The following is a 72,089-nucleotide window of genomic DNA, read 5'->3' as shown; positions in this document are numbered from 1 at the left end:
ATAGTTATAGAAATTGAACCAAAGTTTGAATATGATTATTACCTTGTATTAGAATGATAACCTACTGTAAGAAACAAAGATTTCTTGAGGTTGGATGATCACCTTACAAGATTGGAAGTGAGCTAGCAAACTTGAAAGTATTCTTGATTTTATTTAACTAGAACTTGTAGAATATATGAAGAACACTTAGAACTTGAAGATAGAACTTGAGAGAGATCAATTAGATGAAGAAAATTTAGAATGAAAGTGTTTGTAGGTGTTTTTGTTCGTTGGTGTATGGATTAGATATAAAGGATATGTAATTTTGTTTTCATGTAAATAAGTCATGAACGATTACTCATATTTTTGTAATTTTATGAGATATTTAATGCTAGTTGCCAAATGATGGTTCTCACATGTGTTAGGTGACTCACATGGGCTGCTAAGAGCTGATAATTGGAGTGTATATACCAATAGTATATACATCTAAAAGCTGTGTATTGTACGAGTACGAATACGGGTGCATACGAGTAGAATTATTGATGAAACTGAACGAGGATGTAATTGTAAGCATTTTTGTTAAGTAGAAGTATTTTGATAAGTGTATTTAAGTCTTTCAAAAGTGTATAAATACATATTAAAACACTACATGTATATACATTTTAACTGAGTCGTTAAGTCATCGTTAGTCGTTACATGTAAGTGTTGTTTTGAAACCTTTAGGTTAACGATCTTGTTAAATGTTGTTAACCCAATGTTTATAATATCAAATGAGATTTTAAATTATTATATTATCATGATATTATCATGTATGAATATCTCTTAATATGATATATACATACATTAAATGTCTTTACAACGATAATCATTACATATATGTCTCGTTTAAAAATCATTAAGTTAGTAGTCTTGTTTTTACATATGTAGTTCATTGTTAATATACTTAATGATATGTTTACTTATCATAGTATCATGTTAACTATATATATATATATATATATATATATATATATATATATATATATATATATATATATATATATATATATATATATATATATATATATATATATATATATATATCCATATATATGTCATCATATAGTTTTTACAAGTTTTAACGTTCATGAATCACCGGTCAACTTGGGTGGTCAATTGTCTATATGAAACATATTTCAATTAATCAAGTCTTAACAAGTTTGATTGCTTAACATGTTGGAAACATTTAATCATGTAAATATCAATCTCAATTAATATATATAAACATGGAAAAATTCGGGTCACTACAGTACCTACCCGTTAAATAAATTTCGTCCCGAAATTTTAAGCTGTTGAAGGTGTTGACGAATCTTCTGGAAATAGATGCGGGTATTTCTTCTTCATCTGATCTTCATGCTCCCAGGTGAACTCGAGTCCTCTACGAGCATTTCATTGAACCTTAACAATTGGTATCTTGTTTTGCTTAAGTCTTTTAACCTCACGATCCATTATTTCGACGGGTTCTTCGATGAATTGAAGTTTTTCGTTGATTTGGATTTCATCTAACGGAATAGTGAGATCTTCTTTAGCAAAACATTTCTTCAAATTCGAGACGTGGAAAGTGTTATGTACAGTCGCGAGTTGTTGAGGTAACTCAAGTCAGTAAGCTACTGGTCCGACACGATCAATAATCTTGAATGGTCCAATATACCTTGGATTTAATTTCCCTCGTTTACCAAATCGAACAACGCCTTTCCAAGGTGCAACTTTAAGCATGACCATCTCTCCAATTTCAAATTCTATATCTTTTCTTTTAATGTCAGCGTAGCTCTTTTGTCGACTTTGGGCAGTTTTCAACCGTTGTTGAATTTGGATGATCTTCTCGGTAGTTTCTTGTATAATCTCCGGACCCGTAATCTGTCTATCCCCCACTTCACTCCAACAAATCGGAGACCTGCACTTTCTACCATAAAGTGCTTCAAACGGCGCCATCTCAATGCTTGAATGGTAGCTGTTGTTGTAGGAAAATTCTGCTAACGGTAGATGTCGATCCCAACTGTTTTCGAAATCAATAACACATGCTCGTAGCATGTCTTCAAGCGTTTGTATCGTCCTTTCGCTCTGCCCATCAGTTTGTGGATGATAGGCAGTACTCATGTCTAGACGAGTTCCTAATGCTTACTGTAATGTCTGCCAGAATCTTGAAATAAATCTGCCATCCCTATCAGAGATAATAGAGATTGGTATTCCATGTCTGGAGATGACTTCCTTCAAATACAGTCGTGCTAACTTCTCCATCTTGTCATCTTCTCTTATTGGCAGGAAGTGTGCTGATTTGGTGAGACGATCAACTATTACCCAAATAGTATCAAAACCACTTGCAGTCCTTGGCAATTTAGTGATGAAATCCATGGTAATGTTTTCCCATTTCCATTCCGGGATTTCGGGTTGTTGAAGTAGACCTGATGGTTTCTGATGCTCAGCTTTGACCTTAGAACACGTCAAACATTCTCCTACGTATTTAGCAACATCGGCTTTCATACCCGGCCACTAAAAATATTTCTTGAGATCCTTGGACATCTTCCTCGTTCCAGGATGTATTGAGTATCTGGTTTTATGAGCTTCTCTAAGTACCATTTCTCTCATATCTCCAAATTTTGGTACCCAAATCCTTTCAGCCCTATACCGGGTTCCGTCTTCCCGAATATTAAGATGCTTCTCCGATCCTTTGGGTATTTCATCCTTTAAATTTCCCTGTTTTAAAACTCCTTGTTGCGCCTCCTTTATTTGAGTAGTAAGGTTATTATGAATCATTATATTCATAGATTTTACTCGAATGGGTTCTCTGTCCTTCCTGCTCAAGGCATCGGCTACCACATTTGCCTTCCCCGGGTGGTAACGAATCTTAAAGTCGTAATCATTCAATAATTCAATCCACCTACGTTGCCTCATATTCAGTTGTTTCTGATTAAATATGTGTTGAAGACTTTTGTGGTCGGTATATATAATACTTTTGACCCCATATAAGTAGTGCCTCCAAGTCTTTAATGCAAAAACAACCGCGCCTAATTCCAAATCATGCGTCATATAATTTTGTTCGTGAATCTTCAATTGTCTAGACGCATAAGCAATCACCTTCGTTCATTGCATTAATACATAACCGAGACCTTGCTTTGATGCGTCACAATAAATCACAAAATCATCATTCCCTTCAGGCAATGACAATATAGGTGCCGTAGTTAGCTTTTTCTTCAATAACTGAAATGCTTTCTCTTGTTCATCATTCCATTCAAATTTCTTCCCTTTATGCGTTAATGCAGTCAAGGATTTTGCTATTCTGGAAAAGTCTTGGATGAACCTTCTGTAGTAACCAGCTAGTCCTAAAAACTGGCGTATGTGTTTTGGAGTTTTCGGGGTTTCCCACTTTTCAACAGTTTCTATCTTTGCCGGATCTACCTTAATACCTTCTTTGTTCACTATGTGACCGAGGAATTGAACTTCTTCCAACCAAAATGCACACTTTGAAAACTTAGCATACAATTCTTCCTTCCTCAATACTTCTAACACCTTTCTCAAATGTTCACCGTGTTCTTGGTCATTCTTTGAGTAAATAAGTATGTCATCAATGAAAACAATGACAAACTGGTCAAGGTATGGTCCACACACTCGGTTCATAAGGTCCATGAACACAGCTGGTGCATAAGTTAAACCAAACGGCATGACCATAAACTCGTAATGACCGTAACGTGTTCTGAAAGCAGTCTTTGGAATATCATCTTCTTTCACCCGCATTTGATGATACCCGGAACGTAAGTCAATCTTTGAATAAACAGAAGAGCCTTGTAGTTGATCAAATAAGTCGTCGATTCTCGGTAGTGGGTAGTGGTTCTTGATGGTAAGTTTGTTCAACTCTCGGTAGTCGATACACAACCTGAATGTACCATCTTTCTTCTTGACAAACAAAACAGGAGCTCCCCACGGTGATGTGCTTGGTCGAATGAAACCACGCTCTAAAAGTTCTTGTAATTGGCTTTGTAGTTCTTTCATCTCGCTGGGTGCGAGTCTGTAAGGAGCACGAGCTATTGGTGCAGCTCCTGGTACAAGATCTATTTGAAATTCAACGGATCGATGTGGGGGTAATCCCGATAATTCTTTAGGAAATACATCGGGAAATTCTTTTGCAATGGGAACATCATTGATGCTCTTTTCTTCAGTTTGTACTTTCTCGACGTGTGCTAGAACAGCATAGCAACCTTTTCTTATTAGTTTTTGTGCCTTCAAATTACTAATAAGATGTAGCTTCGTGTTGCCCTTTTCTCCGTACACCATTAAGGGTTTTCCTTTTTCTCGTATAATGCGAAATGCATTTTTGTAACAAACGATCTCTGCTTTCACTTCTTTCAACCAGTCCATACCGATTATCACATCAAAACTCCCTAACTCTACTGGTATCAAGTCAATCTTAAATGTTTCGCTAACCAGTTTAATTTCTCGATTCCGACATATATTATCTGATGAAATTAATTTACCATTTGCTAATTTGAGTAAAAATTTACTATCCAAAGGCGTCAATGGACAACTTAATTTAGCACAAAAATCTCTACTCATATAGCTTCTATCCACACCCGAATCAAATAAAACGTAAGCAGATTTATTGTCAATAAGAAACGTACGCGTAACAAGCTCCGGGTCTTCCTGTGCCTCTGCCGCATTAATATTGAAAACTCTTCCGCGGCCTTGTTCATTCGTGTTCTCCTGGTTCGAGCAATTTCTAATAATGTGGCTCGGTTTTCCACATTTATAACAAACTACATTGGCATAACTTGCTCCGACACTACTTGCTCCGCCATTACTCGTTTCGACACCATTTGTTCCTTTCGTTCTGTTAACCCCTGGTCCATAGACCTCACACTTCGCCGCGCTATGACCATTTCTTTTACACTTGTTGCAAAATTTGGTGCAGAACCCCGAGTGATACTTTTCACACCTTTGGCATAGCTGCTTCTGATTGTTGTTGTTGTTGTTGCGGTTATTATTGTTGTTGGGATGATTGTTGTAGTTGCTGTTGTTGTTGTTGTTGTTGTTGTTGTTGTTGTTGTTGTTGTTGTTGGGCCGTTTGTTGTAGTTGCGATTGATGTTGCGATTGTTGGGATAATTTTTGCGATTATTGTTGTAATTGCTGTTGTTGTTGTATTGGTGATTCTTATCACCGTTTTCCTCCCACTTTCTTTTGACTTGCTTCACATTGGCCTCTTCAGCAGTCTGTTGTTTAATTCTTTCTTCAATCTGGTTCACTAGTTTGTGAGCCATTCTACATGCCTGTTGTATGGAGGCGGGCTCGTGTGAACTTATATCTTCTTGGATTCTTTCCGGTAATCCTTTCACAAATGCGTCGATCTTCTCTTCCTCATCTTCGAATGCTCCCGGACACAATAGGCACAATTCTGTGAATCGTCTTTTGTACGTGGTAATATCAAATCCTTGGGTTCGTAACCCTCTAAGTTCTGTCTTGAGCTTATTGACCTCGGTTCTGGGATGGTACTTCTCGTTCATCAAGTGCTTGAATGCTGACCATGGTAGTGCGTATGCATCGTCTTGTCCCACTTGCTCTAGATAGGTATTCCACCATGTTAACGCAGAACCTGTGAAGGTATGCGTAGCGTACTTCACTTTGTCCTCTTCAGTACACTTACTTATGGCAAACACCGATTCGACCTTCTCGGTCCACCGTTTCAATCCGATCGGTCCTTCGGTTCCATCAAATTCCAAAGGTTTGCAGGCAGTGAATTCTTTGTAGGTGCATCCTACACGATTTCCTGTACTGCTAGATCCAAGGTTATTGTTGGTATGTAGCGCAGCCTGTACTGCGGCTATGTTTGAAGCTAGAAAAGTACGGAATTCCTCTTCATTCATATTCACGGTGTGTCGAGTAGTCGGTGCCATTTCCTTCAAAATAGTCAAATGGAACAAGTTAATCATACAGAACATTTAGAGTAGTTAATAGTATTTCGTAGCATAATATGAACTCATTTATAAAAGCTTTTTCTTCATATTAGCGTTTTATAAGTTTAAATTCGGGTAGTACCTACCCGTTAAGTTCATACTTAGTAGCTAATATACAATTCAACTACTACAATTCTATATGAAAAACTGATTATAATAATATTTCGCGTTCAAACTTTTACACAATATTTTACAAACTTACAATACCGCTTATTTTACATATAGCATGAAATATAGCACACAATAAATTTGATACAAGATGGTTGTGAAGATAATTCTAGCTAGTACACAAGTCGTTCAGCAAAGGCAATAAAGACACGTAATTCATACGTCCAGAAACAAGTCATGCATTCTGGTTTTACTAGGATTACTTCCCATCCTTGGTCTTGTGGAACATAACCGTTATGGCCATTGATAAGACAGTGTGTTGTAACATCGTCAAATGGACGAGGGTTACGTAATGTCCAACAGTCCCGTAACAATCTAAAAACCTCATTTCTTACCCCAATTACCGACTCCGTCACTTGTGGGAACGTTTTGTTTAATAGTTGTAGCCCGATGTTCTTGTTCTCACTTTGGTGAGAAGCGAACATTACTAATCCTTAAGCATAACATGCTTCTTTATGTTGCATGTTAGCCGCTTTTTCTAAATCACGAAGTCCAATATTCGGATATATTGAGTCAAAATAATTTCTTAACCCATTGCGTAAAATAGCATTTGGGTTCCCCGCAATATATGCGTCAAAGTAAACACATCGTAACTTATGGATTTCCCAATGTGATATCCCCCATCTTTCGAACGAAAGCCTTTTATAAACCAAGGCATTCTTGGAACGTTCTTCGAATGTCTTACAAACTGATCTCGCCTTAAATAGTTGTGCCGAAGAATTCTGACCGACTCTAGACAAGATTTCATCAATCATGTCTCCGGGTAGGTCTCTTAAAATATTGGTTTGTCTATCCATTTTGTGTTTTTATACTGTAAAATAGACAAGAGTTAGATTCATAAAAAAAATACTTATTAATACAAGCAATTTTTACATATATCATAAAGCATAAGCACACTATATTACACATATTACACCACACGAATACAACTATCTTATTCCGACTCGCTTGTTTCTTCTTCTTCAGTTTTGGTTCGTTTTGCCAAGTTTCTAGGGATATATGATGTTCCCCTAATACGAGCCGTCGTTTTCCACATTGGTTTAGAAAAACCTGGTGGTTTAGAGGTTCCCGAGTCATTGTTACAACTTAAGGACTTCGGGGGTTGACGATACATATAAAGTTCATCGGGGTTGGAATTAGATTTCTCTATTTTTATGCCCTTTCCCTTATTATTTTCTTTTGCCTTTTTAAATTCAGTTGGGGTAATTTCTCTAACATCATCGAAATTCTCGTCGGAATCCGATTCATCGGAGAATTGGTAATCCTCCCAATATTTTGCTTCCTTGGCGGAAACACCATTGACCATAATTAACCTTGGTCGGTTGGTTGAGGATTTTCTTTTACTTAACCGTTTTATTATTTCCCCCACCGGTTCTATTTCTTCATCCGGTTCCGATTCTTCTTCCGGTTCCGACTCTTCTTCCGGTTCCGACTCTTCTTCCGATTCCTCTTCGGGAATTTGTGAATCAGTCCACGAATCATTCCAATTTACATTTGACTCTTCATTATTATTAGGTGAGTCAATAGGACTTGTTCTAGAGGTAGACATCTATCACATAATATCAAACGCGTTAAGAGATTAATATATCACATAATATTCACATGTTAAAAATATATAGTTTCCAACAAAATTTGTTAAGCAATCATTTTTCAAGTAAACACGGTCGAAGTCCAGACTCACTAATGCATCCTAACAAACTCGATAAGACACACTAATGCAAAATTCTGGTTCTCTAAGACCAACGCTCGGATACCAACTGAAATGTCCCGTTCTTATGGATTAAAAATGTTCCATATTAATTGATTTCGTTGCAAGGTTTTGACCTCTATATGAGACGTTTTTCAAAGACTGCATTCATTTTAAAACAAACCATAACCTTTATTTCATCAATAAATGTTTAAAAAGCTTTACGTAGATTATCAAATAATGATAATCTAAAATATCCTGTTTACACACGACCATTACATAATGGTTTACAATACTAATATGTTACAACAAAATAAGTTTTTTGAATGCAGTTTTTACAAAATATCATACAAGCATGGACTCCAAATCTCATCCTAATTTAAGTATGCGACAGCGGAAGCTCTTAATAATCACCTGAGAATAAACATGCTTAAAACGTCAACACAAATGTTGGTGAGTTATAGGTTTAACCTATATATATCAAATCATAATAATAGACCACAAGATTTCATATTTCAATACACATCCCATACATAGAGATAAAAATCATTCATATGGTGAACACCTGGTAACCGACATTAACAAGATGCATATATAAGAATATCCCCATCATTCCGGGACAACCTTCGGATATGATATAAATTTCGAAGTACTAAAGCATCCGGTACTTTGGATGGGGTTTGTTAGGCCCAATAGATCTATCTTTAGGATTCGCGTCAATTAGGGTGTCTGTTCCCTAATTCTTAGATTACCAGACTTAATAAAAAGGGGCATATTCGATTTCGATAATTCAACCATAGAATGTAGTTTCACGTACTTGTGTCAATTTTGTAAATAATTTATAAAACCTGCATGTATTCTCATCCCAAAAATATTAGATTTTAAAAGTTGGACTATAACTCACATTCACAGATTTTTACTTCGTCGGGAAGTAAGACTTGGCCACTGGTTGATTCACGAACCTATAACAATATATACATATATATCAAAGTATGTTCAAAATATATTTACAACACTTTTAATATATTTTGATGTTTTAAGTTTATTAAGTCAGCTGTCCTCGTTAGTAACCTACAACTAGTTGTCCACAGTTAGATGTACAGAAATAAATCGATAAATATTATCTTGAATCAATCCACGACCCAGTGTATACGTATCTCAGTATTTATCACAACTCAAACTATATATATTTTGGAATCAACATCAACCCTGTATAGCTAACTCCAACATTCACATACAGAGTGTCTATGGTTGTTCCGAAATAAATGTAGATGTGTCGACATGATAGGTCGAAATATTGTATACGTGTCTATGGTATCTCAATATTACATAATATACAATACAAGTTGATTAAGTTATGGTTGGAATAGATTTGTTACCAATTTTCACGTAGCTAAAATGAGAAAAAATTATCCAATCTTGTTTTACCCATAACTTCTTCATTTTAAATCCGTTTTGAGTGAATCAAATTGCTATGGTTTCATATTGAACTCTATTTTATGAATCTAAACAGAAAAAGTATAGGTTTATAGTCGGAAAAATAAGTTACAAGTCGTTTTTGTAAAGGTAGTCATTTCAGTCGAAAGAACGACGTCTAGATGACCATTTTAGAAAACATACTTCCACTTTGAGTTTAACCATAATTTTTGGATATAGTTTCATGTTCATAATAAAAATCATTTTCTCAGAATAACAACTTTTAAATCAAAGTTTATCATAGTTTTTAATTAACTAACCCAAAACAGCCCGCGGTGTTACTACGACGGCGTAAATCCGGTTTTACGGTGTTTTTCGTGTTTCCAGGTTTTAAATCATTAATGTAGCATATCATATAGATATATAACATGTGTTTAGTTGATTTTAAAAGTCAAGTTAGAAGAATTAACTTTTGTTTGCAAACAAGTTTAGAATTAACTAAACTATGTTCTAGTGATTACAAGTTTAAAACTTTGAATAAGATAGCTTTATATGTATGAATCGAATGATGTTATGAACATCATTACTACCTTAAGTTCCTTAGATAAACCTACTGGAAAAGCAAAAAATGGATCTAGCTTCAACGGATCCTTGGATGGCTCGAAGTTCTTGAAGCAGAATCATGACACGAAAACAAGTTCAAGTAAGATCATCACTTGAAATAAGATTGTTATAGTTATAGAAATTGAACCAAAGTTTGAATATGATTATTACCTTGTATTAGAATGATAACCTACTGTAAGAAACAAAGATTTCTTGAGGTTGGATGATCACCTTACAAGATTGGAAGTGAGCTAGCAAACTTGAAAGTATTCTTGATTTTATGTAACTAGAACTTGTAGAATATATGAAGAACACTTAGAACTTGAAGATAGAACTTGAGAGAGATCAATTAGATGAAGAAAATTGAAGAATGAAAGTGTTTGTAGGTGTTTTTGGTCGTTGGTGTATGGATTAGATATAAAGGATATGTAATTTTGTTTTCATGTAAATAAGTCATGAATGATTACTCATATTTTTGTAATTTTATGAGATATTTCATGCTAGTTACCAAATGATGGTTCCCACATGTGTTAGGTGACTCACATGGGCTGCTAAGAGCTGATCATTAGAGTGTATATACCAATAGTACATACATCTAAAAGCTGTGTATTGTACGAGTACGAATACGGGTGCATACGAGTAGAATTGTTGATGAAACTGAACGAGGATGTAATTGTAAGCATCTTTGTTAAGTAGAAGTATTTGGATAAGTGTATTGAAGTCTTTCAAAAGTGTATAAATACATATTAAAAAACTACATGTATATACATTTTAACTGAGTCGTTAAGTCATCGTTAGTCGTTACATGTAAGTGTTGTTTTGAAACCTTTAGGTTAACGATCTTGTTAAATGTTGTTAACCCAATGTTTATAATATCAAATGAGATTTTAAATTATTATATTATCATGATATTATCATGTATGAATATCTCTTAATATGATATATATACATTAAATGTCTTTACAACGATAATCGTTACATATATGTCTCGTTTAAAAATCATTAAGTTAGTAGTCTTGTTTTTACATATGTAGTTCATTGTTAATATACTTAATGATATGTTTACTTATCATAGTATCATGTTAACTATATATATATATCCATATATATGTCATCATATAGTTTTTACAAGTTTTAACGTTCGTGAATCACCGGTCAACTTTGATTGCTTAACATGTTGGAAATATTTAATCATGTAAATATCAATCTCAATTAATATATATAAACATGGAAAAATTCGGGTCACTACATTTTAATCTTATAGCTTGTGTGAAAAGGATCCAAGCTCTCTAGCTTAGGGTTCCATTACTTTGTTTGATCAAGTTTATGTTCATACTTGTTTGATTGAATGAAAGTTTGTAGCTTTTGTTGTAGATAGAACTTGTAATTCTGTTAAGACTAAGAACATGATGTAACCTAGGTTCATCATCCTTCTAAAACTCTTAAGTGAGTTGTAATCTTACTTAGTCTTGACATTTTGTGTGTTGATGGTTGAATCTGTGACGACCCGGGAATTTCCGACTAAATTTAAACTTAATCTTTGAATGATTCTGACACGATAAGCAAAGTCTGTAATGTTGAGACTTGAAAACTTTAGAACTATGTTCATATATATTCGAATTACCCTTTGACTAATTTCGACGATTCACGAACCTATAATTGTAAACAGAAATGTAAATAATTATATTAAATATATTAACGAACTATTGTGTATTAAAGTTACTATAAAGGATAACTTTAACTAACTAAAAATTTGTTATACAAAGAGTATATTAAATATAAATGATTTCGAATATAAAGTTGTCAACATTAACAAAATATAAAACGTATAATGTATGCTTTAATTTTATTTGTTTCAATATTTATATATACATTTAATATATTTATCTAAGCAATAAAACTTGTTATTTAAAACATCGTTGTAGATATAGTAGTTTGGATATATATATGAAACTTGATATGAATAAGTTGTTAAATTATTATTATTAATATTATTGTAACTAATATTATTTTTGGATATTATTAATAATATTATTATCATTTTTATTATTATTTTCTTTATATTTAAATCATTATTATTGCTATTATTAATATCATTTTTAGTAGTACTTGATAATCTTAATATTATTATTGTTAATTATATTATTATTATTATTAAAATTATTATTAATATAATTATAATTATCAAATATCATATGAGATCACATGTAAGATTTAGGGAATCCAATTTAGTTTCACATCTCCATCAATACATGTAACAGATTTTGGCAACATCTGTTTTATTCTCTCTTTCTGCTATTCGACTTTTGAAAACTGGCTATCATTTGTCTGTGAATCATTTTCTGTCCATATCAAAGATTAATTACAATCCGATATTACTATTAAATCATGTACTTGGTTACACTATAACAATCACGTATTGCGATTGTCAATACCAACCATCACTAACAAAACCATAACATCCTCACTAGCTCGATCACAATTCATGTTCTATAGTTGAAAACCCACTTCCAATTTATTTCTCATCCGAGAACATATCATCACTCTCTTCAGCTATCTCCATAACCGAGCACTCTATCACAACCCACCAGCCACCACCACCGAAACTAATCACTATCACCATGTTTGTATCCTGTTTTTCTAGTTGAGATCACCATCAATCTTCCACTAAATCACCAAAAATCAATCGCCATCACTTCCATAACCACGGCAACCTTCATCTCTCTATCCCTCCTCTTTCTCTCTCCTCTTAATGATCATAAACCACCACTCTCATCATCATTCTCGCCCACTGCTTTGCACAACCTTAACGCCACCGTCTACTTTCTGTTTTACAACCACCACAAGCCATCTATTAATCACCTGCAACCCTATTATACATCATAACCGCTGCACATAACTTGTTCTCTTCTCCTTTTTGACTTTTAATACTATTACAGTTTACCTGTTTCTTGTTTCTTATCGATGAACAAAAGGAAACAATCAAATTAAGATGATATTGTTATTGTTTTTCTATTACCATCGAATATCCCAAGCTAAATCCACGAACACTTGATAAATTTCAGCGATGAAGATGGGATAATGATGTGCGAAGATAAATGATGATGATATTCCGATATATAGTCATGATATGATGATGATGACGGGTGAAATAGATAATGATGATGTATGATGAAACACAATTACAAATGATCAAAAGTGTCGGTAGGTGGTCCTTTATAATTATGAGTTGATAGTGGAAGTTGAGCTGTAAAGTGGCAACTGCTAATCCTTATTCCTTTGTATCTGTTTCTGTTCGGGAATTAAACTACCCTAAACCATAAATTTATTAGATTATCGGGCCATAACACTTTCTGTTGGGCTTGTGAATTAACTGGACCAACAACCTAAACTCAAAAACCGCCAAACCCATTTAATTGCAAAACCAGGCTACGGTATCTCTTTTTCTTCTTCTTCTTCGTGTTTCTGCTACAGCTATTGCAGCTACCTGCTATCGAAACCTACATGAACCAAACACTCTTCTTAAAGGATGATAGTGGTGAGGAATGTGGTGATATTGATGGCGAGCATAAGGATGGGATGATAAATCACGATTATGATCATGAAAGATGATTATGATCATGTAAATGATGGTAATGATGATGAGATATTCGTGTTAATTAGGTTCTGTTATGATAATAGATAACGATGACTATGATTAATCGATGAGAAAGATGTATGATGATGATGATGGCTACGGTATTAATAAATGAGAACATGATTGTGATAACGATTATGAATGGTGATGATCATAGTAATTACGATAATGATGATCAGAAGAATGATGATGTTGAATATGATTATGAAGAGGATTGGATGAAGATGGTAACCGTAGTTTAAGATGATGATGATTAGGGTTTAAAGTTAAAGAAGACAATAACAGAAAATCGGTTTAAATAGAATTAGTGTAATAATAATATAAGAAAAAATGAATTGGTGGAGTGGTTTGTTGTTATGACGGGTGAGCGAGGGGTCGCGGGTTCGAGCCCGGACCGAGGCGTTTCTGTTTAAAGCTTGTTCCTTTTAAGGTAGTTTTATATTTTTATTAGTATTAAAATTATTAAAATTATTATTGTTATTATTATTGTTAATATTATCATAATTATTATTATTATTATTATTAAAAGAACCTTTATTTTAAAAATTAACATTTTTATTAAAATTTATAGTTTCATTAAAATTATTAGTATTACCAAAAGCATCATTTAAAATTATCATTGTTATTAAGATTTATATTATTATTATTATAACTAATAATATTATTAAAACTACCTTTTTATTTAAAATTTCATTATTATTATTATTATTATAATATTAAAACAAATAAATAATTTTCATATAAAAATATACTTATACTAAAATTATATTAATATTACCAATGTTTATATATTAAAAATATTAACATTTCTATTATGTATACACAAAATAAATACATATATAGCGTGCAATTTAAGATATGGAATAAATTAGAACTTAGGACAAATTATATATATAAACTACAACATGAAATATACCAAGACTAAATAATTAATAGATAGAATTATTTTATTTTCGTTATATGTTTTAATATATATACAAATGACATAGGTTTGTGAATCCGAGGTCAACCCTGCATTGTTCCATGTCGTCATATGTATTTTTACTACAAAATACAGTATGGTGAGTTTCATTTTCCCCTTTTACTCTTTACGTTTTTGGGCTGAGAATACATGAAAATGATTTATTAACTGTTTTACAATATTTATATGCGTGAGTTTCATTTACCTTTTTAACCTTTATATTTTTGGGCTGAGAATACATGCGCAATTTTTATAAATATTTTTATGAAATAGACATAAGTAATCAAAACTACATTATATGGTTGAATGATCGAAATCGAATATGCCCCTTTGTATTAAGTCTGGTAATCTAAGAATTAGGGAATAGACACCCTAATTGACGCGAACTCTAAAGATAGATCTATCAGGCCCAACAAGCCCCATCCAAAGTACCGGTTGCTTTAGTACTTCGAAATTTATATCATGTTCGAAGGAGGATCCCGGAATGATGGGGATATTCTTATTTGCATATTGTGAATATCGGTTACCAGGTGTTCAATCCATATGAATGATATTTTGTCTCTATGCATGGGACGTATGTTTATGAGAAATGGAAATATGAAATCTTGTGGTCTATTAAAATGATGGAAACAATTGTTTAAGTTAAACTAATGAACTCACCAACCTTTTGGTTGACACTTTAAAGCATGTTTATTCTCAGGTACGAAAGAAATCTTCCGCTGTGCATTTGCTCATTTTATAGATATTACTTGGAGTCATTCATGGTATATTTTAAAAGACGTTGCATTCGAGTCGTCGAGTTCATCAAGATTATTATCAAGTCAATTATAGTTGGATATATTATGAAATGGTATCCATGCCTGTCAACTTTCGATGTAATGAAATATTTTCTTTTCAAAAACGAAAGCAATGTTTATAAAATGTAACATATAGAGGTCAAGTACCTCGCGATGTAATCAACTGTTGTGAATAATTTATAATCGATATGGACTTCGTCCGGATGGATTAGGACGGGTCATCACAGTTGGTATCAGAGCGGTGGTCTTAGCGAACCAGGTCTCGCATTAGTGAGTCTAACTGATAGTCGTTAGAATGCATTAGTGAGTCTGGACTTCGACCGTGTCTGCATGTCAAAAGTTTTGCTTATCATTTCTTGTAAAAAAAAAAATTTACCTGCTTATCATTCTTAGTCTAGACACATCTTACTGCATTGATTGCATGAATAGTGTATAGACAAAATTCATATCTTAGCGTATCTGTTACCATAAACTATGCCTGATATATTTCGTAAATTCCTCCGTAATCTACGAAGTCTTTTGTTCTATATATATAGATATTCTATGTAGCGACCCGACAAAATCGTCATTGACGGCGCCGCTAACTTAGGTCCCGTTACGTGGTCGTAGTCCCTATATGAGACTCGTTTGACCAAAATTATGTCGCGTCCTTTTGAAATGTATCATGCTTGCAAAGTTTAGTTTACAAAACCGTTCGACAACAATTTCAAGTTTGCAAAAGTATAAATTATAAATGAGATAACTTGCGACATAATTAGTTTAAAATCACGGTTGCTATAAATAGCGTAAGTATGTAAACGATATGTTTGAATCCAAAGGTGCTATCACTAGCGTATGTATGTATGTATGCTTGACTCCAAGCACGAAATCAAAGTGTATGCATGTATGCTTGACTCCAAGCACGAAATCAAAGTGTATGCATGTATGCTTAACTCCAAGCAAGTATGAGTGTACGCGGAAGCATGTAACAAATAGCCAAGTATGAACCTGAGAAACATATAGAAAACTGTCAACGAAAAACGTTGGTGAAATCATAGGTGTTTTAGTAAACGTTGCATTTGAACCACAAGATTTAATATAATATGATTATCTAAATCATTTGCATTCCAAAGTTGTTATTTGTTTCGCGGGCACCCAATTATCAAACTTAACTGTTTTGCACCCTTCGCGTAGTGTTAGAACATACACTAGACCCGAAAATATATTTCATCCGCTAACGGTAGCGAACCGTCCGAATGAGGCTCGTCAAGCCCATGTGATCACATAATATAAGTTCACGTTTACACCCTGCAAGTGTAACTAATGATAATTGAATTGAGGCTTTTTGTTCAAACCCGTACGTGGAATGTTCGTTTTCGTACTTGTGTTCAAAGTGTAAAAGTATGATACGTATATGTTTCTCATCCCATAGTTTAAAGCATAAAAGTTGTTTGAAAGATGGGACTATGATCTCACCTCGAGTGCACGAGTATAAAAGTACTTCACAAAGTAAACGTGTGCATGAATGTTGCTTAGCCTTGACCTAAACAAGTAAGTTGTATCAATTAACCGGTTACGACACAAGGTCGGGCGAAATGTGTTCAATTAGTCCTATGGCTCATTACGACTCGATTATATAGCATGTAAATCACGTTGTCAAGTTTCATGCAAGAATCAAGTATAAAATAAGATTAGAACGATTGTATAAGTGTTTTGTTAAGTTTGACTAAAAGTCAAACTTGGTCAAAGTCAACGAAAAAGTCAACGGGATCGGGTCGGGTCCCGAACTATTTTTCTGGGGTTTTTATTCATATATAAGCATGTTAGAACAAGTTACATGTGAATAAGAGGTGCGTGGCATAGCAAACATTTTTCGAAATTTGACAAAGTAGGTCAGAACCCAAACAAGGCTACTGCCGCGCCGCGGCCAGATGTGTCGCGCCGCGACATTAGGCGTGGCCTGGTACCTGGTCAGTTTCAAAAGTTCAAGTCTTGATCCAAAATTCAATTTAGCACAAAACGCAAACCGTAAACACTTAGAATACGCATCTTATATCATTGGAAAGCTCTTTTGACAAGGAATACAATTAACTACCTTTCACAAGCAAAAACATCAATTACAATAACCGAAAACTCGTCAATTGATCAAGAAAGGTTTATTTTCAAAGTTTCAAGTTCGTAAAACGTATTTTATGATTCGGGAATCCAATTTACACATACGATATGCCGTTTCGAAGGTAATTAAGCATACATTGCATCTAAACACTTACTAACAACATTAACAAGCATTCAACGCATCAAAAGTTCATTTCAAAGTCTACCAAACCCTAACCAAAATTCACAAAAATCAATAATCATGTGTTTGAAGTTTTCTTAATCAACCTACGCATCAAAACGAAGCTAGTGAATACTAGTAACACAATTAAACATGAACTTTAACAATCAAACAACATTTAATCTTCCAAAATGCAAGATTAAGCAAACCCATTTCAAATGTTCAAACTAGTTACTCAAAACAACAAATCGAGCAAACAAAATATATATTCATGTTACACACGAGCCATAGACACTAACTAACACCATTTCAAGTATAAAAACACGAATTTAGAGAAAATCTAGAGTTTTAGAAATGTTACCCAAATGAGATGAAATTGGTACCAAAATGTAGAGGATGAATAGAGGATCACGAAAATGTAATTTGTTTTGATGTTTGCCTCTTGATCCGGATTTAGATGATGATTTTATAAAGATGGGTGTTTGAGTTCTAAAATGGAAGAGAGAAAAAGAGGGAGAAGATGAAGTGAGAAATGAATGGATGAGATGGTGGGAGGTGGTGGTGACTAGTTACCAAAATTTAGCCAAGTGCCAAGATTAGTCCCTCAAGTTTCAAAGCGGGTGCGAGAATTAACCAAACGAATATTTTAAAAACGCTCGAGTAAACGAGTGATGTTATAATTAAATTACGGAATTATTATGAACGTTAGTCAACGGAAACTACGAATTTAAATAACGAAAGGTATTATTTAAAAAAAAAGACGGTGTTAAAAATAAATTTAACGGAAAAAGGCGGGATGTTACATCACCTACACCTTAAAAGAAATTTCGTCCCAAAATTTAGTTGGAAGTAGTAGTAGTTGTTTCTTCCTCGAGATCTTGTGTTGCCAATTCTACGAATAAGTGAAGGTACTTCCTTGGGCATTTCAACGAACTTTGACAGTCGGGGTTTTTACGTTGGTTTAAAGTTTGGTTTCACGATTTATAGTTTCAATCGGTCCTCCTATGAGGTGGAGTTTATCGTTGATAGTAAGTTCATCGAAGAGGATAACAAGTTCTTGTTTCGCAAGACACGCCTTTAAGTTTGATACGTAGAATTTAGGATGAACGGAGACTCGAATGAGTTGAAAAATCTAAACGGCTAGTAACGGGTCCAAAACGCCCCAGGATTTTAAAAGGACTAAAAATATCGCGGATTTAGCTATCTACGTTTCCCGAAACGGATTACACCTTTTCAAGGTGCGACTTTAACGTTACGCGGTTACCCACTTGGAATTCGAGAGGTTCACGTCTAACATCGGCATAGTTCTTTTGGCGACTACGATCCGCCTTGAGCCTTTCTTGGAATTGAAAAATTTTCCGGTTGTTTCATGAATGATTTCGGGTCCGGTGGTTCGCTTGTCATCTACTTTGGTTCAACAATTTAAGAAAACGACAATTACGGCTATACGGGTCCTCGAAAGTGTGACGTTAAGACTTGAATGATAACCATTGTTGTAAGAGAATTTGGTTAAAGGCAAAAACTTTTCTCAAGTAAATTTGAAGTTGATAACACAAATTTGTATTACGGTTTCCAAGGTTTGAATCGTATGTTTACTCGGTCCGTTGGGTTGTGGTTGATGTGCGGTACTCATGTCTAAACGTGGTCCCGAGACTTTTTGTGAGGCACTCCAAAATCTAGAAGTGAAACGAGGATCTCGATCCGAAACGAGGTACATCTCTTTAAGGTATATTTGAAAGAGTTTTTTAGGACGTGAAAACGTTTGTTGGAACAAGTTTCTGTTTCTCAAGAATTTCGCGTCGCGGAAGATTTATCGGTTTCCGAAAATGTTCGATAGGACTATTCACCCTCGAGGCGAATACTAGTATAGTGTGAAGAGTCTCTCTCTCCATTGAGAATTTAGATAAAATATTTCCTTAAACGGAAGTACGAGTGTAAGGCGAGAGAAGTTTTCGCCTCGATGTGAGCATACCAAGCATTTTGTAGTTCGTCTATAAAAACTATAAGAAAACGAGATAGTACACACGTGTAACATATGTTTAAAGTCGAAAGAATTTGTCATTCATTCGGAAGCATCAATATGGTTCGACAATAATCGAAGATGTGTCCCGGGTATGGTTGTTATCAGTATTCTCGGAGTTTTCGGATGTTCAAACAAGAAAAATAAAGTCATGTACATGGCACATGGTGGTGATTAGGTTGATCGAGTCCAACCACCATCATGTGTCATTAGAACTTTGGTATGACTTACCGTAATATAACCACGTTGATCGAGTGTCGTTATATTACGCTAACTCATACCTCCATTCCCACATCACTCTATAGATTCAAGTTCGTGTAATCGTGAAGTTTAAAATAAACAAAGTGTAATGACGTCTCTAACGTGACTCGTATTGAATCGAAAGAATTAGTGCAACTATAAAGAAGCGTTTCCCCGAGGGAAGTGTATAAATGATTGTTCACATCATTGCGGTTCAAGTCAAGCGATAATGCCCTTAGGCACAAAAAGAGTAACGAATCATGATAACAAAAAGTACGCAACCGCAGTGATAATTAGCAATGACGATACTCACCTAGAGTAGTGATGGTAGTAACAAGAAGTGGTAGATAGTAAGGAACACCGGTGTGACACCGATAGTAAGTTGAAACGGTGGCGAATCATAATCTGGGAGACAGGGTTCCCGGACAAGTGTGACCAATGAAGTCGTTGTCATCCTTACGCGCATGAATCTCGAATTTACGTGTGTTACCAGGAAGTGGCAGAATACGGATTCGTATGATGAAAGTTTTGTACCATTATGGAGTTCACCTAAGAAAGATTCAAGTATATATGCACAAATAGTCAAGTAAGTGCTATCTATAGCAAATGCAAGTCAGGATGCAATGATTAACTATCCGGTTGTAGTCTAGATTCACTAATGCGTCCTAATGACTCTGTCAGACACACTAATGCACATCCTAGTTCCCTACAACCAACGCTCTGATACCATCTGTAGCGACCCGACAAAATCGTCATTAACGGCGCCGCTAACTTAGGTCCCGTTACGTGGTCGTAGTCCCTATATGAGACTCGTTTGACCAAAATTATGTCGCGTCCTTTTGAAACGTATCATGCTTGCAAAGTTTAGTTTACAAAACCGTTCGACAACAATTTCAAGTTTGCAAAACTATAAATTATAAATGAGATAACTTGCGACATAATTAGTTTAAAATCACGGTTGCTATAAATAGTGTAAGTATGTAAACGATATGTTTGAATCCAAAGGTGCTATCACTAGCGTATGTATGTATGTATGCTTGACTCCAAGCACGAAATCAAAGTGTATGCATGTATGCTTGACTCCAAGCACGAAATCAAAGTGTATGCATGTATGCTTGACTCCAAGCAAGTATGAGTGTACGCGGAAGCATGTAACAAATAGCCAAGTATGAACCTGAGAAACATATAGAAAACTGTCAACGAAAAATGTTGGTGAAATCATAGGTGTTTTAGTAAACGTTGCATTTGAACCACAAGATTTAATATAATATGATTATCTAAATCATTTGCATTCCAAAGTTGTTATTTGTTTCGCGGGCACCCAATTATCAAAGTTAACTGTTTTGCACCCTTCGCGTAGTGTTAGAACATACACTAGACCCGAAAATATATTTCATCAGCTAACGGTAGCGAACCGTCCGAATGAGGCTCGTCAAGCCCATGTGATCACATAATATAAGTTCACGTTTACACCCTGCAAGTGTAACTAATGATAATTGAATTGAGGCTTTTTGTTCAAACCCGTACGTGGAATGTTCGTTTTCGTACTTGTGTTCAAAGTGTAAAAGTATGATACGTATATGTTTCTCATCCCATAGTTTAAAGCATAAAAGTTGTTTGAAAGATGGGACTATGATCTCACCTCGAGTGCACGAGTATAAAAGTACTTCACAAAGTAAACGTGTGCATGAATGTTGCTTAGCCTTGACCTAAACAAGTAAGTTGTATCAATTAACCGGTTACGACACAAGGTCGGGCGAAATGTGTTCAATTAGTCCTATGGCTCATTACGACTCGATTATATAGCATGTGAATCACGTTGTCAAGTTTCATGCAAGAATCAAGTATAAAATAAGATTAGAACAATTGTATAAGTGTTTTGTTAAGTTTGACTAAAAGTCAAACTTGGTCAAAGTCAACGAAAAAGTCAACGGGATCGGGTCGGGTCCCGAACTTTTTTCTGAGGTTTTTATTCATATATAAGCATGTTAGAACAAGTTACATGTGAATCAGAGGTGCGTAGCATAGCAAACATTTTTCGAAATTTGACAAAGTAGGTCAGAACCCAAACACGGCTACTGCCGCGCCGCGGCCAGAGGTGTCGCGCCGCGACATTAGGCGTGGCCTGGTACCTGGTCAGTTTCAAAAGTTCAAGTCTTGATCCAAAATTCAATTTAGCACAAAACGCAAACCGTAAACACTTAGAATACGCATCTTATATCATTGGAAAGCTCTTTTGACAAGGAATACAATTAACTACCTTTCACAAGCAAAGACATCAATTACAATAACTGAAAACTCGTCAATTGATCAAGAAAGGTTTATTTTCAAAGTTTCAAGTTCGTAAAACGTATTTTATGATTCGGGAATCCAATTTACACATACGATATGCCGTTTCGAAGGTAATTAAGCATACATTGCATCTAAACACTTACTAACAACATTAACAAGCATTCAACGCATCAAAAGTTCATTTCAAAGTCTATCAAACCCTAACCAAAATTCACAAAAATCAATAATCATGTGTTTGAAGTTTTCTTAATCAACCTACGCATCAAAACGAAGCTAGTGATACTAGTAACACAATTAAAACATGAACTTTAACAATCAAACAACATTTAATCTTCCAAAATGCAAGATTAAGCAAACCCATTTCAAATGTTCAAACTAGTTACTCAAAACAACAAATCGAGCAAACAAAATATATATTCATGTTACACACGAGCCATAGACACTAACTAACACCATTTCAAGTATAAAAACACGAATTTAGAGAAAATCTAGAGTTTTAGAAATGTTACCCAAATGAGATGAAATTGGTACCAAAATGTAGAGGATGAAGAGAGGATCACGAAAATGTAATTTGTTTTGATGTTTGCCTCTTGATCCAGATTTAGATGATGATTTTATAAAGATGGGTGTTTGAGTTCTAAAATGGAAGAGAGAAAAAGAGGGAGAAGATGAAGTGAGAAATGAATGGATGAGATGGTGGGAGGTGGTGGTGACTAGTTACCAAAATTTGGCCAAGTGCCAAGATTAGTCCCTCAAGTTTCAAAGCGGGTGCGGGAATTAACCAAACGAATATTTTAAAAACGCTCGAGTAAACGAGTGATGTTATAATTAAATGATGGAATTATTATGAACGTTAGTCAACGGAAACTACAAATTTAAATAACGAAAGGTATTATTTAAAAAAAAGACGGTGTTAAAAATAAATTTAACGGAAAAAGGCGGGATGTTACATTCTATGTGAGTAGAATATCAGCCGATATCTGAAAATCATTTCATATCAAGAAATCCTTCATTCAATCGAACGAAATGGAACTCACAACTAGTTCAAGTCCCTCGGATTCCGATATGGAGTCCCTCTCCAGCTCCGAAAGCAGCGTCACCAGAATGAATCAATCAATCAGCCATCCCCAATTCATCTGATGGGTTCGTAGACGACTTAACCGATGGAGACGCAAAGAAGGCGATCCCTTCCACCAACCGAATTCACCTTTTGGCGAAGAACCTGAAACACTTACCGACGAATCAGCCTGAAACACCATTTCCACCTTTATTCCCATGATATCTCGTCACGATTATATTCTATCTAAAATTTTAAACCTTATTCATTCGCTCGTTCCAACCGACAATCACCCCGGAATAATAGAAGAAGTCAACAAACTTAGCGCTTGAAAAATAAATTTGGAGAATATGGAGCAAAATGTACCAGCTTCAGCAACATCACTGGCACCAACAGTACCATCAATAATAGCACCAGTACCATCAACAATCCATGCCTCAACATCTCATTCTGTCTCTCGAGTATAATCATCGTTCTACGTATCGTTCTACATCGATTATCTTCGTTCTTCATGGCGATTAAGTAATCTCTAAATGTTTTAGAGATTATGTATTCTAGATATAACGGTAAACCAAATGAGTTTAATATCATATTAACTCAATGAATCCATGATTACATCTGAAGAAAATATATATGTATATATGTTTTCATAAAGATTGTGATTAAAAATTCTTTCGTACAAACTGTTAATGATGAAAATATTTTAACGGGTAGGTAATACCCGAGGAATATTTAGATTTCACATTAATAAGTTATACTGTACATTCTTCGAATCTGATTCAACAGTCATTTACTATCCTACTTACATCCACAGATATACGTATCCGTTCACTAAAGAATAACTATTTTCATTCAAATTCAATTTCATATTTGGATTTTGATCTATCAGAATCCAACAAGTAGCATAATAAAGAAATAATGGACACAATAAAAATTAATTAGAAACAGACTAATTAACAATATGAAATTTTGTTAAGAAACCACGCTGACAAGATCCTAGCTAACTGTTCCTAGCTAACTGTTAATTCCGTATTACATTTTATTTTATCACAATTTAATTATCGCAATTTATTTATCGCAGTTTATTTATCGCAATTTATATTCTAGCAATTTTATTTATCGTCATTTAATTTCTATATTTATTTTACGCACTTTAAATATCGGGACACGTATACAAGGTTTTGACATATCATATTGACGCATTTATATATATTATTTGGAATAACCATAGACACTCTATATGCAGTAATGATCGAGTTCTCTATACAGAGTTGAGGTTGATTCTACAATAATATATATAATTTGAGTTGTGATCGAGTCTGAGATGTATACTGGTCACGACACGTATTAACTAATTCAAATATTATATATTAAACTATATATGAATTATTGGACTGCTACTGTGGACTATCGACTGTGGACTAATAACATTGGACAATTAAAAGGAATTAAAATATTGATTATAACATATGAAACTAAACATTCTTCAAGTTTGCCACTTGAATACATCTTAAACTTCATTTGTATCTCGACGATTACAATCTGCGTTCAAATCTTTCATGATTCTTGAAACCTCTCAATTAAGAAACAAGTGAAAAGATGAACCAACCGCACTTCATCTATGGAAGAAAAGATTGACACATATAGTTATGCACCTGAAAACTCCTGGACCCTAAGTAAAAGTTTAACACGTGTCTGTGTTAGCTCCTTTGACATTGTTATTACCGAAAATAACATTGCAATTTTTTTTCAAGTTAGCCAATTTTATCACAGCTTCAACAAATCAACTTCAACTTCCATTCGAATTAGCCTTATTATAACCTCGATATATAAGTTTGCCTGTCGTCATCGTTACCGGAGAACCGTTTATATTTCACCACATTAGTAGTAAAATTACCAGCAACTTCAATAAATTTGGACCTTCCGAAAAATCATTATATTCATTGAAACCCCATCTTGTATTCATCTATACCCAGTAACAATAATTGTCATACCAATTACCGGGAATCAGCAATCAGTATTTCGAATCTCGTAGCATTTCTACTACAATAGTTATATGTATACATATAACAATTATCTCCTAGAATTACGATCTTCAATTCTGAAATTTTGAAAAGGCACCCAGTTTACGAATCGATTCTCTGAATGTTGAAAAAGCTGAATGAAGCAGCAGAAACTGTAGGCAACCGTAAACGACCTTAGTCGTCAGAAGTTTGATGATAAAGAATAATATGTGGAAAAGCTCAGAAACATTGGAACTGGAAAACGGATAAAGTTAACCATGAAGGAGAGCAAGGACAAACACAAGAACCTTACCCTATATTCAAAGAATCCAGATAATTCTGGATCCGTTGAAATCTTTAGAGAATATCTTGCTTCGAAGTCATGCTAAAATCTTGCGGAAAAATCTTTCTCCATCCACCATCGAACTTAGAAATTCCCAAAATATCATCATCAATATCTTCGATATTTCTGAGGATATTTTCATAAATATTCTCGTCTGAAATTATATACCTCTTCGTGCTTCCTGTGTATCATTATATTGGGAACATTCAATAGAAAATTTAGTACCGAAAAGCAGATTATACGAAACTATGAAGAAAGCCGTGGACAAATCACAAAGAATAAGTTTGACTTCAAAGAATCCAAATGATTCAATGTCTGCTAAAGTATTTAGTGAATATCTTGCTCCTTACTCTAAACCCTTGCAGACAATAGTTTCTATCATCCTCTGATCTTAGATATTCCGAGATATTATCGTATCTTTCATTATAAATATCCTCCATATTTCTGGAGATATTTTTATAACTATACTTATCTGAAATCATTAATCTCTTCGTGCTATCAGTATTACATCATATAGAAACTGTTAGTTTCTATATTCTGTAAACTTTCGAGCTTGAAATATGAATGTTATTGAAGTAATGTTGGGAACTGATGCATGAGTTAGTATAATATAATGACACTTGATCAATGTTATTATATTATAGTAATTCATGCTGAGTTTCTAAATGGAACATGATGATTCACAAATTATAACGTCATCATGTGCCATATTACATAACTTTTTCATTCAAATTAACTTCTGAACATATCAAGAAAATATATTCTTGATAGTTCTATTTTCAGTGATTCTGGTAATTTAACAAATCAAATCGTGCTATTACGTTCTTTCTTGCTTAGAACATTAAGTTCATTCGGAACTCCATACCTACAAATTCTGGACCAATACTTGCGAAAAGAAAACAAAAGCATGAAACTCCAAAATAGAAAGGTGGTATAAATCGCAGCAAATAAGAGAGATCATTAACTGTGGATGACAATGATTATAGGAGACAGAAGCAGGAACACCGAAATATAAGAGAAAATCTAAAGCCCAATAACAACACGGAGATTACAAACCGTGGATATTAATACGAATAGCAATATAAGGACACGGTAGAATTAAGAATAGTATCATCCCAATGTAATAGTAGAAGTAAACAGATTCTTTTGGTGGAAGATTAAAAAGAAGGAGGACAGAAAGAATAATTAGGAAAATATCAATGATTAGAACTGGATGAAGCATTTTCAAAATCTTTTAGAAGTAAGAATTAAGAAGGAAAGTATAGAAATTGGGAGTGGTGGAAAATAATGGAACGGAAAAAGTTTAATTTATAATGGAAATATCAGACAGAGTAATCGATGCAGATCACCGTATTTAATTATAGAGATCTTAATTTCCTTACTCGCCGAAGAGTCAAATCTTTTAGATTTCGAAGATTTTCTTTAAATCCCTTGAATTCCGGAATTCAACACTGACTCTGTCAAAAGTTAAGATGAATCTTTACTTTTCTATTTCACTCTTTGATGATAGCTTCATTCGTACTCTTCGAATAATCGAATTATTTTATCTATATTACTCAATGATGATAAAACTCTATTTATCAACTCATATTTGTCATGAAAACATTTTTATTGTTAACCATGACCACCTCACTCAAATTTTGAGACGAAATTCCTTTAACGGGTAGGTACTGTGATGACCCGAGAATTTCCGACTAAATTTAAACTTAATCTTTGAATGATTCGGACACGATAAGTAAAGTCTGTAATGTTGAGACTTGAAAACTTTAGAACTATGTTCATATATATTCGAATTACCCTTTGACTAATTTCGATGATTCACGAACCTATAGTTGTAAACAGAAATGTAAATAATTATATTAAATATATTAACGAACTATTGTGTATTATAGTTACTATGAAGGATAACTTTAACTAACTAAAAATTTGTTATACAAAGAGTATATTAAATATAAATGATTTCGAATATAAAGTTGTCAACATTAACAAAATATAAAACGTATAATGTATGCTTTAATTTTATTTGTTTCAATATTTATATATACATTTAATATATTTATCTAAGTAATAAAACTTGTTATTTAAAACATCGTTGTAGATATAGTAGTTTGGATATATATATATATATATATATATATATATATATATATATATATATATATATATATATATATATATATATATATATATATATGAAACTTGATATGAATAAGTTGTTACATTATTATTATTAATATTATTGTAACTAATATTATTTTTGGATATTATTAATAATATTATTATCATTTTTATTATTATTATCTTTATATTTAAATCATTATTATTGATATTATTAATATCATTTTTAGTAGTACTTGATAATCTTAATATTATTATTGTTAATTATATTATTATTATTATTAAAATTATTATTAATATAATTACAATTATCAAATATCATATGAGATCACATGTAAGATTTAGGGAATCCAATTTAGTTTCACATCTCCATCAATACATGTAACAGATTTTGGCAACATCTGTTTTATTCTCTCTTTCTGCTATTCGACTTTTGAAAACTGGCTATCATTTGTCTGTGAATCATTTTCTGTCCATATCAAAGATCAATTACAATCCTATATTATTATTAAATCATGTACTTGGTTACACTATAACAATCACGTATTGCGATCGTCAATACCAACCATCACTAACAAAACCATAACATCCTCACTAGCTCGATCACAATTCATGTTCTATAGATGAAAACCCACTTCCAATTTATTTCTCATCCGAGAACATATCATCACTCTCTTCAGCTATCTCCATAACCGAGCACTCTATCACAACCCACCGTCCACCACTACCAAAACTAATCACTATCCCCATGTTTGTATCCTGTTTTTCTAGTTGGGATCACCATCGATCTTCCACTAAATTGTTGGGATTTAACAAGTTCAAAAACACTTAAACCATTTTAAGAATCATATCAAAGCGGAAGCATGTAATTACCATTTTAGAACATGTTAAACTTTAACCAATTAAAGTTAAATCCCAATTAGGATCAAGTTGTGAAACTTACTTACAAACTACAAGCAAGAAAAGAGTTTATACCTACTCCAAGCTTGTTGATTAGTAATGAAGATGATGATGATGATTGGAGCTCCAAAATTATGAAACCTCAAGTTGTTATACCCCAAACTTTGCACCAACACCTTGTACTTTGGTTAGGATTTGATCACACTTGAATATAGCTTGCAAAAAAAATAAAATGAACTCTCCTATGGCCAAGAAAGGCCACGGCCTGCTGCAGTAGGAAGAGAGAGTGCAGAATTTTTTTTCTAACTTGATATGTTTGAATGCAAGTGTATGTTCCAAAGAGTCTAGACTTGCATGTATATTGAATGGGAATTTTATTTAACCAAGATGGAATCTCTAGCATGCTTACATCCAATTCCAAGGCCACTCCCTTCCTTTTATAAAATAATACTTGACATATTTATAAGCATGCATCTTTTATAAACTTGTTTTGTAAAATTAAATTTTATAAAACAAATTTCATAAACTTGCATTTTATAAATTATGTATGTATTATTTATAAAACCAAATGTATAAAATTCCATATTATTTGTCATGTATACTTTACTTTATAAAATCATAATTTATAAAATGCAACATGACTTAATTATTTAGCCTATAAATAATTAAATCCTTATTATATATAAATCATTCCATGATTTATATATATATATATATATATATATATATATATATATATATATATATATATATATACATATCAAGTGCAATTATTTTCAGAAACCATTTTCTTAAAATTCAAGTGTTGCGTAATTTAATCAACGATCCAATCGTTAAGATCAAATACGGATAAGGTGTCGGTAAGCTTGTTATTGGGTATGACCCTACTTGAATCATAACACATTAGCCACATTAATTTAATATGTCTCTCGGGCAAACAAAATACCTTCATAAATCACCAAAAATCAATCGCCATCACTTCCATAACCACGGTAACCTTCGTCTCTCTATCCCTCCTCTTTCTCTCTCCTCTTAATGATCGTAAACCACCACTCTCATCATCATTCTCGCCCACTGCTTTGCACAACCTTAACGCCACCGTCTACTTTCTGTTTTACAACCACCATAAGCCATCCATTAATCACCTGCAACCCTATTATACATCATAACCGCTGCACATAACTTGTTCTCTTCTCCTTTTTCTCTTTTAATACTATTACAGTTTACCTGTTTCTTGTTTCTTATCGATGAACAAAAGGAAACAATCAAATCAAGATGATATTGTTATTGTTTTTCTATTACCATCGAATATCCCAAGCCAAATCCACGAACACTTGATAAATTTCAGCGACGAAGATGGGATAATGATGTGCGAAGATAAATGATGATGATATTTTGATATATAGTCATGATATGATGATGATGACGGGTGAAATAGATAATGATGATGTATGATGAAATACAATTACAAATGATCAAAAGTGTCGGTAGGTGGTCCTTTATAATTATGAATTGATAGTGGAAGTTGAGCTGTAAAGTGGCGACTGCTAATCCTTATTCCTTTGTATCTATTTCTGTTCGGGAATTAAACTACCCTAGACCATAAATTTATTAGATTATCGGGCCATAACACTTTCTGTTGGGCTTGTGAATTAACTGGACCAACAACCTAAACTCAAAAACCGCCAAACCCATTTAATTGCAAAACCAGGCTACGGTATCTCTTCTTCTTCTTCTTCTTCGTGTTTCTGCTACAGCTGTTGCACCTACCTGCTGTCGAACCCTACATGAACCAAACACTCTTCTTAAAGGATGATGGTGGTGAGGAATGTGGTGATATTGATGGCGAGCATAAGGATGGGATGATAAATCACGATTATGATCATGAAAGATGATTATGATCATGTAAATGATGGTAATGATGATGAGATATTCGTGTTAATTAGGTTATGTTATGATAATAGATAACGATGACTATGATTAATCGATGAGAAAGATGTATGATGATGATGATGGCTACGGTATTAATAAATGAGAACCTGATTGTGATAACGATTATGAATGGTGATGATCATAGTAATTACGATAATGATGATCAGAAGAATGATGATGTTGAATATGATTATGAAGAGGATTGGATGAAGATGGTAACCGTAGTTTAAGATGATGATGATTAGGGTTTAAAGTTAAAGAAGATAATGACAGAAAATCGGTTTAAATAAAATTAGTGTAATAATAATACAAGAAAAACTGAATTGGTGGAGTGGTTTGTTGTTATGACGGGTGAGCGAGGGGTCGCGGGTTCGAGCCCGGACAGAGGCGTTTCTTTTTAAAGCTTGTTCCTTTTAAGGTAGTTTTATATTTTTATTAGTATTAAAATTATTAAAATTATTATTGTTATTATTATTGTTAATATTATCATAATAATAATTATTATTATTAAAAGAACCTTTATTTTAAAAATTAACATTTTTATTAAAATTTATAGTTTCATTAAAATTATTAGTATTACCAAAAGCATCATTTAAAATTATCATTGTTATTCAGATTTATATTATTATTATTATAACTAATAATATTATTAAAACTACCTTTTTATTTAAAATTTCATTATTATTATTATTATTATAATATTAAAACAAATAAATAATTTGCATATAAAAATATACTTATACTAAAATTATATTAATATTACCAATGTTTATATATTAAAAATATTAACATTTCTATTATGTATACACAAAATAAATACATATATAGCGTGCAATTTAAGATATGGAATAAATTAGAAGTTAGGACAAATTATATATATAAACTACAACATGAAATATACCAAGACTAAATAATTAATAGATAGAATTATTTTATTTTCGTTATATGTTTTAATATATATACAAATGACATAGGTTTGTGAATCCGAGGTCAACCCTGCATTGTTCCATGTCGCCATATGTATTTTTACTACAAAATACAGTACGGTGAGTTTCATTTGCCCCTTTTACTCTTTACGTTTTTGGACTGAGAATACATGCAAATGCTTTATTAACTGATTTACAATATTTATATGCGTGAGTTTCATTTACCTTTTTACCCTTTATATTTTTGGGCTGAGAATACATGCGCAATTTTTATAAATGTTTTTACGAAATAGACACAAGTAATCAAAACTACATTATATGGTTGAATGATCGAAATCGAATATGCCCCTTTGTATTAAGTCTGGTAATCTAAGAATTAGGGAACAGACACCCTAATTGACGCGAACTCTAAAGATAGATCTATCGGGCCCAACAAGCCCCATCCAAAGTACCGGATGCTTTAGTACTTTGAAATTTATATCATGTCCGAAGGAGGATCCCGGAATGATGGGGATATTCTTATATGCATATTGTGAATGTCGGTTACCAGGTGTTCAATCCATATGAATGATATTTTGTCTCTATGCATGGGACGTATGTTTATGAGAAATGGAAATATGAAATCTTGTGGTCTATTAAAATGATGGAAACGATTGTTTAAGTTAAACTAATGAACTCACCAACCTTTTGGTTGACACTTTAAAGCATGTTTATTCTCAGGCACGAAAGAAATCTTCCGCTGTGCATTTGCTCATTTTATAGATATTACTTGGAGTCATTCATGGCATATTTCAAAAGACGTTGCATTCGAGTCGTCGAGTTCATCAAGATTATTATCAAGTCAATTATAGTTGGATATATTATGAAATGGTATCCATGCCTGTCAACTTTCGATGTAATGAAAGATTGTCTTTTCAAAAACGAATGCAATGTTTGTAAAATGTAACATATAGAGGTTAAGTACCTCGCGATGTAATCAACTGTTGTGAATCGTTTATAATCGATATGGACTTCGTCCGGATGGATTAGGACGGGTCATCACAGTATCTTGATCAAAGTGATGCTAACACATCAATGAGTTGTACACTTGAAGCTACAATCATCAAGGATGAGAACCATGATGAGCATCACCAAGAATCCCACCGAGCACTTGTTTACTATTTTTCAGGGTCTGATCAGACTCTTTGGGCTTCTGGAAAGTTTATTTTCAGATAGTTCATTTCGAGTAGATGACTTTTCGTTTAAGACTCACCTAAATCCGATATACGGTTTAGGATTTATAGCCTTTTTATAACCACTACTCGCACTTAAACCGTCACCACGGTCAAACGAAGACGAGTTAGGTTCTGAAATTTGTTCAGTGGTTAGAGGACTCACATACAGAACTATGGCCACTGACTACGCGTCTTTTCGATTTGTATAGAGGTCATAACAGCTGTTCAAAGTCAGCCTTTTGTTTCGATCTCTATTCTTGTTAAACTTACTCTAGCTTTGATGAATGATGATAATGATGATGATGATGACACTTAAAAGTTAATTTATGCACTTTTAAACTTATGGGGACAACATACTGACTTAGTGACCTTTGACTTTGGTTGAGGACCTTTGGGATCGACCAACTTACTTGTTTGGACCGACTTACTACTTGCATACTTTTCGTATCGACTTTTACTGCTTATTCACTGTGAGTTATAGCATCCCTTTACTACTTTTACTATTTTTGGACTGAGAATACATGCGCTTTTTATGTTTTACATACTAGACACGAGTACTTAAACTTTATATATGTGTGGGTTACAAAACGGCACAAAGATTCCCCTTAGCTCGGTAGCGTTTAATCATTGGTTTCCTAACCGTGAACGCGAATCTTAGATATGGATCCATAGGGTTTGACAACCCCACTCAGGCTAGTCACGCTAGAAGACAACGGGTGTTTAATACTTTGAGGACAAACGCACTCGCTAAGTGCACTTTTAGGGGGTGATATACATACGTTAAGTCTAGTTACTAGGTGCCCACGGTTAAGCATATATTTTTCATACTGATTGAAACTGCTGGTTGAAGCACTGAAATCTCGTGGTCTACATTACATTACTGATTATAAACAAACTATAGCTCACCAACATTCATGTTGACTTTTTAAGCGTGTATTTCTCCGGTGCTCAGACGTTGTTGCTTCCGCTGTTAGACTTGATGTCTTTGTGTTATAGACTTGCTGTTATGGACCTGCTGTGTTAGATTTCCACTGCATTACTTAGAGATGTCTCAATCATGAAACTTTTATTTTGCATTCGTAACTTATGTTATTTTCAACCAATGGCTTTGTAACGACCTTTGGGTCACATACTTATGTTAATGCTTCTATTCATAGGAAGCACGTTATCTTTTGTAAAATGCTATCTTTTTATGAATGCAAAACTGGTTTTCAAACAGCATATAGTGTTTGACCTTGTAATGATCCTGTTGTTGATGAACCGTACACGATGGTTTTGTACGGGGCATCACATTTGGTATCAGAACATTGGTTGTAGGGAATTAGGCTGCATTAGTGAGTCTAGACCAGGCCAAGTAGGATTCACTAATAGGACTAATCTACAACTTGCTCGTTTACTTATTTCTGCGGAACCTGCGGCATGATACTGTGTTATATTACTGCATGTTACTGCTTACTACTACTGCATGCTACTGCTTACTTTTACTGCTATGTGAACTTGCTGCATCCTACCATTTCCTTTTACTGCTATGTAACCTTGTTGTATGCTACTGCTTATTTTCGCTACTGCATGCTACTATCTGCTTTTGCATGTTACTTCTGTTTAGAACTGTTATTATTTCCATACTATGCACTGATGTAGACGATCTAGGCTGCTGTAGTTACTATGCCTGATTTCGTTCTTGCTACATGTCCGCTATTCGCTGCACGAACTTGGAGAATTTATCTCTCCTAGTTCAGATGTTTTTCTGAACCTTTTTCCCACTCGTCTAACCCTAAGGATTAGTATTGTAATCCACCTGTTACTACCGTTCCACCATTTCGGAGATCGAAACATTTCTTCACGTAATCTAGTAGGAGTACCCCTCGGATTACACGCCCACTAAAGTTGATCCTCGGAGGAGGAGGTATGTGAGGACTTATCGGAGTAACCGCACCACGAGCTCACCCTAATTAGCCACATACAACGTATGAACATTAGAAGGATGTTCAGTTTCCGCAAGTTGACTCGTATCCCGTACGCTTTCATGACCGTCACTTATCTCTTTCATTCTTCACCACTACTCGACGATCTAACGACACTTCTGGACTTAGGTCCCTAACACTCTTAGGCATTGGAGAAGTCAGGAAGGCATCTCCTTTCACAAGGTCATAGTGTTTTCCACTGATGCTAAGCCATACCCAAAGACTTGGGAGTTGCCTCAAGACATATCGTATTACTACTTGTTACACGTACAACTCGACACGAGACCCAGATTGAATTTCTAGAAAGGAACCTAACGACTGTGATGACCCGGGAATTTTCGACTAAATTTAAACTTAATCTTTATATGATTTCGATACGATAAGCAAAGTAAGTAATGTTGAGTCTAGAAAATTTTGAAACGATGTTCATATATTCAATTGACCTTCGACTGCTCTCGACGATTCATGAACAATTAATTGTAAATAGATATGTGTGTATGTATATATAAATAATAATTTGAAATATAATTTGAAGTATTATATGTTGTTGTTATTAAAACTTAATAAAATATAAAAAGGATATTATAATAATTATTATTTAAAATATATCTTTAAATATAAATAAAGTATATTAAAAATAAATATTAAATGATTGTAATACTCGTTTGATGTTTCGTTTCATATTAAGCAAGTTAAATTCAAACTTATGTAATTTTAAAATAAACGGTGATTCGAAAATGAGTTTTATAAATTTTAGGCTTATTAATAATATATTTAGAAGTTGTTTGTTAAATTTTAAAACTTTTTATATTTTACTTGGGGTTGGGAGTGAATAATTAATGTAATTTTTATTTAATAGTTAATGATCGAATTTTATACCATAATGACCAAAATAAATAAATATAGTTAATTTAAAAATATGGGATTTTTCTGAACACTTTTATCCGCCACTGATTTCGCACGATACACAGTTCGTGAAAACTGTCGGTAGAAAAATTACAAAATAATATAGCTGGACTTATTCAATCATTTGCTTTATGCTTGTTTTGTGAATGATTGTGAATGTAAATTCAATTGTGCAAATAGCCTTACCACTTTTGTCTGTTCTCAGCATATCATTTATATATATGTATGCATTTAGCAACATACATTACTAGCGTATATACATAGCATTCAGTAAACCATGAACACCAACATAGCCACCACTAAACTAATTCTGTTTTCTTTCTAATCACCTTTACAATTCATTTTATGATTTCTAGTAAATTATATTATAACTTTTATATTTATTAATTTTTAGATTAGTTGCATATTTATATCTATATAGATGTGCAGAGACACACACACACATTTAGAGATACATTAAACCAAACCCACTTCCACCTTGTTTTCTTTTGTCCGGGAACAAACTCCACCGAGACCATCATCCACCATCTACACCTCAAATCCTCGCTCACCTTAACTCGTCACATCTCTATTTCTCTATCCTTCTTCATCCTTGCTCTCTCTTCGTAAATTTAAGAACAAACCTATTTAAACTATCACATCTCTAACTGCTACTGCTACTTTGTTATTTCCTGTCCATCGGTTAACTTCAACCTTTGAACCATCCCCCTTATATTCGATCAAACCTCCATCACCACCAACGTACGCCACCTTATACCCCGATTTATGCTATTCAACAATCACACAGCTTGCTGTTAATATCACAGCAAAAACCGTACAACAAAGCTATATAAAGATCGAAAAACTCACTCATTGTTTAATCACCATCTTAATCTCGCCACCCTAACCTCCACCATGGATCACCACTTCCACACCGAACCACCATCAATAACCACCTTCATCCACCCTCTTCATTGAACCATCTTCACCATACCACTTAACCATCGAACACACCACCACCATCACAGCCACTATAATTATTTTTGCTATTGCTCGACTTTTATTGTTACGGCAGTCTTGGAAATCACCACACAAACACGCCACCACAATCTAAGGTTGCTGCAGTTGTTTATCTTCGTAACCCAACCACCTCTACAAACCTGTTACTATGCTGCTGCACCGTCATACATTTACTGTGGTTGCAACAGTGAAACAATCAAAAACCACCTGCTTTATATATTTTTTTTCTTTCTTCCTTTCTTTCGTTCCTACTACTCACTGTTGATCTATTCAAGCCAAAACCGAACAACTATCGTTATCGATTGTTACTATTATTGATGTTTCTGTTTTAGTACGAGAAAAAGATGAATAATACGAAGATGATAAATGATGCGACTACTTTTTGTGTCTATTGATATGGCTCGGCTGTTTGATTAAAAGGATATAGGGTTGTGACGGGCCACTCAAAATTTTGTTAGACAAACCCATGTTTTCATAGCGGGCTTCTTTATTTGTTAAATGGACTGCAAAGTCGAGTGGGCTGCTGAGGCCCAATGAGCACAGTATCGGGTAATGGTTTGGGTTTGAAGAAGGGAAAGCTGTTCGGACATAATAAATAATGGTGTATCTTATCGTATACACGCATAAAGGCATAATATTAGCATGGAGTTAGCATCAGAAACACTGAGAAAAATGGTTTTGTGAAACTGTCTGTCAAGCGTTTTCCGTTGTGCAGGCTGCTTCCGTCATGCATAAGCCCTGAAGGCCGCCTAGCGCTTAAGCCCTGACCGAAGAACGTCACATCCAGCGCATATTTCGGATCACGAATAACAGAATGTATCTTCATCTGACACGTGTCCCCGAATAATCCGGTGGATCTATCACTAAAAATAGACCCCTTGGGTCGTTATTTTACACATTCAGACATTCTGATAACTTGTGAGCAGAGAGTTCACCATTCTCTCTCACATAGTATTTTCTCTCACTAGAAGTCATCCTACTAACAGCTTAACGCTAAGCGGACAAAAGATTGATTAAGCCACCCCACAAGTTTTTATACTTTTGAACCGGGTCTGCAGGGATTATTTCCCGAGGGTAAACATCAATCGGCAACACTCCCCCACTCTTAGCTAGATACTTCTAGTATTATGCTGATACACTAAGCCTTACCTCATAAGGAAATAGGTATCAACAATTATAAGGAAATAGGAAATAACTAACAGAGCAATTTAAAACAAAATTAGTCAAATGGTTCAATGGTTTAGTGTGTTTCGGGTTAAGCGAGTGGTCGAGGGTTCGAGCCCGAGCGATGGCAAATATTTTTAGAAAAGGCTTATAAGATAGTTCCCATTTTATTATTATTATTATTATTATTATTATTATTATTATTATTATTATTATTATTATTATTATTATTATTATTATTATTATTATTATTATTATTATTATTATTATATTATTATTATTATTATTATTATTATTCATTGATATTAGGGATAAGTTAATTATTATTATAACCATCATTAATACAATTAAATATTATTATCATTATTGCTATTACTAAGTATTATCATTAAGTATTATCATTATTATTATTATTAACATAAGTATCATTATTAACCATATCATTTTTATTAGTAGTATTATCATTATTAATAAAGTTATTACTATTATTATTAGTATTATTATTATTATTATTATTATTATTATTATTATTATCATTATGATTATTATTATTATTATTATTATTATTATTATTATTATTATTATTATTATTATTATTATTATTATTATTATTATTATTATTATTATTATTATTATTAGCAAATCATTATTTTCAAAACTATCATTTTAACAAATAATTATTTTGTATATAAATATACTTATTACATATACTATAACTATATTAATAATACATATACATTATATATTAAACCTAATAACATTGTTTACATAAATATTTACATATAACAAATTTTTGATTTAACAATATAATACTAATTATATAGATATATATGTATTAGTATAACTATATGTATAAATATTAAAATACAAAATAATTATATATATATAACCTTTGAAATAACAAATATATTACTAAATAAAATAAGTAATATACGTAAATTAGTTTGATTATTATTACATGTTAATTATATGTGTTAATATATACACTGGATATAGGTTCATGAATCCGAAGCCAACCATGCATTGTTCAGTTCCGTCGTATGCATATTTTTACTACAATTTATCGAATCGTGAGTTTCATTACTCCCTTTTTAAATGCTTTTGCAATATATATTTTTGGGACTGAGAATACATGAGTTTTTATATATGCTTTACGAAATACACACAAGTGATCGAAACTACATTCCATGGTTGGATTATCAAACCGAATATGCCCCTTTTTAGCTTGGTAGCCTAAGAATTGGTGTTTATTATAATTGCCACCAATTGACGCGAATCCTAAAGATAGATCTATGGGCACTAACAAGCCCCAGTCATAGAATTTGAACTGCTTTAGTACTTCGATCTATCATGTCCGATGTGACTCCTGGAATGATGGGGATATTCTATGTGCATCCTGTTAAGGTCGGTTACCAGGTGTTCACCATATGAATGAATTTTAATTCGCGAGTTACGCATGTCAATATATGAAATCTTGTGGTCGATTAAAATGATGGAAATGAATGATTATGATTATCTAATGAACTCACCAATCTTTTGGTTGACACTTGAAAGCATGTTTATTCTCAGGTATGAAAGAAATCTTTCGCTGTGCATTAGCTCATTTTAGAGATATTACTTGAAGTCATTCATGGCATATTTCAAAAGACGTTGCATTCGAGTCGTTGAGTTCATCAAGATTATTATTAAGTCAATTATAGTTGGATATATTATGAAATGGTATGCATGCCGTCAATTTTCGATGTAAAGAAAGTTTGTCTTTTAAAAACGAATGCAATGTTTGAAAAATGTATCATATGGAGGTCAAGTACCTCGCGATGTAACCAAATATGTGACGCCCCGTACAAAATTAACGTGTACGGATCATTAACAACAGGATCATTACAAGGTCAAACACTATATGCTGTTTTAAAAGAAGTTTGCATTCATAAGAAAAGGTGATGTCTTAACCAACATCAAATGTTTTACAACGAAAGCATGCTTCTATGAATAGAAGCAATTAATGATAGTACGTGGCCCAATGATCGTTACGAATACATTGTTCAAAAGTAATAAAGTTTGAATGCAAAATAAACTTTTCATGCGAAGACATCTCTAATAAGCGCAGCGGGAGTCTACAAAGCATGTCAACTACAGCGGAAGCAATCAAACCTTAAGCACCTAAGAAAAACATGCTTAAAAATGTCAACACAAAGGTTGGTGAGCTATAGTTTAAGTATAACAGTTATGTAAGGTAGGCCACGAGATTTCAGTGTTTCAAAACAGTATGAAAAGTATATGTATAACCGTGGGCACTTAGTAACTAACTTAACGTAAATAACACCCCCTAAAAGTACACTAAGCGAGTGCGTAAGTTTATGAAGTATTAAACACCTGTTAAATGCTAGCGCTACTAGCCCAAGTGGGGATGTCAAACCCTATGGATCCATATCTAAGATTTGCATTCACCGGTTCAAAGACCAATCACTAAACGTTACCGAGCTAAAGGGAAAGTTTATGTCGTTGTATAACCCACACATATATAAAGTTTAAGTACTCGTGGCTAGTATGTAAAACGTAAAATGCGCATGTATTCTCAGTTCCTAAAATAGTTAAAGTAAAAAAGAGATGCTATAACTTACAGTGGAAAGTAGTAAAAGTCAATGCGCGGGAATAGTAAGCAAGTGGTTGGTCCGGAAGGTCCTCAACCTAAGTCAAAAGTTACTAAGTCAGTAAATCATTCCTAAAGGTTTAAATGTATGTAAATTAGGTCTTAAGTATCATCATCATTCATCATTAATCAAAAAGTGTAAAGTAAGTTTCAATCAAGAATAGAGTTTGAAATAAAGGCTGAGCTCGTTCAGTCGCCACGACCTCTATACAAACTGAAATGAGGTGAGACCAGTGGCCATGGCTCCGTATATGAGTCCCCTAGAGGCTGACCAATTTCCAGAACCAAACTCATCTTCGTTTAACCAAGTTTTGACCATCATAACACTAGTGTAAGTCTAAGATATGTAGCACAACTCAATTAAGGGTTGTAAGTAGTTTGATGAACCAAAGTTACATCAAGATCTTAGATCCGACACATACATGAGTTCTAATAGTAATATTAAGCTACAAACTTGAAAGTAAACTAAATAAACGAGATCTTAAGTTGTAAACTTAGATCTTAGCTAGATCTTAAAGATCCTAGACTAGAAAGTCTAGATCTAGTGTTCTTAAGTTAGATCCTAAGTTATAGAACTTGGATCTTCACTTTAATAAAACAATAAGTTATGAAACTTAGATTTTCATCTTGTATAATGTATGTAAGCTTATAAGCTCTTATTTACAACAAAATTAGAAGACCATAAGCTATAAAAACTTAGATCCAACATAAGTGTGTGAAGTTATAAATAGAAAGTTATACTTCCATGTTCTTGAACTTATAAAGTTAACTTTAGTTTCAAGAAATATGAGATCAAGTTTAACTAGTAATACTTTACCCAATTAACAATATTACAACTTTAAAGTACTTACAAAAGAAAGAAATAAACTAAAGTTACAAGTATTATGTTCATGTTTGTTTCATACTTGAGAAGATTCAAATCAAAGTTTGGATCTTAAGGAAATAAACTTCAAGTCTACAAAACATGAACACAAGTAAGCTCTCAAGGCTTATGAGTTTTAGATCTTTAAAACATTTAAGTGTAGAACCATAAACTAGCAAGCTTAGATTCTTGTTCTTGGTTCTTCATCAAATAAAAGATGGAAGTAACCAAGATTACATGAAGATACAAGTTATAGAACTTGATCTTTAACAACAACAAACAACAATAACTACAAACTAGTAAAATGATGATGAATGGTGGCGGTTTTAAGGAAGAAAAAGAAGAGAAAATAGAGTCTTATTACTTACAAGTTTGAGAGAAAAAGAGAGTAAGAGAAGTGTAAAATGAAGTGTGTGTGAAAAGTGAAGTAAAATGCTAGTAAATAAGTAACAAAAATTGAAAATAAAACTCCCTCCAAGACCACCTAAGGCCGACGGTCATATGGCCAAAAATGGGGAGGTCAAAACTCACTTTCAAGCATGGGAGAATGGTGTTAAAGTTAAATGTATGGGAAAGAGTTCTAGCATGCTTGTAAGATTTGTCTCCTAATTAGCTTAATTAACCTTGCTTTTCCTTAATGATTCATTAGCTTAAAAGATGGACTTACTAGTCCATTAAGTGTGTAGGGTGGGCTTCCAAGTCCAAGTAACCAACAAATAAATAAAAAGTCCAAGTAATTAACTACTAACATTAGTTAATTAAAAATGATTAATAATAATTAATCATGTACGTAAATAATATTCAAAATATTATTCATGAAAAGTACGTGTGTCACAAAGACAAGTCAGGCCATGTAAATTCAAATACGGCAACAAGTAAAATGTATAAGCATACGTTTATTAAAACGCAAGTATTAATAATAAAATATTATTAATAAAATTTGGAAAATCCAGGGTCGTTACATTACCCACCTTTTAAAGAAAATTTCGTCCCGAAATTTTAAGCTGAAGTAGATGAAGGAGTTGGGAAAAGGTGAGGATACTTCTGCATCATTTGATACTCTCGTTCCCAGGTAAACTCAGGTCCTCGTTTGGCATTCCATCGAACTCAGACGATCGGGATCTTGTTGTGTTTCAAAGTTTTGACCTCACGGTCCATTATTTCGACAGGTTCTTCCACAAAGTGGAGTTTGTCATCAATTGTAAGTTCCTCTAATGGTATGACATGTTTCGGTTCAGCAAGACACTTCTTCAAATTCGATACATGAAAGGTAGGATGAACTGAGCTCAATTGAGTCGGAAGATCCAAATGGTAAGCAACGGGTCCAACACGCTCCAAGATTTCAAAAGGACCAATGTATCGCGGGTTGAGCTTCCCACGTTTTCCAAAACGGATTACACCTTTCCAAGGTGCGACTTTCAATATTACAATGTCACCCACATTGAATTCGAAGTCTTTACATTTAAGGTCGGCATAACTCTTTTGGCGATCACGGGCCGTCTTGAGTCTCGCTTGAATTTGGACAATCTTCTCAGTTGTTTCATGGACTATCTCGGGTCCGGTGATTTTCGTTTCGACTACTTCGGCCCAACAAATAGGAGAACGGCATTTGCGACCATACAACACTTCAAAAGGTGCGGCATTAATACTCGAATGATAACTGTTGTTGTAAGAAAATTCAGCTAGCGGCAAATGCCTTTCCCAGGCCTTTCCAAAATCGATAACACAAGCACGCAACATGTCCTCTAAAGTCTAAATCATGCGTTCGCTTTGTCCGTCGGTCTGTGGGTGATACGCAGTACTCATGTCGAGACGTGTCCCCAAGGCTTCTTGCAAAGAACGCCAAAATCTGGAAGCAAAACAGGGATCGCGATCCGAGATGATCGATAAGGGCACACCATGACAAGATACAACCTCTTTTATGTATAGTTGAGCGAGTCTCTCCATCGTATCCGTTTCCTTCATGGCTAAGAAGTGTGCAGATTTGGTAAGACGGTAAAAGATAACCCAGATGGTATCGTATCCGCCCACCGTCTTTGGTAACTTCATAATGAAATCCATTGTTATCCTTTCCCACTTCCACTGCGGGATTTCCGATTGTTGAAGTAACCCAGAAGGCCTCTGATGTTCAGCCTTAACTTTCGAGCAAGTCAAACACTTCCCAACATATGTTGCAATGTCCTTCTTAAGATTAGGCCACCAATACTGTTCTTTGAGATCGTGGTACATTTTACCGGCTCCTGGATGAATCGAATATCTCGACTTATGGACTTCATCTAGTATAAGGCTCCGTAAATCTCCATAACGGGGTACCCAAATTCTTCCGGCATAGCATCGGAGTCCAGTCTCCTTAACCTCGAATCGAGAAACGAGAATGTTCAAGTATTCATAAGATATATTCTCCTCCTTGAGAGCCTCATCTTGGGCTGCTCGGATCTGGCTATTGAGGTTCGAATAAATGGTGATGTTCAGAGCCCAAACACGAAGAGGTGTCATCCTCTCCTTTCAGCTTAAAGCGTCAGCTACAACATTGGCCTTGCCAGGATGATAACGAAGTTCACAATCATAGTCATTCAGCGTCTCGATCCATCGACGCTGTCTCATATTCAGTTGCTTCTGATCAAAGATGTGTTGGAGGCTTTTATGATCGGTGAAAATAGTGCTCTTATTTCCATAAAGATAGTGCCTCCACAGCTTTAATGCAAAGACAACGGCTCCAAGCTCGAGATCATGCGTTGCATAATTTCGCTCGTGAATCTTCAGTTAACGAGAGGCGTAAGCGATAACCTTTGTTCGTTGCATCAGTACACAACCTAAACCACTTTTCGAAGCATCGCAATAAATGACGAAATCGTCACTGCCTTTAGGAAGTGATAAGATAGGTGCGGTGGTTAACTTATTTTTCAAGGTTTGAAATGCTGATTCCTGTTCGGGTTCCCAAATGAACTTCTTCCCTTTGTGAGTCAGCGCGGTCAAAGGACGCGCAATCAGATAGAAACCTTCAATAAATCTTCGGTAGTAACCGGCGAGGCCTAAAAATTGGCGGATGTGAGTAGGAGTAGTGGGGGTTTCTCACTTGCTGATAGCTTCGATCTTTGCTGGATCAACTTTGATACCTTGATCGCTCACAATATGGCCCAGAAATTGGACTTCCTTCAACTAAAACTCACACTTGGAGAATTTTGCATAAAGTTGCTCTTGTCTCAAGAGTTCCAACACTAGATGAAGATGTTGCTCATGTTCTTCTTCACTTTTGAAGTAGATGAGGATATCATCTATGAAGACGATAACGAACTTATCCAGGTATGGCTTGCATACACGATTCATGAGATCTATAAACACGGTAGGTGCGTTGGTTAAACTGAATGGCATCACGAGAAACTCATAATGACCACAATGAGTTCTGAATGCAGTCTTCATCACATCGCTCTCTTTCACCCTCAACTGGTGATAACTGGATCGCAAATCGATCTTAGAGTAAATGCTCGATCCTTGCAACTGGTCAAAAAGATCGTCAATTCGGGGAAGAGGATACCGATTCTTGATCATCAATTTGTTGAGTTCACGGTAATCGATACACACGCGGAAGGATCCGTCCTTCTTCTTCACAAACAAAACAGGTGCGCCCCAAGGCGGGAAACTTGGTTATATAAATCCACGGTCTAGCAGTTCTTGTAATTGACTCTGCAACTCTTGCATTTCGGAAGGCACGAGTCGATAAGGTGCGCGAGCTATAGGTGCATCCCCTGGCACTAAATCGATCTGAAACTCCACTGCTCTCGGTGGCGGTAATCCAGGTAATTCTTCCGGAAAGACATAGAAAAATTCATTCACACTTCGTACGTCATTCACGCTCTTCACCTCAGTTTCTAATGTTTTCACATGTGCTAGAACATCAAGACGTCCTTTCTTCATGATCTTTTGTGCTTTCATGCAACTAATGAGATTCAGTTTCGAGCTACATCTCTCTCCGTAAATAATCAGTGGCTCGCTATCTCCGTGTGGTATACGAAGAGCTTTATCTCCACAGATAATGTCAGCCCTTATCTTGGTCAACCAGTCCATACCGACAATAACATCAAAGCTTCCGAACTTAATGGGTATCAAGTCAATCTCAAAATCCACACCTGCTATGTTGATAATGGCTCCTCGGCTAATTTGGTCAACTTTTTCAAGTTTTCCATTGACTACCTCTACAAGCATTCTCTCCTTTAAAGGAACTAACGACCAATTTATCTTAGAGCAAAAGTGTCTACATACATAACTTCTATCGGAACCAGTATCAAATAGGACAGAAGCTAATAGATTGTTGATAGTGAATATACATGTAACCAAGTCGGGGTTCTCACGGGCATCCCTTACGTTTACGTTGAAAGCTCTTCCATGCGGTGCTCTGCCGTCCTTTCGCTTGTTGGGACACTCAGTTTTGAAGTGGCCCGGTTGTCCGCACTCATAACACTTTCTCGGTCCACTAGGGTTTGTCTTCACATTCCGGGTGGTGATCTTGCAGTCTTTGCCAATATGCCCAGTCCTTTTACATTTTTCGCAAACCACATTGCAATACCTCAGTGTGATACTCGTAGCATCTCTTGCACTGCGGCAGACTACCCTTGTAGTTAGAGTTCGAGCTAGGGTTCGGGTTGGGGCTGTTTCCCTTGAAACCTTCATGTCTCTTTGCCGGGTTTTGATCATAGACCCTTCCCTTGTTGTTGTCCCACTTACGCTTCTCACTACTACCCGATTCGGATTTAGCCTTTTCTGGTTCTTTGCTGGTGATTTGGGTCATCAGGGTATGCGGCATTCGCATAGCTTCTGGGACATCAACTGGTTTTGAAGAGGTAACATTTCCTTGGATGGACTTGGGAAGTCCCCACAAATACCGTTCCATGCGCTTAAATTCCGGGGTAACCATCGTGGGACACAACAGAGCTAATTCCAGGTACCTACGGTTATAACCATCGAGATCGGTTCCCACAACCTTCAAATCCCAGAACTCAGCCTCCATTTTCTGTATCTCTGTCCTGGGGTAATACTCTTCAATCATGGCCCCCTTAAATTCCTCCCACAGGGTAGCATACGCCTCATCAATACCCTTAGCTTGAGCAAGTGTGTTCCACCAGGTTAAGGCGCCGTCCGATAGCGTACATGAGGCATACTTGGTTTTGTTCGTCTCTGAGCAGTTACTTACACGGAAAATGAAATGTCCCGTTCATATTGATTATAAATTTTCCATATTAATTGATTTCGTTGCGAGGTTTTGACCTCTATATGAGACGTTTTTCAAATACTGCATTCGTTTTTAAAACAAACCATAACCTTTATTTTATCGACAAGGTTAACAAGACACCACTTAGATTATCCAGAAATGATAATCTAACAAATATCACACTTACACACTACCAATACATATTGGTTTACAAATATTAATATGTTACAACAAAATAAATCTCGAATGCAGTTTTAAACAATATTATACAAGCATGCTGAAACCAAATCTTATCCATATAATAGCATGCAACAGCGGAAGCTCTTAATAATCACCTGAGAATAAACATGCTTTAAACGTCAACAAAAATGTTGGTGAGTTATAGGTTTAACCTATATTTATCAAATCGTAATAATAGACCACAAGATTTCATATTTCAATATACATCCCATACATAGAGATAAAAATCATTCATATGGCGAACACCTGGTAACCGACCTTAACAAGATGCATATATAATATCCCCTATCATTCCGGGACTCCCTTCGGACATGATGAATTCGAAGTACTAAAGCATCCGGTACTTTGGTGTAGTGACCCGAACTTTTCCATGTTAATATATATTAAATGAAATTGATATTTACATGATTAAGTGTTTCCAACATGTTAAGCAATCAAACTTGTTAATACTTGATTAATTGAAATAGGTTTCATATAGACAATTGACCACCCAACTTGACCGGTGATTCACGAACGTTAAAACTTGTAAAAACTATATGATGACATATATATAATTATATATATAGTTAACATGATATTATGATAAGTAAGTATCTCATTAGGTATTTTAACAATGAGTTATATACATAAAATTGTGTTTATTGAATTAAGAAACTCGAAACGATATATATAACGATTATCGTTATAACAACGTCTTACTAATTACATATGAATCATATTAAGATATTATTACACTATGTTTAATCATGATAAATGATAAGTAAACATGTCATTATGTATATTAACAATGAACTACATATGTAAAAACAAGACTACTAACTTAAGGATTTCGAAACGAGACATATATGTAACGATTATCGTTGCAACGACATTTAAATGTATATATATCATATTAAGATATATTAATATATAATAATATCATGATAATATAATAATTTAACATCTCATTAGATATAATAAACATTGGGTTAACGACATTTAACAAGATCGTTAACTTAAAGGTTTCAAATCAACATATACATGTAACGACTAACGATGACTTAACGACTCAGTTAAAATGTATATACATGTAGTGTTTTAATATGTATTCATACACTTTTGAAAGACTTCAAGACACTTATCAAAATACTTCTACATAACAAAAATGCTTACAATTACATCCTCGTTCAGTTTCATCAAAAATTCTACTCGTATGCACCCGTCTTCGTACTCGTACAATACACAGCTTTTAGATGTATGTACTATTGGTATATACACTCCAATGATCAGCTCTTAGCAGACCAAGTGAGTCACCTAACACATGTGGGAACTGTGATGACCCGTCCTAATCCATCCGGACGAAGTCCATATCGATTATAAACGATTCATAACAGTTGACTACATCGCGATGTACTTGACCTCTATATGATACATTTTACAAACATTGCATTCGTTTTTGAAAAGATAATCTTTCATTACATCGAAAGTTGACGGCGTGTATACCATTTTATAATATATCTAACTATAATTGACTTAATAACAATCTTGATGAACTCAACGACTCGAATGCAATGTCTTTTGAAATATGTCATGAATGACTCCAAGTAATATCTTTAAAATGAGCAATTGCACAGCGGAAGACTTCTTTCATACCTGAGAATAAACATGCTTTCAAGTGTCAACCAAAAGGTTGGTGAGTTCATTAGTTTAACATAAATAATAATTTCATAATTTAAATAGACCACAAGATTTCATATTTCCATTTCTCGTAAACATACGTCCCATGCATAGAGACAAAAATATCATTCATATGGATTGAACACCTGGAAACCGACATTCACAATATGCATATAAGAATATCCCCATCATTCTGGGATCCTCCTTCGGACATGATATAAATTTCGAAGTACTAAAGCATTCGGTACTTTGGATGGGGCTTGTTGGGCCCGATAGATCTATCTTTAGGATTCGCGTCAATTAGGGTGTCTTTTCCCTAATTCTTAGATTACAAGACTTAATAAAAAGGGGCATATTCGATTTCGATAATTCAACCATAGAATGTAGTTTCACGTACTTGTGTCTATTTCGTAAAACAGTTATAAAAGCAGCGCATGTATTCTCAGTCCCAAAAATATATATTGCAAAAGCATTTAAATAGGGAGCAAATGAAACTCACCAAATGTATTTTGTAGTAAAAATACATATTACAATATTGAAAAATGGAACAATGCAGGGTTGGCCTCGGATTCACGAACCTATATCATTTATGTATATATTAACACACATAAGTGTAGTCGAACAAATTTATATATTATGTCTCAAATTATATATCTTGCATACTTAGTTTGCATATTCATTTAAAATAATAAATATTTAGATAGTTTTATATATAACTACGTGATTAATATTATGTTGAAAATCAATAATTTATTATATGTAAATATTTATATAATTCGTGTTAATACGTTTATTCTATAATTTTTATGTAATACTAATATATTATGTAGCAAATATATTTTGTAAACTAATTAATATTTATACATATAGTTGTATCAATCTATATATTTTTGTAATTGGTATTATAATAAAAACAATAATTTGTTATATGCACTATTAATATAGTTATGTAATATGTATTAAGTATAGTTTTATATATAATTAATATTTATTCGTATAATTTTAGGAATAATATTAATAATAATAATAATAATAATAATGACTTTGGTATTAAAAACTACCTTCCAAGCTTTTCTTAAAAAGAGATGCCCCGAACCGGGTTCGAACCCACGACCACTCGCCTAACAAACATGCTACCAACCATTGCTCTACTAGTTACTTCTTGTAATACTTCGCCCATTTAAACATCTAATACGTACAACACTATTTGCTTTTCCCTTAAACTAAAATCTGAAATTTCCCGTTCTTATTAATTAAAAATGTTCCATATTAATTGATTTCGTTGCGAGGTTTTGACCTCTATATGAGACATTTTTTTCAATGACTGCATTCATTTTTAAAACAAACCATAACCTTTATTTCATAAGTTTAAAAAGCTTTACGTAGATTATCAAATAATGATAATCTAAAATATCCTGTTTACACACGACCATTACATAATGGTTTACAATACAAATATGTTACATCGAAATCAGTTTCTTGAATGCAGTTTTTACACAATATCATACAAACATGGACTCCAAATCTTGTCCTTATTTTAGTATGCAACAGCGGAAGCTCTTAGTATTCACCTGAGAATAAACATGCTTTAAACGTCAACAAAAATGTTGGTGAGTTATAGGTTTAACCTATATATATCAAATCGTAACAATAGACCACAAGATTTCATATTTCAATACACATCCCATACATAGAGATAAAAATCATTCATATGGTGAACACCTGGTAACCGACATTAACAAGATGCATATATAAGAATATCCCCATCATTCCGGGACACCCTTCGGATATGATATAAATTTCAAAGTACTAAAGCATCCAGTACTTTGGATGGGGTTTGTTAGGCCCAATAGATCTATCTTTAGGATTCGCGTCAATTAGGGTGTCTGTTCCCTAATTCTTAGATTACCAGACTTAATAAAAAGGGGCATATTCGATTTCGATAATTCAATCATAGAATGTAGTTTCACGTACTTGTGTCTATTTTGTAAATCATTTATAAAACCTGCATGTATTCTCATCCCAAAAATATTAGATTTTAAAAGTGGGACTATAACTCACTTTCACAGATTTTTACTTCGTCGGGAAGTAAGACTTGCCCACTGGTTGATTCACGAACCTATAACAATATATACATATATATCAAAGTATGTTCAAAATATATTTACAATACTTTTAATACATTTTGATGTTTTAAGTTTATTAAGTCAGCTGTCCTCGTTAGTAACCTACAACTAGTTGTCCAACGTTAGATGTACAGAAAAAAAATTGATATATATATTATCTTGAATCAATCCACGACCCAGTGTATACACGTCTCAGGCTAGATCACAACTCAAAGTATATATATTTTTGGAATCAACCTCAACCCTGTATAGCTAACTCCCACATTACTGCATATAGAGTGTCTATGGTTGTTCCAAATAATATATACACATGGGTCGATATGATATGTCAAAACATTTGAATACGTGTCTATGGTATCCCAAGATTACATAATATATTAGAATACATGTATAATACAATATAAGTTAGCTAGGATATGATTAATATAGATTTGTTACCAATTTTCACGTTGCTACAACAAGAAAAATTATCCAATCTTGTTTTACCCATAACTTCTTCATTTTAAATCCGTTTTGAGTGAATCAAATTGCTATGGTTTCATATTGAACTCTATTTTATGAATCTAAACAGAAAAAGTATAGGTTTTTAGTCAGAAATATAAGTTACAAGTCGTTTTTGTAAAGGTAGTCATTTCAGTCGAAAGAATGACGTCTAGATGACCATTTTAGAAAACATACTTCCACTTTAAGTTTAATCATGATTTTTGTATATAGTTTCATGTTCAAAAGAAAAATCATTTTCCCAGAAGAACAACTTTTAAATCAAAGTTTATCATAGTTTTTAATTAACTAACCCAAAACAGCCCGCGGTGTTACTACAACGGCGTATGTCCGGTTTTACAGTGTTCTTCGTGTTTCCAGGTTTTAAATCATTAAGTTAGCATATCATATAGATATAGAACATGTGTTTAGTTGATTTTAAAAGTCAAGTTAGAAGGATTAACTTTATTTACGAACAAGTTTAGAATTAACTAAAATATGTTCTAGTGATTACAAGTTTATAACGTTGAATAAGACAACTTTTTATGTATGAATCGAATGATGTTATGAAAATCATTACTACCTCAAGTTACTTGGATAAACCTACTGGGAATGATAAAAATGGATCTAGCTTCAAAGGATCCTTGGATGGCTTGAAAGTTCTTGAAGCAGAATCATGACACGAAAACAATTTCAAGTAAGATTTCCACTCGAAATAAGATTGTTATAGTTATAGAAATTGAATTAAAGTTTGAATATGATTATTACCTTGTATTAGAAAGATAACCTACTGTAAGTAATAAAGGTTTCTTGATCTTGGATGATTACTTGGAATGGATTTAGAAAACTTGGAAGTAAACTTGTAATCTTGGAAGTATTCTTGATTTTATGAAACTAGAACTTTTGGAATTTATGAAGAACACTTAGAACATGAAGATAGAACTTGAGAGAGATCAATTAGATGAATAAAATTGAAGAATGAAAGTGTTTGTAGGTGTTTTTGGTCGTTGGTGTATGGATTAGATATAAAGGATATGTAATTTTGTTTTCATGTAAATAAGTCATAAATGATTACTCATATTTTTGTAATTTTATGAGATATTTCATGCTAGTTGCCAAATGATGGTTCCCACATGTGTTAGGTGACTCACATGGGCTGCTAAGAGCTGATAATTGGAGTGTATATACCAATAGTACATACATCTAAAAGCTGTGTATTGTACGAGTACGAATACGGGTGCATACGAGTAGATTTGTTGATGAAACTGAACGAGGATGTAACTGTAAGCATTTTTGTTAAGTAGAAGTATTTTGATAAGTGTCTTGAAGTCTTTCAAAAGTGTATGAATACATATTAAAACACTACATGTATATACATTTTAGCTGAGTCGTTAAGTCATCGTTAGTCGTTACATGTAAATGTTGTTTTGAAACCTTTAGGTTAACGATCTTGTTAAATGTTGTTAACCCAATGTTTATAATATCAAATGAGATTTTAAATTATTATATTATTATGATATTATGATGTACGAATATCTCTTAATATGATCTATATACATTAAATGTCGTTACAATGATAATCGTTACATATATGTCTCGTTTCAAAATCATTAAGTTAGTAGTCTTATTTTTACATATGTAGTTCATTGTTAATACACTTAATGATATATTTACTTATCATTTAACATAATTAACCAAGTGTATCAATATCTTAATATGATTCATATGTACCTAGTAAGACGTTATAACGATAATCGTTATATATATCGTTTTCGAGTTTCTTAATTTAATAGTCTCATTTTTATGTATATAACTCATTGTTAAAATACCTAATAAGATACATACTTATAATAAAATCATGTTAACTATATATATAACCATATATATGTCATCGTATAGTTTTTACAAGTTTTAACGTTCGTGAATCACCGGTCAACTTGGGTGGTCATTTGTCTATATGAAACCTATTCCAATTAATCAAGTCTTAACAAGTTTGATTGATTAACATGTTGGAAACATTTAATCATGTAAATATCAATTTCATTTAATATATAAAAACATGGAAAAGTTCGGGTCACTACAGTACCTACCCGTTAAATAAATTTCGTCCCGAAATTTTAAGCTGTTGAAAGAGTTGACGAATCTTCTGGAAATAGATGCGGGTATTTCTTCTTCATCTGATCTTCATGCTCCCAGGTGAACTCGGGTCCTCTTCGAGCATTCCATCGAACCTTAACAATCGGTATCTTGTTTTGTTTAAGTCTCTTAACCTCACGATCCATTATTTCGACGGGTTCTTCAATGAATTGAAGTTTTTCATTGATTTGGATTTCGTCCAACGGAATAGTGAGATCTTCTTTAGCAAAACATTTCTTCAAATTTGAGACGTGGAAAGTGTTATGTACAGCCGCGAGTTGTTGAGGTAGCTCCAGTTGGTAAGCTACTGGTCCGACACGATCTATAATCTTGAATGGTCCAATGTACATTAGATTTAGTTTCCCCCGTTTACCAAATCGAACAACGCCTTTCCAAGGTGAAACCTTAAGCATGACCATTTCTCTAATTTCAAACTGTATATCTTTTCTTTTACTGTCCGCGTAGCTCTTTTGTCGACTCTGGGTGGTTTTCAATCTTTGTTGAATTTGGATGATTTTCTCGGTAGTTTCTTGTATTATCTCCGGACCCGTAATCTGTCTATCCCCCACTTCATTCCAACAAATTGGAGACCTGCACTTTCTACCATAAAGTGCCTCAAACGGCGCCATCTCAATACTAGAATGATAACTGTTGTTGTAGGAAAATTCTGCTAACGGTAGGTGTTGATCCCAACTGTTTCCGAAATCAATAACACATGCTCGTAGCATGTCTTCAAGCGTTTGTATCGTCCTTTCACTCTGCCCATCAGTTTGTGGGTGATAGGCAGTACTCATGTCTAGACGAGTTCCTAATGCTTGCTGTAATGTCTGCCAGAATCTTGAAATAAATCTGCCATCCCTATAAGAGATAATAGAGATTGGTATTCCATGTGTGGAGACGACTTCCTTCAAATACAGTCGTGCTAACTTCTCCATCTTGTCATCTTCTCTTATTGGCAGGAAGTGTGCTGATTTAGTGAGACGATTAACTATTACCCAAATAGTATCAAAACCACTTGCAGTCCTTGGCAATTTAGTGATGAAATCCATGGTAATGTTTTTCCATTTCCATTCTGGGATTTCGGGTTGTTGAAGTAGACCTGATGGTTTCTGATGCTCCGCTTTGACCTTAGAACACGTCAAACATTCCCCTACGTATTTAGCAACATCGGCTTTCATACCTGGCCACCAAAAATGTTTCTTGAGATCCTGGTACATCTTTCCCGTTCCAGGATGTATTGAGTATCTGGTTTTATGAGCTTCTCTAAGTACCATTTCTCTCATATCTCCACATTTTGGTACCCAAATCCTTTCAGCCCTATACCGGGTTCCATCTTCCCAAATATTAAGATGCTTCTCAGATCCTTTGGGTATTTCATCCTTTAAATTTCCCTCTTTTAAAACTCCTTGTTGCGCCTCCTTTATTTGAGTAGTAAGGTTAGTGTGGATCATTATATTCATAGATTTTACTCGAATGGGTTCTCTGTCCTTTCTGCTCAAGGTGTCGGCTACCACATTTGCCTTCCCCGGGTGGTAACGAATCTCAAAGTCGTAATCATTCAACAATTCAATCCACCTACGCTGCCTCATATTCAGTTGTTTCTGATTAAATATGTGTTGAAGACTTTTGTGGTCGGTATATATAATACTTTTGACCCCATATAAGTAGTGCCTCCAAGTCTTTAATGCAAAAACAACCGCGCCTAATTCCAAATCATGCGTCGTATAATTTTGCTCGTGAATCTTCAATTGTCTAGAAGCATAAGCAATTACTTTCGTCCGTTGCATTAATACACAACCGAGACCTTGCTTTGATGCGTCACAATAAAACACAAAATCATCATTCCCTTCAGGCAATGACAATTTAGGTGCCGTAGTTAGCTTTTTCTTCAATAATTGAAACGCCTTCTCTTGTTCATCCTTCCATTCAAATTTCTTCCCTTTATGCGTTAATGCAGTCAAGGGTTTTGCTATTTTGGAGAAATCTTGGATGAATCTTCTGTAGTAACCAGCCAATCCTAAAAATTGACGTATATGCTTCGGAGTTTTTGGGGTTTCCCACTTTTCAACGGTTTCGATCTTTGCTGGGTCCACCTGGATACCTTCTTTGTTCACTATGTGACCGAGGAATTTAACTTCTTCCAACCAAAATGCACACTTTGAAAACTTAGCGTATAGTTTTTCTTTCCCAATACTTCTAGCACTTTTCTTAAATATTCTTCGTGCTCTTGATCATTCTTTGAGTAAATAAGTATGTCATCGATGAAAACAATGACAAACTTGTCAAGATATGGCCCACACACTCGGTTCATAAGGTCCATGAACACAGCTGGTGCGTTATTCAATCCAAACGGCATAACCATAAACTCGTAATGACCATAACGCGTCCTAAAAGCAGTTTTTGGAATATCATCCTCCTTTACTCGCATTTGATGATATCCAGAACGTAAATCGATCTTCGAATAAACCGACGAGCCTTGTAGTTGATCAAATAAGTCATCAATTCTCGGCAGTGGATAACGGTTTTTGATGGTAAGTTTGTTCAACTCTCTGTAGTCAATACACAACCTAAATGTACCATCCTTCTTCTTGACAAACAAAATAGGAGCTCCCCATGGTGATGTACTTGGTCGAATGAAACCACTTTCTAATAGTTCTTGCAGTTGGCTTTGCAGTTCTTTCATCTCACTGGGTGCGAGTCTATAAGGAGCACGAGCTATTGGTTCAGCTCATGGTACAAGATCTATTTGAAATTCAACAGATCGATGTGGAGGTAGTCCCGGTAATTCTTTCGGAAATACATCGGGAAATTCTTTTGCGACAGGAACATCATTGATGCTCTTTTTTTCAGTTTGTACTTTCTCGACGTGTGCTAGAACAGCATAGCAACCTTTTCTTATCAGTTTTTGTGCCTTCAAATTACTAATAAGATGTAGCTTCATGTTGCCCTTTTCTCCGTACACCATTAAGGGTTCTCCTTCTTCTCGTACAATGCAAATTGCATTTTTATAACATACGATCTCTGCTTTCACCTTTTTCAGGCAGTCCATGCCAACTATTACATCAAAACTCCCTAACTCTACTGGTATCAAATCAATCTTAAATATTTCGCTACCCAGTTTAATTTCTCGATTCCGGCATATATAATCTGCTGAAATTAATTTACCGTTTGCTAATTCGAGTAAAAATTTACTATCCAACGGCGTCAATGGACAACTTAATTTAGCACAAAAATATCTACTCATATAGCTTCTATCTGCACCCGAATCAAATAAAACGTAAGCAGATTTATTGTCAATAAGAAACGTACCCGTAACAAGCTCCGGGTCTTCCTGTGCCTCTGCCGCATTAATATTGAAAACTCTTCCGCGGCCTTGTCCATTCGTGTTCTCCTGGTTCGGGCAATTTCTAATAATGTGGCCCGGTTTTCCACATTTATAACAAACTACATTGGCATAACTTGCTCCGACACTACTTGCTCCGCCATTACTCGTTCCGACACCATTTGTTCCTTTTGTTCTGTTAACCCCTGGTCCGTAGACCTCACACTTCTCCGCACTATGACCATTTCTTTTACACTTGTTGCAAAATTTGGTGCAGAACCCCGAGTGATACTTTTCACACCTTTGGCATAGCTGCTTCTGATTGTTGTTGTTGTTGCGGTTATTATTGTTGTTAAGATGATTGTTGTAGTTGCTGTTGTTGTTGTTGTTGTTGTTGTTGGGCCGTTTGTTGCAGTTGCAATTGATGTTGTGATTGTTGGGATAGTTGTTGCGATTATTGTTATAATTGCTGTTGTTGTATTGATGATTCTTATCAACGTTTTCCTCCCACTTTCTTTTGACTTGCTTCACATTGGCCTCTTCAGCCGCCTGTTCTTTAATTCTTTCCTCAATCTGGTTCACTAGTTTGTGAGCCATTATACATGCCTGTTGTATGGAGGCGGGTTCGTGTGAACTTATATCTTCTTGGATTCTTTCCGGTAATCCTTTCACAAACGCGTCGATCTTCTCTTCCTCATCTTCGAACGCTCTCGGACACAACAGGCACAATTCTGTGAATCGTCTTTCGTACGTGGTAATATCAAATCCTTGGGTTCGTAACCCTCTAAGTTCTGTCTTGAGCTTATTGACCTCGGTTCTGGGACGGTACTTCTCATTCATCAAGTGCTTGAATGCTGACCACGGTAGTGCGTAAGCATCATCTTGTCCCACTTGCTCTAGATAGGTATTCCACCATGTTAACGCAGAACCTGTGAAGGTATGCGTAGCGTACTTCACTTTGTCCTCTTCAGTACACTTACTTATGGCAAACACCGATTCGACCTTCTCGGTCCACCGTTTCAATCCGATCGGTCCTTCAGTTCCATCAAATTCCAAAGGTTTGCAGGTAGTGAATTCTTTGTAGGTGCATCCTACACGATTTCCTGTACTGCTAGATCTAAGGTTATTGTTGGTATGTAGCGCGGCCTATACTGCGGTTATGTTTGAAGCAAGAAAGCCACGAAATTCCTATTCACTCATATTCAAGGTGTGTCGAGTAGTCGGTGCCATTTCCTTCAAAATAGTCAAATGAAACGAGTTAATCATATAGAATATCAAGAGTAGTCAATAGTATTTCGTAGCGTAATATGAACTTATTTATAAAAGCTCTTTCTTCATATTAGCGTTGTATACTCTTTAATTCGGGTAGTACCCACCCGTTAAGTTCATACTTAGTAGCTAACATGTGACGACCCGGAAATTTCTGACCAAATTTGAACTTTATTCTTTATATGCTTCCGACACGATAAGCAAAAATCTGTAAAGTTGAGTCTCGAAAGTTTGAAACTATATCCATTTAATCAATTACCCTTTGACTATGCCCGACGATTCACGAACGATTGTTGTAACTAAATATATATAAATATATATATATGTATATATAGATATATACAAATATAAGTTTATATAACAAGTTGAAATAATAAAATACAAATTAATAAATTGAGTTAATCATGCAAATAATACACAAGATAAAAAGCTGTTATATTATCAAAAATTATTAATATTATTAATATCATATTGTTATTATAAGTAGTAATTTTTATTAGTATTAATAAACATATTATTGTTGTTTTATTATAATTGTTATTAGTAAACTTATAAAATTATAAAATTTATGATTTTTTTCTTAATACTAATTATTATTATTAATACACTTATTATTATCATCATTATTACTATCTCAATTACTATTATTATAGTTCCATATTTATATTTAAAAATCTATATTGAATATTAATGATGTATAATTATATTTAACAGTTAATACAATCTATTATTATTTTCTGTAATAATATAATTTTTATAATTATTAGTATCATTATAAATTATCATTTTTATAATTAATATTATTAATAATAGAATTATAAATTATTTCTAATTATTATAAAACTATAATAGAAGCAAACAACTAGTACAGTTTGTTAGATGTAGCGATCAAACTATTGTTGATTGTTAAAATCTGTCTCTAACTCACTACAAATCAAATACAGAAACATCCAAATCAGTTACCCATCGTGATCCTTACTATATTTATTTATTTAATTATTTATTTATTTATTTTTCTTTTACTTGTACTGATCGAATAATTGCTGTCCTTTCTGTCAGATGTTTGTTACCAGTCCATCTCAATCACATATATGAATAGATTTAGTTGCTGTATCATATATTCAATTCCATCATATATATCGTTAGCTGTAAATCACGAATTAAACAGAAAATATATAATAAAAAAAAATTAGTCGCTAGTCTACTCAAGAACTCAATATACAATGGTACAATTTCGAAAACTATTTCAAAAATTAATAATGCAGATGTGTTTGAAATCTTCCACTCAAACTATCTGCAAAGTTATAAGTCTCAATTTAATCTATCGAAGTCGAATTTTTGAAGTCAAAGATTTTGAAACAAAAAGTCAAACATTGTTCATCGATTGAATTAGAGTTTTCTGATGAAATTCGAGTCCAATTAATGATTTGAGAAGTTTTTATTATCGATATAAAACATATTTTGTGTTATGAAAATTGTCCAAAACAAGCTCATTTGAGAAATTTATTTATTTTTTCAATGGAGCTGCGACAGCAGCAATTGTTGCTTCCATTTTTTTTTTATTTTTTTTTCTTTTGTTTCTGTTAAGCACACGAGTCTTCTTTGATTGAGTTTAGAGGTCTGAAACCGAAGATTAGGTTCTTGAGTTGTTTGTTGGTTCAATAACGATTGTTGTTCATGAGGAAGAAGAAGAATAAACGGATATATATATATATATATATATATATATATATATATATATATATATATATATATATATATATATATATATATATATATATATATATATATATACAGATAGGTTAGATAGAATTTCAGAAAAACTGAAGCAGAGGGATGGTTAATGGTTGTTTCATGGGAGCGAGAGGTCTCGGGTTCGAGACCCGGCATGGGCGGTTGATATTTTTTTGGAGCTTTTAAGGTAGTAACCATTATTATTATTATTATTATTATTATTATTATTATTATTATTATTATTATTATTATTATTATTATTATTATTATTATTATTATTATTATTTTTATTATTATAATTATTATTATTATTAGTATTATAATAATTATTATTGTGATTGTTATGTATTATTAATTATTGTTATTAATACAAGTATTATCATTATCATTATTGTTATTAGCAGTATTATTTAGAAATTATTAGTATTAAAATTATTATTACTATAAGTATTATCATTAGTGTTAGTATTAGTTATTATTATTATTATTATTATTATCATTATTACTAATAATAGCTATCATTTATTATTACTGATACAACTAAAAGTACAAATAATATTATCATTAGTATTATAAGTATTACTAGAAATATAAATTTTACAATTTTAGTATTAGTATCATTATTAGGAGTATGATTAATATTATTATTATTATGAAAAATAACACGATTTATTTTCATAAATATTAGTATTATTATCACTTTATAAGTATTGGAGTTATTATCATTAACATAAATATTAATAATAAGATTATTATTATTATTAGTATTACTAACATTAAAAATTATTATAATTATAATCAAAGACAACTTTTATTCACTATTATTACTATTATCTATTATCATGTATATAAAAATATACTTAAAAGTAATATTACATATAAGTATGAATTAATTATATTAATAATCTTTACATAAATGTTCATATATAACAAATTAGGAATATTTCAAAATCATACAAATAATAATCATTTTAAATATATATACAAATCAAATAACTACTATATAAAGTTATAATATATAAATTTGTTCGATTACGATTATATATTTTAATATATATATATACAAATGATATAGGTTCGTGAATCCGAGGCCAACCCTGCATTGTTCAATTGTTCAATATAGTCATATGTATTTTTACTACAAAATACATTAGGTGAGTTTCATTTGCTCCCTTTTACTCATTACATTTTTGGGCTGAGAATACATGCACTGTTTTAATAACTGTTTTACAATATTTATATGCGTGAGTTTCATTTACCTTTTTACCCTTTATATTTTTGGGCTGAGAATACATGCGCAATTTTTATAACTGATTTACGAAATAGAAACAAGTAATTGAAATTACATTATATGGTTGAATGATCGAAATCGAATATACCCCTTTTTAGTCTGGTAATCTAAGAATTAGGGAACAGACACCCTAATTGACGCGAATCCTAAAAATAGAGCTATCGGGCCCAACAAGCCCCATCCAAAGTACCGGATGCTTTAGTACTTTCAAATTTATATCATGTCCGAAGGAGGATCCCGGAATGATGGGGATATTCTTATATGCATATTTTGAATGTCGGTTACCAGGTGTTCAATCCATATGAATGATATTTTTGTCTCTATGCATGGGACGTATGTTATGAGAAATGGAAATATGAAATCTTGTGGTCTATTAAAATTATGAAATGATTATTTATGTTAAACTAATGAACTTACCAACCTTTTGGTTGACACTTGAAAGCATGTTTATTCTCAGGTATGAAAGAAATCTTTCGCTGTGCATTTGCTCATTTTAAAGATATTACATGGAGTCGTTTATGGCATTTAGACTTCAGTTCATCGTGATGATATCAGTTGTTAAAGACTTCATCCAGGTGGATTAGGACGGGTCGTTTCAGTTGGTATCAGAGCTGGTATAACGTCGTCCATGTGTGGCGGGTTAGTCGTAAATGAGGTTCTCACAGTGTGACCTGTGACGAAGCATTGACTCTTACTCCTTGCGATCCCTTACGAGGGTTGGCAGTAGCCGAGAGGCAGGCCCTAAAATCAGTATCTGAGGTACACTCAGTGGTCACCTGGCGGTTAGCTGGGAAGGCACTGGGTGGGACGGTGGTTGTCCCCAACTGTGTTTCAGTTGGTATCAGAGCGGTGGTCTTAGCGAACCAGGTCTTGCATTAGCGTGTCTAACTGATGGTTGTTTAGATGCATTAGTGAGTCTAGACTTCGACCGTGTCTGCATGTCAAAAGTTTTGCTTATCATTTAGTGTCGAAAATTACCTACTTATCATTCTTAGTCTAGACACATCTTACTGCATTGATTGCATGAATAGTGTATAGACAAAATTCATATCTTAGCATATCTGCTAATTCATATCTTAGCGTATCTGTTATTGTTATCTTTGCCTGACAGCTTCCGTAGATTCCTCCGTAACTTATGAGATTTTAGTATTATATATGTATATGTAAATTATGTATTGCAGAATACTAATCTACATCCTATAATCTATTTCTTATCGAAAATCCTTCATTTGATCGTACGAGATGAATCCCTCAACTAGATCGAGTCCCTCGGATTCCGACAACTATTTCGATAGTTATCCCGACAGTTATTCAGAATGGATAGTCATCTAAGCTCCGGAAGCAATGACACCAGAATGAATCAACCAATCATCCATCCCCAATTCATCTGATGGATTCATAGTTGACTTAATCAATGGAGACGCGCAGAAGGCGATCCCATCCACTAACCGAATTCACCTTTTGGCGAAGAACCTGAAGCACTCACCGGCGAACCTGTTCGTAACACCATTTCACCCTCATTTTACAAATATCTCGCCACGACTATATCATAACTTAGATTCTAAACCTTATTCATCCGCTCGTTCCGACCGACAATCATCCCGGAGTAATCGAAGAAGTCAACGAGCTTCGCACTCGAGTAATCAAATTGGAAAATATGGTGCAAAACGTACCAGCTTCAACAACAATCCACGCCTTAACATCTCGTTATGTACCTCGAGCATAATCATCGTTCTACGAATCGTTCTACATCATTTATCTTCGTTCGACATGGTGATTATGTGATCTCTAATATGTTAGAGATTATATATTCTTGTTCTAACGATAAATCAAATGAGTTTAATATCATATTGACTCATTAAATCCATGATTACATCTGAAGAAAATATATATGTATATATGTTTTCAAAAAGGTAGTAATTAAAAATTCTTTTGTACAAACTGTTAATGGTGAAAATATTTTAACGGGTAGGTAATACCCGAGGAATATTTAAATTTCACATTAATAAGTTACACTGTATATTCTTCGAATCTGATTCAACAGTTATTCACTATCCTATTTACAACCACCGAGATACGTATCCGTTCACCAAAGAATAACTATGTTCATTCAAATTCAATTTCATATTTAGATTTTGACCTATCAGAATCCAACAAGTGGCATAATGAAGAAATAATGGACACAGTAAAAATTGATTAGAAACAGACTAATTAACAATATTAAATTTTATTAAGAAACCACGCTAACAAAATCCTAGCTAACTGTTCCTAGCTAACTGTTAATTCCGTATTACATTTTATTTATCGCAATTTAATTATCGCAATTTATTTTATCGCAATTTATATTCTCGCAATTTTATTTATTGTCATTTAATTTCTGTTATTTATTTTTACGCACTTTAAATATCGGGACATGTATACAAGGTTTTGACATATCATATCGACACATCTATATACATTATTTGGAATCACCATAGACACTCTATATGCAGTAATGATCGAGTTCTCTATACAGGGTTGAGGTTGATTCTATAATAATATATATACTTTGAGTTGTGATCGAGTCTGAGACATGTACACGGGTCACGATACGTATTAATTAATTTGAATATTATATATTAAATTATATATGAATTATTGGACTGTCAACTGTGGACTATCGACTGTGGACTAATAACATTGGACAATTAAAATGAATTAAAATATTGATTATAATATATGAAACTAAACAATTCTTCAAGTTTGCCACTTGATATCATCTTAAACCTCATTTGTATCTTGACGATTACAATCTGCGATTCAAACCTTTCATAACTCTTGAAAACACTTCAATCGATAGGATGAACCAACTGCACTCCATCTACGGAAGAAGAAAGATTGATGCATAAAGTTATGCACCTGAAAACACTCGGAACTTGAGTAAACGTTTAACACGTATCTGTGCTAACTCCTTGACGTTGTTATTACCGAAAGTAATTTTACAATCTCTCTTCAAATTAGCAAATTTATTCAAAGCTCCAACAAGTCAACTTCGACTTTTCAGTTGGATTAACCTTATTATAACCTCAATATATATACGTGCTCTTTTATTATTACCGGAGAACCTTTTATATCCCACCATATTATCAGTAGACGTACCAGCAACCTGGTTGCTCCTTGGTTTAAATCCCTCCGACAAATCACTATATTTATCTATTGAAGTCTCATCATGTACTCATCTGCATCTTTTAACAAGAATTGTCATACGAATCATCGGGAATTAGCAATCAGTATTTTGAAATCTCGCAGCATGCCTATGCCAACAGTTATATGTGTACATATAATGTCTATCATCTGGACTTACATGCTTGAATGTGAAGTTTCTGAAAACACCCCGAACTGCGAACTAGTCATCAAAATGCTGATGAAGCAGCAAAAACCGTAAAATGACATTAATCGTCGGAAGTTTTATGATAAAGAATAGTATGTTTGAAAAGCTCAGAAAGGTTGGAACTGAAAAACGGATTGAGCTAACCACGAAGGAGACCAAAGACAAATTCAAGGACCATACCCTATATTCAAAGAATCCAGGTAATTCTGGATCCAATGAAACCTTCAACGAATATCTTGCTCCGTACTCATGTTAAAATCTTGCGTAAAATCTTTCTTCATCAACCATCGAACTTAGAAATCCCAAAATATCATCATAAATATCTTCGATATTTCTGAGGATATTTTCATAAATCCTCTTGTCCAAAATTAGTTATCTCTTCGTGCTATCCGTATTACATCATAAAGGAAACCACTTTAGTTTCTAAATTTCTTTAAAATTCGAGTTTAAATTATAAATGACTTCTGGAGTAGTGTTGGAAATTGATGCATGAGTTAGTATAATATAATGACACTTGATCAATGTGATTATATTACAGTAAGTCATACTGAGTTTCTAATGAAACGTGATGATTCACAGTACCATCATCATGTGCCATGTTACACGACTCTTACATTCTATCTTATCTCTTGAATTCTGGTAATTTAACCAATCAAAATCGTGCTATTACAATCTCTCTCTTAGAACATCAGTCATGTTCATTCGAAACTTCATACCTACAAATTCTGGACCATTATTTGCTTGATTTAAAGTCGGGAAGAGAGAACAAAAGGATGGAACTCCAAAATATAACGGAAACGAAGGGAGTGGATTTATAGTAAAATATCTGACAGAGCAATCAAAACACATTATTACATTTAACCAAAGAGGATCCTAATCTCCTTATTCGCCGAAGAATCAAATCTTTTAGATTTCGAAGATTTTCTTTAAATTCCATGAATTCCGGAAATCAATCCTGTCTACGTCATCGGTTAAAATGAATCTATATCTACTCATTTCATTCTCTTGCGATAGCTTTACTTATACTCCCCGCGTAATCAAATTGTTTTATCTATATTACTCAATGATGATAAAACTTTATTTATCAACTCATATTCGTCATGAAAACCTTTTTATAGTTAGCCATGACGACCTCGATCAAATTTCGGGACGAAATTTCTTTAACGGGTAGGTACTGTGACGACCCGGAAATTTCCGACCAAATTTGAACTTTATTCTTTATATGCTTCCGACACAATAAGCAAAAATCTGTAAAGTTGAGTCTCGAAAGTTTGAAACTATATCCATTTAATCAATTACCCTTTGACTATGCCCGACGATTCACGAACGATTGTTGTAACTACATATATATAAATATATATATGTATATATAGATATATAAAAATATAAGTTTATATAACAAGTTGAAATAATAAAATACAAATTAATAAATTGAGTTAATCATGCAAAATAATACACAAGATAAAAAGCTGTTATATTATCAAAAATTATTAATATTATTAATATCATATTGTTATTATAAGTAGTAATTTTTATTAGTATTAATAAACATATTATTGTTGTTTTATTATAATTGTTATTAGTAAACTTATAAAATTATAAAATTTATGATTTTTTTCTTAATACTAATTATTATTATTAATACACTTATTATTATCATCATTATTACTATCTCAATTACTATTATTATAGTTCCATATTTATATTTAAAAATCTATATTGAATATTAATGATGTATAATTATATTTAAAAGTTAATACAATCTATTATTATTTTCTGTAATAATATAATTTTTATAATTATTAGTATCATTATAAATTATCATTTTTATAATTAATATTATTAATAATAGAATTATAAATTATTTATAATTATTATAAAACTATAATAGAAGCAAACAACTAGTACAGTTTGTTAGATGTAGCGATCAAACTATTGTTGATTGTTAAAATTTGTCTCTAACTCACTACAAATCAAATCCAGAAACATCCAAATCAGTTACCCATCGTGATCCTTACTATATTTATTTATTTATTTATTTATTTATTTTTCTTTTACTTGTACTGATCGAATAATTGCTGTCCTTTCTGTCGGATGTTTGTTACCAGTCCATCTCAATCACATATATGAATAGATTTAGTTACTATATCATATATTCAATTCCATCATATATATCGTTAGCTGTAAATCACGAATTAAACAGAAAATATATAAAAAAAAATTAGTCGCTAGTCTGCTCAAGAACTCAATATACAATGGTACAATTTCGAAAACTATTTCAAAAATTAATAATGCAGATGTGTTTGAAATCTTCCACTCAAACTATCTGCAAAGTTATAAGTCTCAATTTAATCTATCGAAGTCGAATTATTGAAGTCAAAGATTTTGAAACAAAAAGTCAAACATTGTTCATCGATTGAATTAGAGTTTTCTGATGAAATTCGAGTCCAATTAATGATTTGAGAAGTTTTTATTATTGATATAAAACATATTTTGTGTTATGAAAATTGTCCAAAACAAGCTCATTTGAGAAATTTTTTTTTTTCAATGGAGCTGCGACAGCAGCAATTGTTGCTTCCATTTTTTTTATTTTAATTTTTTTTTCTTTTGTTTCTATTAAGCACACGAGTCTTCTTTGATTGAGTTTAGAGGTCTGAAATCGAAGATTAGGTTCTTGAGTTGTTTGTTGGTTCAATAACGATTGTTGTTCATGAGGAAGAAGAAGAATAAACGGATATACATATATATATATATATATATATATATATATATATATATATATATATATATATATATATATATATATATATATATATATATATATACAGATAGGTTAGATAGAATTTCAGAAAAACTGAAGCAGAGGGATGGTTAATGGTTTGTTTCATGGGAGCGAGAGGTCTCGGGTTCGAGACCCGGCATGGGCGGTTGATATTTTTTTGGAGCTTTTAAGGTAGTAACCATTATTATTATTATTATTATTATTATTATTATTATTATTATTATTATTATTATTATTATTATTATTATTATTATTATTATTATTATTATTATTATTATTATTATTATTATTATTATTATTACTATTACTATTATTATTATTATTATTATTATTATTATTATTATTATTATTATTATTATTATTATTATAATAATTATTATTGTTATTGTTATGTATTATTAATTATTGTTATTAATACAAGTATTATCATTATCATTATTGTTATTAGCAATATTATTTAGAAATTATTAGTATTAAAATTATTATTACTATAAGTATTATCATTAGTGTTAGTATTAGTTATTATTATTATTATTATCATTATTACTAATAACAGCTATCATTTATTATTACTGATACAACTAAAAGTACAAATAATATTATCATTAGTATTATAAGTATTACTAGAAATATAAATTTTACAATTTTAGTATTAGTATCATTATTAGGAGTATGATTAATATTATTATTATTATGAAAAATAACACGATTTATTTTCATAAATATTAGTATTATTATCACTTTATAAGTATTGGAGTTATTATCATTAACATAAATATTAATAATAAGATTATTATTATTAGTATTACCAACATTAAAAATTATTATAATTATAATCAAAGACAACTTTTATTCACTATTATTACTATTATCTATTATCATGTATATAAAAATATACTTAAAAGTAATATTACATATAAGTATGAATTAATTATATTAATAATCTTTATATAAATGCTCATATATAACAAATTAGGAATATTTCAAAATCATACAAATAATAATCATTTTAAATATATATACAAATCAAATAACTACTATATAAAGTTATAATATATAAATTTGTTCGATTACGATTATATATTTTAATATATATATACAAATGATATAGGTTCGTGAATCCGAGGCCAACCCTGCATTGTTTAATTGTTCAATATAGTCATATGTATTTTTACTACAAAATACATTAGGTGAGTTTCATTTGCTCCCTTTTACTCATTACATTTTTGGGCTGAGAATACATGCACTGTCTTAATAACTGTTTTACAATATTTATATGCGTGAGTTTCATTTACCTTTTTACCCTTTATATTTTTGGGCTGAGAATACATGCACAATTTTTATAACTGATTTACGAAATAGACACAAGTAATTGAAATTACATTATATGGTTGAATGATCGAAATCGAATATACCCCTTTTTAGTCTGGTAATCTAAGAATTAGGGAACAGACACCCTAATTGACGCGAATCCAAAAGATAGATCTATCGGGCACAACAAGCCCCATCCAAAGTACCGGATGCTTTAGTACTTCGAAATTTATATCATGTCCAAAGGAGGATCCCGGAATGATGGGGATATTCTTATATGCATATTGTGAATATCGGTTACCAGGTGTTCAATCCATATGAATGATATTTTTGTCTCTATGCATGGGACGTATGTTATGAGAAATGGAAATATGAAATCTTGTGGTCTATTAAAATTATGAAATGATTATTTATGTTAAACTAATGAACTTACCAACCTTTTGGTTGACACTTGAAAGCATGTTTATTCTCAGGTACGAAAGAAATCTTTCGCTGTGCATTTGCTCATTTTAAAGATATTACATGGAGTCGTTTATGGCATTTAGACGTCAGTTCATCGTGATGATATCAGTTGTTGAAGACTTCGTCCAGGTGGATTAGGACGGGTCGTTTCATAACATACCATTTCAACTACTACAATTCTATATGAAAAACTAATCACAAAAAAATATATATCATATTCAAACCTTTATAAAATAACTTGCAAACTTACAATACCGCTATTTTACATATAGCATGAAATATAGCACATAAAACTTTGATACAAAGTAGTTGCGAAGATAATTCTAGTTAATAAATAAGGCGTTCAGCAAAGGCAACAAAGACACGTAATTCATACGTCCAGAAACAAGTCATGCATTCTGGTTTTACTAATACCACTTCCCATCCTTGGTCTTGTGGAACGTAACCATTGTGACCGATAGTATGACAACGTGTTGTAACATCATCAAAAGGGCGAAGGTTACGTAATGACCAACAGTCTCGTAATAACCTAAAAACCTCATTTCTTACCCCAATTACCGACTCCGTCGCTTGTGGGAACGTTTTGTTTAATAGTTGTAGCCCGATGTTCTTTTTCTCACTTTGGTGAGAAGCGAACATTACTAACTCGTAAGCATAACATGCTTCTTTATGTTGCATGTTAGCCGCTTTTTCTAAATCATGAAGTCCTATATTCGGATACATTGAGTCAAAATAATATCTTAACCCGTTGCGTAAAATAGCATTTGGGTTCCCCGCAATATATGCGTCAAAGTAAACACATCGTAACTTATGGTGTAGTGACCCGAACTTTTCCATGTTTATATATATATTAAATGAAATTGTTATTTACATGATTAAGTGTTTCCAACATGTTAAGCAATCAAACTTGTTAAGACTTGATTAATTGAAATAGGTTTCATATAGACAATTGACCACCCAAGTTGACCGGTGATTCACGAACGTTATAACTTGTAAAAACTATACGATGACATATATATGGTTATATATATAGTTAACGATATATATAACGATATATATATGAGTTATATACACAAAAATGAGACTATTAATTTAAGAAACTCGAAAACGATATATATAACGATTATCGTTATAACAACGTCTTACTAGGTACATATGAATCATATTAAGATATTGATACACTTGGTTAATTATGTTAAATGATAAGTAAATATATTATTAAGTGTATTAACAATGAAATACATATGTAAAAATAAGACTACTAACTTAATGATTTCGAAACGAGACATATATGTAACGATTATCGTTGTAACGACATTTAACTGTATATATATCATACTAAGTTATATTATATATCATAATATCATGATAATATAACAATTTAACATCTCATTTGTTATAATAAACAATGGGTTAACAACATTCAACAAGATCGTTAACCTAAAGGTTTCAAAACAACATTTACATGTAACGACTAACGATGACTTAACGACTCAGTTAAAATATATATACATGTAGTGTTTTAATATGTATTCATACACTTTTGAAAGACTTCAAGACACTTATCAAAATACTTGTACTTAACAAAAATTCTTACAATTACATCCTCGTTCAGTTTCATCAACAATTCTACTCGTATGCACCCGTATTCGTACTCGTACAATACACAGCTTTTAGATGTATGTACTATTGGTATATACACTCCAATGATCAGCTCTTAGCAGCCCATGTGAGTCACATAACACATGTGGGAACCATAATTTGGCAACTAGCATGAAATATCTCATAAAATTACAAAAATATGAGTAATCATTCATGACTTATTTACATGAAAACAAAATTACATATCCTTTATATCTAATCCATACACCAACGACCAAAAACACCTACAAAAACTTTCATTCTTCAATTTTCTTCATCTAATTGATCTCTCTCAAGTTCTATCTTCAAGTTCTAAGTGTTCTTCATAAATTCTAAAAGTTCTAGTTTCATAAAATCAAGAATACTTCCAAGATTGCAAGTTTACTTCCAAGTTTTCTAAATCCATTCCAAGTAATCATCCAAGATCAAGAAACCTTTGTTACTTACAGTAGGTTATCTTTCTAATACAAGGTAATAATCATATTCAAACTTTAATTCAATTTCTATAACTATAACAATCTTATTTCGAGTGGAAATCTTACTTGAAATTGTTTTCGTGTCATGATTCTGCTTCAAGAACTTTCAAGCCATCCAAGGATTCTTTGAAGCTAGATCTATTTTTCTCATTTTCAGTAGGTTTATCCAAGGAACTTTAGGTAGTAATGATGTTCATAACATCATTCAATTCATACATATAAAGCTATCTTATTCGAAGGTTTAAACTTGTAATGACTAGAACATAGTTTAGTTAATTCTAAACTTGTTCGCAAATAAAAGTTAATCCTTCTAACTTGACTTTTAAAATAAACTAAACATGTATTCTATATCTATATGATATGCTAACTTAATGATTTAAAACCTGGAAACACGAAAAACACCGTAAAACCGGATTTACGCCGTCGTAGTAACACCGCGGGCTGTTTTGGGTTAGTTAATTAAAAACTATGATAAACTTTGATTTAAAAGTTGTTATTCTGGAAAAATGATTTTTATTATGAACATGAAACTATATCCAAAAATTATGGTTAAACTCAAAGTGGAAGTATGTTTTCTAAAATGGTCATCTAGACGTCGTTCTTTCGACTGAAATGACTACCTTTACAAACACGACTTGTAACTTATTTTTTTGACTATAAACCTATACTTTTTCTGTTTAGATTCATAAAATAGAGTTTAATATGAAACCATAGCAATTTGATTCACTTAAAACGGATTTAAAATGAAGAAGTTATGGGTAAAACAAGATTGGATAATTTTTCTCATTTTAGCTACGTGAAAATTGGTAACAAATCTATTCCAACCATAACTTAATCAACTTGTATTGTATATTATGTAATCTTGAGATACCATAGACACGTATACAATGTTTTGACCTATCATGTCGACACATCTATATATATTTCGGAACAACCATAGACACTCTATATGTGAATGTTGGAGTTAGCTATACAGGGTTGAGGTTGATTCCAAAATATATATAGTTTGAGTTGTGCTCAATACTGAGATACGTATACACTAGGTCGTGGATTGATTCAAGATAATATTTATCGATTTATTTCTGTACATCTAACTGTGGACAACTAGTTGTAGGTTACTAACGAGGACAGCTGACTTAATAAACTTAAAATATCAAAATATATTAAAAGTGTTGTAAATATATTTTGAACATACTTTGATATATATGTATATATTGTTATAGGTTCGTGAATCAACCAGTGGCCAAGTCTTACTTCCCGACGAAGTAAAAATCTGTGAAAGTGAGTTATAGTCCCACTTTTAAAATCTAATATTTTTGGGATGAGAATACATGCAGGCTTTATAAATGATTTACAAAATAGACACAAGTACGTGAAACTACATTCTATGGTTGAATTATCGAAATCGAATATGCCCCTTTTTATTAAGTCTGGTAATCTAAGAATTAGGGAACAGACACCCTAATTGACGCGAATCCTAAAGATAGATCTATTGGGCCTAACAAACCCCATC

The sequence above is a fragment of the Rutidosis leptorrhynchoides genome, chromosome 1, assembly GCF_046630445.1.
Source record: "Rutidosis leptorrhynchoides isolate AG116_Rl617_1_P2 chromosome 1, CSIRO_AGI_Rlap_v1, whole genome shotgun sequence".
NCBI classification, from domain to species: domain Eukaryota; kingdom Viridiplantae; phylum Streptophyta; class Magnoliopsida; order Asterales; family Asteraceae; genus Rutidosis; species Rutidosis leptorrhynchoides.
This window is presented reverse-complemented; position numbering follows the sequence as displayed.